A 70,024-nucleotide genomic window follows, 5' to 3' on the forward strand; every position below is an offset into this window, starting at 1 on the left:
TTAAGTAAAAATATAGGGGGACCATTTGTGACATTTTCCCATTAATTAATGCAATATCCTATGTGGTGTTTTTTTTTTTTTTGGTAATCGAGATCCACCAAAGTCTACCCTTGTCAACTTACGCCGATTTGGGGTCTCACGAGCCTCCGTGGTGGAGGCCTAATAACAACTATACCTCGAGGGAAACTGGCTAGCAACCCACCCTGGGGCCCCCCACTTTACTCGCTAACAACGCAGGATTTCAAACCTTGACATCCTTTGCTGAAGGAAAGATCTCAATTAACTACGCTGCTCACGGGTGGGTCTATGTGGTGCTTAATGATGTGATAAATCCGAATATGTTTGGATAAAATGCCTGATAAGAAATTTGCGACTATGGGATGGGATGACACCGTGTTAACATTGTGGCTTTTCCTTAGAGCCATCATCGATGCCCACGACAATGCATTGCGTGACGATGGTTGCTTGAGGTTCCCTACTCCTCTCTTTCTCACGTCGTGTCATCTTACATCTGTGTGGGACCACCGTGGTTGCCACCATCCTAAGGTGGCCAGCTTGTGGCAGTCACACTCATTAGGTGACACCGCCATGTGGCGCCTCAATCACCGTTGGCCGGCTGCCGCCATCTCATTTTTCTGTTGCCCTCCATCCCCTCCTTTCTAATGTCATTTTCCCAAAAAAAGTAGACATAAAGAACAAACTTCATAGAGGGTGAACAATGGCTCTATGGTTGGCATGGCCATCGACAATTTTCATCTTAAAAAAATTTTATTGTAACGCAATTTCATATTTAATCCAATCTAGGAAAACCATATCCAAACTGAGGTAAGGGTATAGTAAACGAGGGCAAAATTGAGTTAGTGCGATAGAGAGTGAAGGTAGAGCTACAGAGGAGGGTTGAGTCCAAATAAGTCATGAATCCATTTAATATTCAAATTATTTGGAGTTTTACTATTCTAAACTCATTTACTAAATATACTAACTCATATAACAGTTTAGTTAATAAAATATGGGTTCAAAAATGAATCCATAGCCCCGTTTTGAAAGGTTTAGATTGATGAAATATGTTGTGAAGTCTCTTAGTTCTTTTATCTATTAATTCGTAAATTTTCTAAAAAGAATTTACTTCTCCAAAAAAGAATTCGAGAAAGGAAAATACTCACGTCAATTCAGGTAGGCAATAATTGGGAAAAGGGAGAACACGATCCGGGATGCGAGGCTGAATATCCGGAGCCGATACCCCTCTCTCTGCCGGAGATGTCCGGCCATTCTCTCTGCACTTGAACGTAGACATACCGCTTTTTAACTTTTTCCTTTTTCAAATCTCATGTTCTTGAAAAATTTAGTTTTCCAACAACCATCGACTTTTTCATTGGTTAGGAACAGTTTACTCGTGTCGGCTTGAGTCCACGCGGATCGGATTCATCATGAACGTCGATCATGTGGCGTTCACTGATTACGTGGGCTTTGCACGTGCATCCTGGCGGTGGCCCCTTCCGACATCGGTCCCCGATTTCGCTTTATTACGAAGAGCCGAAGAGGTACAAACGGAGGCTTGAGGCTCGCATGTGAGGCGTTGCCGCCAAAATAATTTCAACTACTGTGAGATGCGACTGCGACCGGTTCCTCGAGCGATCATTAAAAAAAAAAGGTTTTCACTGTTTAGTCAGTTGATTCTCTTAAAATGAATCCACCTGGTCCATCTTAAAGTACGAAACCAAGCCCATGAACATTGATTTTGGTCTATGATTGGACCGTACCTTAGGAACATGGTTTGGGCCTCAACTGAACTTTAAATTCGACTTCAGGTTGTGGCTTCATGAGTGCATTCCCAATCCTGCATTATACCTTTCACGGAGTCGTCATGAGTACCATTACATTATTAATTGCCCCTTTAACCGCAAATTGAAAAGGGCTTTATATCTTTTCTTTTTTACAACGAAATTACATGTTATATAAATGAGAAAATATTGAATTCTACCTCACTTTTCGTTATCTTATTACTGACGTATCTCTATTTTTTGAAAATGCCATTTTGCTATCTAAATCAAACAGCCAAATCGCCCTCCTTCCACTCCGAATCATCAAATCACAAATCTTATGCCCAAATTTCCAAACCCAAACCTCCTCCGTGCATCATTGCCCGTCGCCATAGGCTATCGTCTTGTCACTTCCGATTAGCGATGAGAAACTAGGCTAGGGCCAGCTAATATAAAATCTTACTCGACGGGTTCTGGAAAGAACCGATCTAGTTCTCCGTTTTAAAAGCTAGAACTGGCCCTTCAACCCGTGTTCTTAATTCATATATCAAAGCTATCGGTTTGACTCGATTTAGAACGAATGTCTAATACACCATACTTGAAAAAAAAACAAATAGTGAGATTTAACACTAGGGAGAACATAATCACGACTTACGGCTTGAAGTAGACACACAAGATCACTTAACTAACGAGACTTTGCTTGGGTTAAAAAATAATGCATAATATCAATTATGAGATTTTCACAAAATAAACATGGTTCTTAAGTACAACCAAGAACAGGCCAGTTCCAAGTATTATCAGATCGGTCCCTCCTTCCAATTTTTGGAATTGAAATCTATAAGGTAAGTTTCAAATCATGTTCTTCAAATCGATCCACCTTGAAACCGAAAACAATTTTTTTAGAATTTAAACAAATTGGTTTGCTTGAGTTTTTCAATTTCAGTAAAGAGAGTTTAATTTTTTTTTTTGCATAAACTAAGTTTCGAGAATTATTCACAAATAAATAGAAACCGTGCAAACAAATATTGAATGAATTCTTTACATAAGATAAGGACAATTTAGTGTACTAGAAAAATAACCGTATTAATGTATTTAAAGATTTGAAAGAATTAAAATATACAAGGAAGCCGCATCTTTTCCATGGAAATTTCATCTCTTTGTTCATGAAAGACGAGTCAAAAACAATAATCTCTCCATTTATTTGCGATCCGTATCATGTTAATATTATACCGTGATCGTCCTAGCCGCAGTGTAATGTTCCAAAGTGAAACCGATCAAAACCAAAGAGACAAGACAGGAAGTAATTAGAGAGCTAAAGAATTGTAATATACAAATTCGCGAGGTAGATTCGGTGCCAATACGTAATCGCCTATGAAATCAATTTTGGGTGGATCACCAAGAAAATGTCGTTTGGACTCGTTCTCCAGCGCTCGGGCGCACCGGCTGCGCGTTCGTATAATTCCAAGCTCGTTCCCTCTCCCCTTCTCGGTTCTCGCCCCAGCCTGTTTGGATCTTTCCGAACCAAAACGCCATTTGGTTCTCTCCGTCTTCTTCTCCCTCTCGCCACCTCGTCCTTGTCGTTCCTCATATACTCTTCCTCCTCCGCGTAACCTCGGCCAGCAGAGTCCCCCTCTCTCTCCATCTTCGTCCATGGCGTCTCAAGAAGACGAAGCCGCCATAGCGAAGCTCGAGTCGGCATGCAAGGACCTGAAGGCCCTCCTCCAGAGATCGGCGGACCTGGACCGGAACATGGAGAAGATGGACAGGCGGTTCGACCTCATCGACCAGTCCCTGTCCCTGGCGTCCCGCCGCGTCGCCCCCTTGCAGTCCATGGCTATGGCCAACAAGGCCCTCGACACCCGGATCAACCGCGCCGTCACCCCGGCCCTCTCCCTCCTCCACAGCTTCCGCCTCTTCGAGTCCCTCCAAGCTGACATCTTTGATCTCTCCGCCAGGCTCTCGGGCGAGGTGGGGCCGTCCCCGAACCGGCTCAGGAGGCTCCTTGAGTACGTCGACTGCGTTGACCGGCTCAAAGCCGCTGTGAGCTCCATCAGCGAGGAGGGCGAGCCGGCCATCCAGAAGCTCCAGGAGGTGGTGGAGTTCCTGAGCCGGACCAAGGCGACCGACAACTTCAGGACACACCGGCTGAGGGAGACGCTCGTCACGCTCAAGGCGCTGTACGAGACGGAGGTCGACGCGATGCGGTTCGAAGGGTTGCTCGACGAGGCCTTGCTCCAGTTGCAGGACGAGTATGAAGGGTTGTTGCAGCAGCTGAAGCACGAGAACGTCGGGGAGGCGCAGGAGGGCGGCGACGGCGAGTTTGCGGTGTTGGAGCTGGGGTCGGAGCAGGAGGTGGAGGTCCTGAGGAGGATATCGGAGACGTTGGCGGCGAATGACTGCCTGGACATTTGCATCGATATCTTCGTCAAGGTAAGAAGTGATACACGAATACCTAGCGAATTCTTTGCGAACTTCGTATATGACGAAGCGATGAGCTGCATCGATATCTTCAGAGATTCATCTCGTTTTCGTTTCCTTCTTGTACTAATCTTACATTTTATGCTGATTCCACATTTATTCGATGACACAAAGCGTATCACATAGGTCATTGCGTAACAAATTAAAACGAAGTCTTACAATTTATGTTAGCCATCTCTTAATAGACATCACGATTGTGTCTTGATTGCACTAGTTGCTCTATTAAGCCTGGATAACATAATTGTATTGATCATCATAATCTATAATTCAACTTTGCTTCGCAATGTGATCTTTGGCAGGTGAGATACAGGAGAGCAGCGAAGGCACTGATGCGCCTCAACCCGGAGTACCTCAGGACGTACACGCCGGAAGAGATCGACGAGATGGAGTGGGAGAGCTTGGAGACGGCCATTACCCTGTGGATCCAGCACTTCGAGCTCGCGCTCAAGACCGTCCTCGTCTCCGAGAAGAGGCTGTGCAACCAGGTCCTGGGCAACCTCGTGGACGGCCTGGTCTGGCCCGAGTGCTTCGTCAAGATCGCCGACAAGATCATGGCCGTCTTCTTCCGCTTCGGTGAGGGCGCCGCCCGTAGCAAGAAGGAGCCCCAGAAGCTCTTCAAGCTCCTCGACATATTTGACTCCCTCGAGAAACTCAAGGCTGAGTTCATCCAAGTAAGTATTGCGTACACTCATTCTGTTTGGAACTTTGATATGAATATTAGGTTTTGTGATTGATTCTGTCAATTATTTTTTTGTCCAGATCTTTGAGGGCGACTCTGGATCCGACATCTGCACCCGCTTCAGAGAACTCGAGAAGCTGCTCGTCGCCGCCTCGAGCAAGGTGTTCTGGGAGTTCGGCCTCCAGATCGAGGGCAACTCCGACGGCCTCCCTCCGCCGCAGGACGGCTCGGTGCCGAAGCTCGTGAGGTACGCCATCAACTACCTCAAGTACCTCGTCGCCGAGACATACAGCGTTCCCATGTCGAAGGTGCTGCAGACGGAGCAGGTGTGGAAGGCGGGCATCCTGTCGAAGCCCGAGTCGGAGGAGGACCTGCTCCGGGACGCCGTCTCCAACGTCATGGAGGCGCTGCAGCGGAACGTGGAGTCCAAGCGGGGGCGGTACAAGGACAAGATACTCCCGCACGTGTTCGCCATGAACACCTACTGGTACATCTACATGAGGACGAGGAACACAGAGCTCGGGAGGCTCCTCGGCGAGCAGTACATGAGGAAGCAATACAAGGTGGTGGCCGAGGAGTCGGCCTATCTGTATCAGAAGCAGGCGTGGGGATCCCTGGTGCGCCTCCTGGAGGCCAAGGCCGACGACCCGAGCAGCAAGGCCAGGGCCAACGCGAGGATGGAGGCGTTCCTGAATGGCTTGGAGGAGGCGTCGCAGAAGCACCGGAGTTCGTACGCCATCCCGGACGCCGACCTGAGGGAGCAGATCAAGGAGGCCACGGTGAAGCTGGTGGTGCCTGCGTACGCCGAGTCCGTGAGCGCGTGCGGCTCCGCCTTGAAGGTGGGCTCGTGCCCGAGCGCCGAGTCGATCCAGGAGCTGCTGAGTCAGGTGTTTGACGGCGGCGACAGAGAAGGTGACGGGAAGAAGACAAGGCGTCGGGGGGGCTCGAGGGGTGGCGGGAGCGGCGGCGGCGCTGTTGATGGGGACGGGAGGGACTTTCGACGGTCCAGATCGGATGTTAGTGATCTGTTGATCTAGTCGGACTCAGCCGCTAAGCGAGGAAAGAGAGTGAAATGCAGGTATTACCCTTTTGTTGTGGCAGGTAAAAATGTGGTTTTATCTCATTAATTTGTTGATAAATTGGAGGCAAGATTCGCCTTTGTGCGTGTGTTAGAATTAGAACTTTAGAGGCAAAGAAAAGGTTCAAAGAGAGTTTGTATAAATACAACCGTATACGTATCTACTACGTATCATCACATGCTCACAAAAGCAATGAAAGCATCCAAATATACCCCTTTCACTTTTTAATGCGTACCTTTAATCCTAAAGTTGACACTTTCAACAGATTTTTTTTTTTTTTTTTACATCCAGCTGAATGTTATTTTAAAAACACGTTCTCAATTTAGATCAATCATAGCAAAAGATATTAAAAAATTACACACAATTGAAAGGAGAAGACAATATTGACAATCAATGGAGTAATCCATAATCATAAAGAATCAAAAAGCGTCAAATTGAATATTTCTTGCAAAAATTCGATACATATATATTATTTGAACTTAGCTTAGTCAAGATGACTTATATGCTAATTAATAATTCACAATTTTATGATATGTAAAATGAAGTGATTGGTAAAAGAAAAGTTAATAGTACTACTCATGTATTCTTATGACATAATGGAAGAAGGATTTATACAATTTGAGGATCAAATTGTCCAAAAAAGAAGAAGAAGAACGGGGAAAGATATCGCGCAATTCGAGTTTCCGTTGTCCCAAACAGAGTTGCGATGCGTGGACACGACAAGCTTGTGGGCATCGTTACGGTACGATGCTGCCGGCTGTTCCACACCGCTACGCGACGGCGTTAACCTTGACGTGTCGTCCGCGAAGTAAAAAGGAAAAAAAGAAAAAATCCCCCCCTATCCAATCCCGCACGCACGGTGAATCGTACCGAAAAAGGATCATCTGGGAATCTACCGAGCAGTCGCGATCAGCCCAACCAGCGCCACCGCGGTATTTCTCTCTCCCGATTTTCCCGAGAAAGTTCGCAGCTTTTCCCCAGAAAATCCTCGGCAGCTCCGTCTAATCGCGCGAAATCTCCACCGCCCACGACACGACCGACACCCCACCAGAGCTTTTCGCAAGATGGAACCCGACTTCGTCCCGACGACGTCGTTCGTGGACTTCCCGGAGGACGTCCAGCTCTGCATCCTGTCGTTCCTGACGCCGCCCGAGATCGCCAACTTCTCCTGCACCTCGAAGCGCTTCGTCGCGCTCTGCAGGAGCGACGCCAAGCTCTGGCACGCCCTGTGCGACCGGCGGTGGGGATCGAAGACCCAAATCCGGAAATGGGGCGACGGCAAGATATGCTACCGGCTCCTCTACAAGACCCTCAGCGAGTGGGAGAGCCTCATCGGCTTCTGGCGGCGCAGCGGCCAGAGATCCACCTCCGCCGCGGCCGCCGCCTCCGCCGCGCCGCCGCCGCCGCCGCTTGTCGTCTTCGATTGGGGCCCCTCGTTCGTCGCCGGTTCCAGGGTCTCCCCCTCCCAGGACGGCACCTACGGCGTGGTGAAGTCGCCGTTTTTGTGGATGTCGCTTTCCCCCGGCGGGGAACCCGTGAATTTCGTCGACCCGGATGGTAAAGGTGGCGAATTCGGCGCTAATTATTCCGTCGATTCGATCGGGAAGACCGATTTGATCCCGGTGGATGTGAATTTCATGGGGTGTACGCATTTGGTGGTGGAGGAGAACATGGGGCTCGGGGGCAATTCGCACAGGAATGGGTTTCGGAGGAGCTCGAGCTCGGCGAACTTGTGTAGCGATGAGGAGGAGGCCAGTGGCGGCGAGAATGGGACTTTCGGGAGCTTACCGGATCGGTATATGTCGGAGATGTATCAGCACTTTGCGAACCGGACGAGCCCCGGCGGGAGCAGCGCATCGAGAAGGCAGAAGAAGAGGGAGAAGGAGAGGCAGGGGAAGAGAAGATGGGAGCCCGAGCATTTCGTGAAAATAGTAGATTGCTCTCCCACTCCTTCTCGGCCTTTGCAGGGGCTATGGAAGGTGATTCGATCTATTCTTTCTGATCTTAACCTTCTTATCTGGATCGGTGCATCTGCATTTATCAGTTAAATTAGTTGTCTTACATGGAGAGGTTGGAGCTGCTTTCTTTGTTCTGATCATAGCATTGAAATTGTGAGTTCATTTACTAGTTTAGAATGGGCAATTTGGTGATAGGCTCAAGATGATTCGAATTTCAGTTTGAAGAAAGGTTGGATCTTTTGTGCTAAATGCTGAGTTTATATGCTTTTTGGCTGTTTGGGATTTTCAGTACACTTGATTAGTCTTCCCTTGGTATATCCAAGCAATTCATGCTTTGGGCTGAGCGCACTGCATTATTTGTTGAAGAGGTCAAAATGGATTAAAAAAGTTTGACTCCTAACCAGCCCGTTGCGATCAAACAATTTATGTCGATGATGCAAATACTACATATTTGCTCTTATGCCAATCGACAACTGTAGTTATATGTTGATGCTGCCTGATTATAGTAGTTCTCAAAATGGCTGTTGTTGTTCAGTCAGTGTAATGCTTCTGAGAAGTTTAACTTGAACTGGGTATTAAGACATTACGATTTAAAGACAGTTTATGCCAATGATTTTTCAAGAGATGCCTTGTGGTGACACTTCACTACTTATGCCAAGAAAGATGGGTAGGGATTGGTTGATGAGTATTTGGATTATGAAATCAAATCATGAGGGAGGGTCCATTGCCAATGCATTGTGATTGTAAATTCTGTTACATGAATCCTTCCTCTGTTCACTCCTCTGGTGAATTAGTTTACATATAAACAATGGTGTCAACTTGGTGCCTCATTCTGGCTATTAACTTATGCTCAGTTGAAATTATTTGAGGCTTTCATTTGATAAATGTGGATTGACAGTGCTTTTCAGAAAGTCAGGACATTGTGTGTTTGCGAATTTAGTGTACTCCTTTCAGTTCCAACATACTCAAAAGAACAAGAACGAACTATGACATCGTATGCTGTAAATTTATTATTTATGTGGGGGTTGGCTTAAATATGTTTGAGCTCTCCTTGATATCTGAAGCTCTTTCTTGCCCGTCATCACAGGGAATCGGTGACTGCACGAAACTGGAATTCTATCTTGTCACTTACGATGAAATTGGGGGAATTGCCTGCCGAAGGGTTGGGGAACCAGCAGACCGTTTTTCTGGTTGTGCCCCAGTTTTTTGGACATCGAAAGCAACGTTTATTGAGCCACCTTTTTCTCAAGAGGAGATGATCATGTACGACAGTCGCATGCTCCTTCACCCCATTGATGAAGAAAATTCTATGTTCGGGGAGCTTCCAATGGAAAATGAGCCGGTCACTCGCATCCTGTACATAAATTCAAGTTATGACTTGCTAATTCCTGATTTAGCTGGGACTACAGCAACTGACAGGCGTAACGAGGGAAGGATCTGGCAGTATAGAGACGGTACATTTGGGTTCGGGTTTCTTCGGGACAATTTTATTATAGACCTGAAGCACATAGCCCCAAATGGTTGTCTTCTTCACTAGGTTAAGCTTTGTGATAATTGATTTGGTCTTCTGGATTCATTCTGTACATATTAGAATCTTAGGAAAGAAGAGCCATATATCCAGTATGGCACTGGTGTCATGTTCTTTCACTTTAGACCTGCGGCTCCACCTTGTAGGCCGCTTTGTAACATAGTTTATCGTTGAAATGATGGCATCCGTTCCAAAGTTTTATTGAATTCTGGCGATTCTTCTTTTGACCCATTTCTCTTACCTCGATTTCCTCTTCCCAACCCCCCTCGTATGCCTGCCCAACTGCTTTACTATTCAGGATCTGTCAGGGGAGTTTACAATAAGCTGATAAAGTTTATCTCGCTAAAACACTGTTACCATGGATGATGTAAGGTGATATACCCTTATTCCTGGAAGCTAATCCAACTTCCCCAAATAATAGTGGGGACTCTGGCTTTCTCGACCATAGGGAAGGTAGGCCTTTGCTGTTCCGCTCTTTCGATTTGATGTGTTAAAATTAGATTGAAGTAGCTTGTTTATCATGGCGCTCGTGTAGAATGGATGGTTGCAGTTGCAGATTCTTTGCTAGAGATCATTGCAGAAATTTCTCATAGAATTCAATATATTTTCAGCAGTAGGGGCATACATATGCAAGTCATCTGAGATCTGATTATGCAACTATAAGTGTAAGCGGGCATGTTCTAACGAGTGTCCAGTGGTAAAAAAGGAAGCCGAAATTACAAGAAACGGTGACCAACACCTTTCGAGTTGAACAAAATGGATACATGAAGCCTTTCAGACCACAAAAACTACAGTCTTGACCGGTAAGGAAGGAGAGTGCAAGAGGGAGAAAATAACATAGTATAGCAGATGCTGCTTATTATGTCTCACACAGCAATTTCTCTAGTTGCAACTTTCTCGTTTCCTGCATGGTCTCCCTCAAGCTGGCTGAGGTTGCCCTTCTCTCTGATGAGTTGTGCATGGTGGTGTTTGCAGAAGAGTTTGCCTTCATGCGCAATGTAGTTCGACGGACTTATTGTGCAACCACCGTGGGTGCATTTGAAGCAGCTTTTGTGGTACGGAGTTCCATTCACACTCACCTGTATCAAGAATTTGTTGTGGCAATTTTAGAAGATTTCCAAATATTGAAATCATTCAAAGTCCTTAATCTGTTTATGCTTGTTCTGTGTTGGCTATATAATTCTGAGAATCAGAATGGTTGAGTAGGTACCTTCTCAGTTGGGTATACGGTATTCTTGCAACCGAAGCATTTCTCTCTCGTTCCGGCAAACATGCCCGAGACTTTAGCCGCAGCAGGTTTCTGTTTGAGCAGCTTTAGATTAAGACTCATGATGCTCGTTAGGAATTATCGGACAAGAAAGGAGAGGAACACTTGGTCATGGAAAATTACCTCGCTGCCCAAAGGTCTTTCTGGTTTGACAATTTTCGGGATACCTGAGAGAACAATAATTCAGTTGAGAGAGATCCAAATTAATGTTGGATGGGAGAGGAACTCAGATAAATTCTGACCTTCAAAGCTTTTCTCAAGGCTGCCAGTTCTCTTGAAAATTTGATCGAAGTGTGGCCTGCAGTAGAGAACTCCTTCAAAGGAATTGTAGTTCGAAAGCTGCAAGGTCGAATCTAGTTATCAGAATGATACGAAGTACATCAAGCTACTTGTGAAAATGCAAGCTATTCATGTTGGAAGTTGTAGTAGATAGCCACAGTGCCAGTTTGGAGAAACCAAGATTCAGATTTGTTGCGTTTTCGGCAGTGGGATATGTGTGATTTGAAGCTCGACGGTAATTGTTTAGGTTAGCACGGATCGAGTCGGTTCAAAATACATTCCGTGTTGACTAAAATGTTCTGCTTGGCAAAGGCAAACGACTTTCAAATACCAGATCTTTCAATCATTAACTAACAAGATCAGATCAATGCTTGACCGTCTCAGCATTGGAGGAGAAACTAAGCATCTCTGTTCATTGTAATGCAGATTCAGTGAATGTCTCGTTTCTGCGCCGACATGATCCCAATGACATCGAGAGCAACATCAGAACAGACCATGCATCGAAAAGAATGAACGTGACCCGATGGATCGGATCTCGTATCAACACACGACTCTCGAAACAGAGTGGCAACAAGATCTTACCTTGAGGGTGCCCTTGCAGTGGTGACACCGGAAGCAGGCCTTGTGGTAAATGCGGTTGTCGGCGGTCAACTTGTCGACCAGGTACACCGTCTTGTCGCACGCCATGCACTTCTGGGTCGTCCCCGCGAAAGCCATGACCCCCTCTATTGCTCTCGCCCCAACACTGCAGGAGTGAGCCTCTCTTGTGTCTGTGTGTGCCTCAAAATCAGTTGTGCGAAGCAGAAAGCAAATGAGGGTGCGGACGATAAGGCAAGAGAGAGGCAAAAAGAAAAGGGAAAGAAAGATGAGAGCCGGTTTGCAGGTTAATGGGGGGACCAGGAATTTTGATTTTTTGAAGCGACCAGCGGAAAGCAATCATTTATTTTTGAATTTCGAAGCACCCGCCTGCCATCTGGGCCCTTCCAAGTCATAATAAAAAGTGGCTTGCTTAGGCTTTAATCGGTGGGAACTCAATCTCAAGTATATAATCTGCAACGTCATGTGCACCACCATCATCATGGGCCCGTTTCTGACAATATTCCAACGAGCTCTTTAGCTAATGAACGGCTGTCCTGGCCAGTGAAGATGTTTATTAACGCGGGATCACTTAATATAAGCACGATGCGAGCCGCTTGGCACCTCACGGAGCGCATCGCGCGAACGTGTACAGTGGTTTTTGTGGCAGGATCTTATTCCACGTCTCTGGCCTGCGCACCTGTTCTGGCATATATGGATCGCGCGTACCACGATATGGAATCTTTAGTGCTTTGCATGTCGTCCGAAAAATCGCACATCGAACAGCGTCACGGACAAGATGATGATGCGCTTGGACTAGTCAACAGTTCGGTCATGGGTCTGTCTTGACAGTTGGTGATGGCTTTTTGACCATGCAAAGGGGGAAGAAACATGAGGTGCTGAGTGGGGCATGAGTGAGAGGAGATGCATTTTGGTTTCCCTCTTGTTGCCGGATCTGCAACCTTGCTTAAAATTTGAACGAGATGAGGACAAAAAGAATCCGTGGCATTTTCATTGGAGCGGTTGAGGGATTTGACGTTGGGCGGCCATTGTCATGGTCCCATGACAAGCTGTAGTTGTACATCAGATTTTTATCAAATTAAATGAATTGTCGGTTGATCATTTGGCTGATAAATTGCACTATATAAAGTTCACCAAACAACCTCTAAAAAACAGATTTTTTTAAATGAAAAAGGGTTAAAACTGAAGACAAAAGTTTAACGTCCTAAATCTATTATCCCTCTTTTATCACCTAATAGGACTTTAGATAAACTCTTTAAAAGTTAATGGAAAAAAACTGGTATCCCAGGTCCTCCTCAATCGATTTATGCCTCAGCCGTACTGACAATATGATGATCATTTGTTATATACCGAGCCCGCCCAGGCCCGTTCTGTCCCAAAGGGCGAATTGGTGGGCTTGGGTGACAGCCTTACATTGAAAGGCCCGGCCCACCGAGGTTTGGTCTAGTCCCAGTCCCGCTCCCACCTATGTATTTCAACCTACATGTCAAGTCAATCTCTCTCTCTCTCTCTCTCTCTCTCTCTCTCTCTCTCATTATCCACAGCTGTCTCCACTGACTTCTTGTGTGGAAATTCTAAATAAGAAATCCATCGAATGAAGGCCTGATTGAGGGACTGAAGCAAGGACTTTCAGTTCATCGATTTACCTTTTTAGATGTACTTTTTCTATAGATTAGTAACTTATTTAATCCACTTTCTTTTAGTACCTTTTTTGGCATGCCGATTAAGGATCGACTACCTTTGTATCTTCCAATTTCTTGTTTTTCAGCAAAATTGGAGAGACCGAAAGAGAGGCAAAAATATATAATGAGCGAGTGGATTGTGGACTTTTGTTTCTTTGAGTTTTTAATTGTTAATAAAGGAAAACAATTTTGACTGATTCGAAGTCAATTCTGCCTTTGAACCAACATGTTCAATTCGATTCCTATGTAGAATTGGCGGTGTTGGAAATTAGACCGAATTTGGTCTATTTCTATTCTTCTTTTTTAACTCATGAACCCATCTAGTTCTCCTTAAAATTTGCTTGGAATCAAATTCATTAAGCTGATTTCAACTTATTTCCCAATTCGAACCGGGACCGTTGCTCAATCCTATAAAGCCGGTGCATGCATGGCATATAATTTGACTCATATTAGGTCTAAAAAGCCGCACTCAAGCCTTCCATGACTTTAACAACACAAGGAGTCCTTAACATCTCCTAAATAAAATGTTAGGCCTTTAAGGTGGAGAACATATCTTTATGTGACGCTTACATGATCAATACGGTGTGATCGATCAATAACATTTCCTATCGATACGCATCTCTTTCCAGTTTATATTTTGATGAACTTGTTCCATCTCGTGTTTTTGGGGAGTATTACAAAAAAAGTCTCAAATATATTGCAATTGTACCAATTCAATTCTAAACTTTTTTTTTTTGCCAATTTAGTCCTAAACCTTTTACAATTATATCAGTTTAGTTCATCCAGCCAAAATTGATCTGTTGGTGCTGATGTGGACGTTGGCCGTCCGGTTAAAGCTGACATGGCAAGTTTAATTTTTTTTTTCAATTTTTTTTGAATTTTTGAATTATTTTTTCTTTTTTCTTTTTTTTCCTCCTTCTCTTTCCTCTAGCCCACTAGCGCCGGCCAAAGGCGAGGGCTAGCGAGGCTTGTCCTCACCGGCCACTAGTGAGGTCGACCCTCGCCTTGGATTTGGTGAGGGTCGACCTTGCTAGTGTCAACGAGCTTGGCTCTCGCCAGATCTAGCAGGGCCTCGCCTAGCGACGGTGAGATTGGTCTTACCAGCCCTTGCCTTTGGCCGAAAGGAGAAGGTGAAAAAAAAAAAAGAATTGAAAAATTCAAAAATATTAAAATTTTGAATATATATATATATATATATATATATATATATATATAAAAATCGCCACATCGACTTTCATTGGACGACCGGTGTCACAAAAGTCGTACCGACCAGGCTAATTTTGACTGGATGAACTAAATTGATATAATTATAAAAAGGTTTATAAATAAATTGATCAAGAAAATAAGTTTATGACTGAATTGACATAATTATAATAAGTTTATGATTTTTTTTTTGTAATTCACCCCATGTTTTTGACATGTGATGTTACCGCTCCATGAAGTAATTGTTTCAGCCACCTGAAAAGATTTGGCGATCGGATCGCACGTCACAAATTGAGCCAGTTCCCTTAAACAGGCCAAGCGGGCCCCATTGACCCAGCAAACTCATGACTACGATTGAGCCATATATGGGTTACGTTCGATCCTATTTTAGGGATAACCAGAAACCAAACCCGATACTGGACCACGAGCTTGAACTAGGAACTCAGTCACGTACTCTACGTATCTAATAAAAGATGATCCGTATCTAGATTCCAGTAGCTTAACGACTCATACCTAATCCAAATAAAATGGTTGGATTTTATGTTTGATTGCTGAAGGTGATCCTAATTGTGATATAGGACTGCACAAGCTACATAGCTTACATAGCCTCATATAATTAAAGAAAAAGACGTAACAAGAGATGTGTGCTAAGACCCAACAATCCAAATATGTGACGGATTTATACTCGGTACATATGTTGTGTTAAATAAATATGACATACCATCTACAATCTTGGGTTTGAAAAGTTGTTTAAAATGACTTGCTTCACGAACATCTAATATTGCATGCGCAATTTCGTTATTTTCTAAACAGATTTCCTTACCTATGATTACCCCATTCGATGGATTTGCTATAATGATGTGGAATTCAAAAGAATTTAACAGAAATTATATCCATCTGGGTGAATATAGTATGATATAACCTCATTTTTATATAAAAAGGATGGATGACATGTTGTTAGGGATATGCAAAACAGATTGCTCGAACTAGGAAACATTTAGATCGGAACAAACTAGCTGGTTTGATCTGACTCCCGAGAGCATCAATCTGGTCCCAGATTCCTAAAAGTAAAAGTGGTATTCGGGCGGTCTGATTCTCTGTTCTATTCCAAAGGGGACCTTGACCAATTGATTAAAATAATTAGCTTATCATTAAATAGTGAAAAAAAAAGTGACTAGTTTCATTGAACTAAATTGGAACCGATCACCCTTACACGTGGCAACTTTTTTCACAATTTGGTTGTATCGTGACTTCGGCGAGCCATGAGTCAATCGTTCGCGCAGGCGTGGCAATCTTACATTCATTCTTCCGAGCGTGACGAAGACACGCCAATCGCCAGTAAAATCCGTCGGCTTTTCTGGAAAAAAAAAATAGAACACAAAACAGAAGAAAACAAACGAAAGAGTAATGCCAAAGCCAGAAAGAATTAGACAGAAACCGGGGCTTATCATCTGGGAGGGCATTTCAGACCAGTTTACACACGTGTACGTACGTATATACGTGTTTCGTCGAAGCTTTGCTGAGTTCGGCCTGATGTCATTCCGGCCGGAGACGTTGACTTGTTCTAGAGAACGAGAGAGGGATGGTCGAAAAAGTCGAACGCGGTGATTCCTTGCGGGTCTCATGGCGATTCCTGTCCTCGGGCGGGGCTTGGTGGTCACACGATTCATCGTGTGTCTTCGGGCGGAAAGCACGTTTTCGATGAGAAAAACTAGGGCTTACTGTTCGACTCGCCCGTGACCAATCAAAGTCAAAACACGATTCGTCGTGTCCGCTGTTGTTCTTCACATTTTGAGGGTAGTTTCGTGTGGAAAACGAAAGCACGCGGAACCAGTCGTTTCAATTAATATCAGAGTGGGTAAGCATTAATTATGGAGGATGAACTCGCAAAGGAGGAGGAGGAGGAGGAGGAGGAGGAAAAAAAGGAGGAAGGTCCAATTTTGTGAATGTTGGGGTAGGAGGGCCGTCGTTCCTCTCTAATACGGCAGCTACCCTACCAAGCTTAAGTCCGACTCGACTCGTGTATTTAGTGCGCGAAGCTCAACTTCAGCTTGAACGAGTATTAATTCTCCTACCTGGGCTTAACTCGATTGGAGAATCGAGACACCAGAGGTCAACTTGAGCACGATCAACTTATAAATGAAACTCGAGCTCAGGCTTAATAAGCTTGGACATTATGTGCTTTTAAGTATTTCGTGTCAATTTCGGATCAATATTGGATGTTTTTGGGAAGATATTAGAAGTCTAGACATGCTTGTTAGGCTCGTGGCCGTAAGGAGCTAAGTATTAATAAGCTTGAGCTTGACTTGACAAGATAACTGAGTAGCTTGAACTCGAGCTCAACTGAAAATATGCTGGTTGATCTAGAGTAGAGGAAAATTGTCCCAAATGTCATGGACATATTATATGGCAGCTAATTTAACCTTAAACTTTGTAATTTGACCAATATAATCTTAAATCTTTTGATAGTTTTTTAATATAATACATTCAGCCAATTTATGTCGAAAATTACTGCATGACGGTCTTAACTAGCACTAACCATCCAACATGTGGCATGACTAGTAACTAACATGAATATATTTTTTTCTTCTTCTTTTTTTTTTCCTATTCAATTGTCCATATTTTTCTTCGTTGGCCACAAGTGAGTAAGTCGTGCCCTTGCCGGTTACAAGCAACCTCGACTTGGTGAGGGGCGTAATGTTTAGATCTAGGCAAGGGTGTCACTCAGCAAATTTGAGTGAGGGTCGTGATGCCTCACTTGGATTTGGGCAAGGGTCATTGTCCATTGCTAAGGCCTCGATGACCTTGCCAACCAAAACTTAAGAAGATGAAGGAAGAACATATTGAAAAATTGAAAAAATTCCTCAAAACAATGTTATTTTAAGCCTCATCGAACACGTCAAGGATTTCCGGCTTAAATTGGGTATAAGAGCTATATTGAAAAGTTATTGAAATTTTTAGGATTATATTAACCAAATTAAAAAGTTTACGACTGAATGATTACCATACAATAAGTTTGTAACTTTTTAGACAATTCTCCATCTCGAATAGTCATATGGACAAGCCCGAGTTATTATGAGTAGCTTGATTTAGTTTCACCCCTACATGCATATAATCTCACTAGAACTATATATCGTTAAAATATTCAGGACTATTTGGCCAAATTAGATTGGAAAGTGTAGAACTAAATGAAACGTTGTCCAATAGATTTATGATTTTTTAGACCATTCTTCCTCTCGAGTAGCCATCCAAATAACTCCGAGTTATTTGTAAGTAGCATGGCTTGATTTCGCCCCATGTATATATAATCTTACTACAGATGTGCACAAGAACCTATAGATCTTATAGACCCTAAGGAAACCGACACGGTCTAGTAGGTTTCAAGGTGGTTGCAAGAGCTCGTATCTCAGGTTTAATGTTCCAAAATTTTGAAACTAGTGAATAAAGGGTACGCTCTAAAGTTTGATGTCATACCACCCTATAATATATGTAGCTGTAGAATGGTATATAATGCCATGTATACTATTTCTTAAGTATATATACTTATTTAATTGCGACACTCTCTTTTTCCTTTATGAACGTTTTGCTTAATTGATCAGTAATCTGCAACTCCATGGAAAAAAACAAATCACCCGGTTCTACCCTCTCTCCCTTTCTCTGACGGGTTTGTCTCTCTTCAGTGAGCGAACGGTATGTTTTAGTTCATGCTCTCAGTAAAATGTGATGGACTTTTATGTGAACTCATATATTCAAATAATTAATTGGTAGAAGTTGATGTATATCAATTTTTTTTCCACTTTCTAACGTTAGTATCATTTTCCAACCAAAAAAAAAAAAAAAAAAAACGTTAGCATCGTTTCATGATTATATTACTATTACATAATTTTTTTTGTAATCTATGTTTTGGTTAAATGTTCAACGTGTTAATTACCTTACAAAATTTTTGTCAAAATGAATTATTTTTGAAAAAGTACAAAATATTATAGGATACCTCGAAACCTATAGATATAATTCAAGCACAAAATTTTTGGTTAGAGTGAATTGTTGTCTAGTCGAGCTTGGTGATTTGGTGCTGTAATTAGAGATCCTCTCCCGGCTACCTCGTCCAACAGTCCCTTTGTTCAATTCTGACTATACCATGTTGATCATAATTAGCATGCCATAAAATTCTATTCATCAAAGATCCCTTTGACATCTGAATTTCCGTGATTCCCAAGCAATCGGTCCTCTTTTCGCAATTTGTGGCACATTAGAGACAAGACCTGGCCTTCGCGGATCCGATGCTGGTCGTTTACATATAATGGGCATAAAAATTCAAGGCATGCGTGTTCAGATGGTCTAATCTTCGACAACCATTGAATTTTTAATCGGTCTCGAAGCTTTCGATCATCGAGTACGTCATTGCTGTGCAGGAAAAAAAAACATTAGAATTAACCAGCCGCGAAATTATCGCGGTGGCTAAGTCAACTACCCCGAGAGATTAAGGGCGCCAATGAATTGCGTCGACCAAGATACCCTTCCTTCCGTTGGCATTCGGCTTCGAGAAGATGATATGAGCTTCATGTGAGGTAAAGTCAAAGGAGCACAAGATTCTATATCGCCTGCTGAACTTGGCTACCGTGATGTACTGTGAAATTTGAGACTTATCAAAATGAGCACGATTTTTCTCCGCAACTTGGATTACATATGATGTGTGGACAAGAAAATGAAACTTTTTTTTCTCGATTTTCCACCTAGGTTTCATTCCTGAAAATAGTTTCCAACATGGACTTCATAAAAAAACTAAAAATTCCGACATTTTGAAGTCTCAAGAAAAAAAGCAAAACTCTCTAAGATAATTAAAAGTATAATTGTTAACATATTTATTAACAGAAACAAAGAAGTGTATTTTTTTTTTTTTGAAGATATTGTTTCTGTATTAAATCTATTTTTCGATTACTATTCTATATCGAAATTTTTTAAAATTAATCAATATTAAGAAACGAGTTTTTATTTATTTTTAAATAAAATTATTCATCCTAAAGCGGCGGCAGATGCAATTTGATGGACATGGGTTCAGATAGTGATGTGATGTATGGTGAAATGACAGTGATGTGATGTGTGTAGAAATGATATAGATCTAGTTTTTTTTTTTTTTTTTTTGAGTTCTTTAAGTGCCCCCACCCCATTCCCCACGAGATACATGTTATTGAATCGACTGCCTTTTTCCAGGCCGCATTTCCACGAATAATTCCAGGGCTTTTCTCTTTCTAGAGATCCCATTTCATTACGCTTTTAATATCGTCGTTTTCCAATTTTTTTTTTTCAAAGGTCATGATGAACAAGCAACTTCCGAAAACTCAGTGAATTCAACCTCGAAATCATTCGTGTGGCTCGGTTTTTCCCCCCTCGACGGGGGCTCTAAATAAATGTACCAAGTCTCGGTTACCTTCTCTCCAAGAAAGTCAAACAAGACATGGTCATCGTTAAGAAGATTCTACCCGCAATTTTTTTTTATTCGTGAATTCGTCAAACCTTGTAGCTTGACCGCGTTGGTTGATCTTGTCCTCCAAGCCGCTCTCTCTCTACTTATACGGCTCTTCTTTGAAGAGATCAAGCCAAAACACCAAAATCCTCAGAAAACATAGCTAAGCAGACCTCCCTAGTTTCTCAGATGTTGACCCCTTTCATCTGCGGCACTTCCGCTTTCCATCCGGAGGAAGACGACCAGCTGGACGGCACGAGCCCTTGCTCGTCGCCGAGGCGATCGTCGAGGAGGAGCGGCCACCACAACAACAAGGAGAACAAGAACCCGTACTCGACTCGCGGGCTCGACACGTTCGAGGCCCTCCTGTCCGACCTCCAGGAGAAGCGGCAGAAGATTTACACCCAGAAGGGCTCCGGCAACATCTCCCTCGTCCGGTTCGCCTTCACGAGCTCCAACGACTGCGTGCCTATTGTGGTCAAGAAGGATAAGGCTAACAAGCCTCGAGATCACAGGAGCAAGACCAATGGTCCTCGCGCTACCGGGGACCAGGCGGCAAGAAATTCGGACGCCCATCAGGATAAAAACTTACCCGACGAAACTTCGAGCGAGGTTAAGAAAGCGAGTGAGACGAAGGCGGATCATTCGGATAAGAAAGCGAAGAACAAGAGCCTTGAGTGGGGATTCATGAGAATGAAGAATTGGAGGCGGCCTTCGTATTACATGCCCGTGGCTATCGTATTGATTCTGCTGTTCTTGGCCGTTTTCGGGCGGTCGGTCGCGATCCTGTGCACCTCGATCGGCTGGTACGTAGTGCCCACGCTCCACGCCAGGAGCTCGAGCAGTTCGCAGAAGCCGGCGACGACCAAGAAAAAGGAACTCGGCCGAAGATTGAGCGAAAACAAGATGGTGATCAACAATAACAGAAGGTCTTCCTCTCCTCCTAATAACAGGAGCGGCAACAATTCCGGCCCGGACAAGTCGGCCGACCGCCACGGCCACCGGAAAAGCTGGTGAAAGCCTGGTCCGAATTCGCTAAATTCCCAGTCCCCCCCCTGCACACTCTTTCTGTTCTTCTTCAGGTGTACAAAGACCATTTTGACTTCGCTGATGCATAAACCTTTTTTCTTTACGCTCTCAGCTTCATCTTAACATGTAGGTCGGTTTTTGATCCGCGATCTCGAACAGTTCGTTCTCCGTTGTAATCTTGATAATCAAGTGTAAATTACGAGTATGTAGGCGATGTATTAGGTCAGGGGACGCACCCCATGTCATGTAAGAACTGTAATGGCATGGTGGTTTTGGTTAAGAGTCCAGCGAGAAGCTTGCTGATCATCAATGAATAATGGGATTTGCTACCTTCTTCATTTCGTGCTTCGTACGTTCTTGTCCGAAACAGAAACCGATCAGAATACGTATGCTGATTGAGAATCAAGATTTGGTATTGGCTGACTGACGGGAAGAGGAGGTGATGAGGAAAGGTAATGTCCGTTGAACTAACTGACCAGACAACTGCATACCAGATTCTCGAACTGCAAGAGCTGGTGTTCTTGCCGTACCTGGGGACTTAACCGTTCTAACTACATGAGCAGAACTAGAAGTGTCCAGGTGCCTCCATCGGTAAGCGAGAGGTGTGTATTCCTCGCGCTACGTTTCAGTTCAGATCACCCCGTTTTGCGCATTCTCTCGAGGCGATTCTAGGAGGAGTATGGGCTTTTGTGATTCAGTAATTACCCGATCAAGATTTGCTTGGAGGCTCAAAAAGTCTCAAATGCTCCGAAAAACAAAAATGACAAGGAAAATTAGGTTAAGGCTACGGCATTTCTATTAATGAATTGGCACGGGAGATCAAGATTTTTGGAGACAGAAGAATCACGAGATGATTCTAATGCCTAGTTAATTAACTTCTCTAATTGGACAATGTTTTATTTGGAACCTCGCATTATCTCTCTTTGAAAAGCTGGAAAGAGACGATAAGTGTTGACGACTCTTTCTGGATGTTATCATAAGGACCCCATATCCGTTAAGATAGAGTCGTAACTATTTTGTGTTTTCCCAACTCAATAGTCCGACACTTATGAAACCGTCGCCATCAATGTGATTAATCGAGTTCTGAAATGTGATACAAATAATTTGGCATATCTATCCATCTTAGCTCCTCGGCAGGAGGAAAACGAGTTCATGGGGCCAGGGTTCAAGAGAGGGTGGGACGTTTTGTCAAATCCCAAATGGGACCGTTGCTTCGGTAGTCTATTTAATAAAGGAAAACTAGAGCACACCATTTGTAATTTTGTCAAGAAAAAGACAAAAGTACGGCCGCATAGAATTTAGGCAATTTACCTAATTCGTTATTATTAATTAGGGGCTTCTAGATGTGTATATATATAAACAGATGAATTTAGGAAGATGTGCATGTTTATTCCTTGATTCCCTTTTCTAGAAGTCCGATGACTTCCGGACCAATCGTCATTAAGATTTGCCGATAGAAAATGTAAAGTTATGGCAATGATTCTGGATGGGCATATTGTCTGTAGCTTATTTAATTAGCATATCAAAATGGAAAGCAACTTCTTTTATTTTTTAAATGTGAAAATACCAAATTAAAAATAACAATTCGACACGATTATACATGAATAATCATGCCAATAGTTTAATTTTGATGGGTATGTATTGTGGGCATTGTTTTCATATGCTATGTCTATATCTTATTATCATATTATCGATACTTCGAATGTGTGCCACTTATTTATTAATCATCATACTAAAAAAGCAAGACCAAATAGAGAATGGGGCGTGTCCCCACCACCACCTCCACCTTATGCCATCCGTCATTGGTGGCCTTTGCCCCTCGACGACTTCGCCGGCGTCGCTTCATCGCCCCTCTAGCAGAGACTAACCCCACCAACTCTATTCTCTCCTTAGCTCGTCTCTCCCTCTGTTAATGCCCATTCCGTCGTCCCTCAACACTCGTCACATGCCTTATTGGTAAGTGTCCCAAGATCTTGTACATTGCAATTGGTACTGTTGCTGCCTGCGAGGACGAGGCGCATGGCATAAAAGCTGAGAATTGAGATTTAGGCTTGGAAATTGCTCGAGCACGATTCAAGCCTTGCTGGGCTTTTCGAAGTCGACAACCGTTTTCCAACCCCGAGTCAAGCGATGAAAGTACCGAAGAGGGGAGGAGGGCGAAATAAGGAGGGAGAGAGGAGGGATAGCCATTTGACGGGGCACACTTGGAGGCCGAGGCGACGTCACGGGAGGAGGCAGGGGCGGCGGAGGAGGCGGCGGCGGCGGCGGCGGCGGCGGCGGCTCGTTAAGAGAAGAAGATTTGGGTTAGAGTCACTCAAGAGATCGAATCACATGCAGGCCCAATAAAAGTACAGGAGCCCAGTTCAAATCTCCCAACACTCCCCTGCATTGGGCCGGTAAATGTCGGCCCATAAAAAGGGAAAAAAATAAAAAACTTGGAATTCTCGAATCATCTTCCTCCTTCACCGCCGCCGTCCTCGTCGTCGTCGTCGTCGTCTTCTTCTTCTTCTTCTTCCTGGGCTCGAACCAGAACATTTCGCAGACGCCCTGAATCTCCTTCTTCCTTCTCAAGTTCTGAACTCGTTCGGAGCTTTGGAGAAGAGAGAGAGAGAGAGAGAGACGAAGAAGATGCTCGAAGAATGTGGAGGGACATCGAGAAGAGAGAATCGGGCGGACTCCGCCCACGTTCCTTCGCCAGCCGGGTCAAATCCAGCCGCGTCGCTTCCCTCCACCTCTCCAACCACAAGGACATCGTCTCCCCCCACAAAGGCTCCGTCAACTCTCTCCAGGTCGGTGCTCCTCCCCCTCCTCCTCGCCGATTGCGGATTTTGCCTTTTCGCCGCGCGTTCTTGTGGTCGATGCCGGTTCGATTCCGGCGGCCGCTGATGCTTCGAGCTAGGTCGTGATCGAAAGAGTTCGTCGCGGAGCAGTTTTTTCTGTATTTCGTAGCTTTTTTTCTTGTTGAACTGGAGAACTGATAAGGAAGGGGAAATGTGAAGTTGGAATGTGATGTGATGCTGATCACTATGGAGCAGCTGCTCCACGCCTCTCTCGCGTTCGAAACCGAAGGGCGTAACTCTTCGCTGCGTTTCTCGTCTCCGACATTGCGTGTGCCCGGCTGATGATGTTGCGATGTTACGTTGGTCTTGGCAAGATGTTAGCTTGTTAGTAATTATGAGGAGCTTCGATTGTGGAATGCAGGTTGATTTGACGGAGGGCCGCTACCTGTTGTCCGGCGCGTCGGATGCGTCGGCTGCGGTTTATGACGTCCAACAACCGCAGAAGCTCGAGGGAGGTGGGCTGATCGCGAAGCACAGACCCCTCTTTGTCATTGATAAGCAGCACGAGCACCGGCATAAGTATGCAATTTCCTCGGCCATATGGTATCCCATCGACACAGGGCTTTTTGTCACCGGCTCGTATGATCACTATATAAAAGTCTGGGATACAAATTCAACGCAGGCAAAGGCTCTTTCTGTTCTTCTTCCAGATGCTTCTTGGGATTTTTCATTTTGCTTCTGTCGTTCCTATTATGTTTCCTGAAAATCTTTGTATCTTACACAGGTGGTGATGAATTTCAAAATGCCTGGGAAGGTTTATAGTACTTCCATGTCCTCATTGGCAACGTCTCACATGCTAATTGCTGCTGGAACTGAAGATGTTCAAGTCCGACTGTGTGATATTGCCTCAGGTGCATTTGCTCACACGTTGTCTGGTCATCGAGGTACACCAGTTGTTTTAGTCATTTTCTTCAACCAGTTTCACTTTATGACAGTTGAACTAGATCTTGTTCTGTTCAGGACCCCTTCCATTTGATAATCTTCACGTGTTAGAGTCAGTTTCTTCTTGTCTTTTGTCTTGTTGCCAATGATCAGTTTACCTGCCCTGAGTATGTGGGGTTAAAGAGATACAGCATACAGAAGCTACCCTCCATTAGTTACTACTCTTAGTTTACCCTCTTGAAGATATGTTATGGTAGACATGAATCTATTGCTGTTTCAAAAGAACCCTCACCCTTTTCTATAAAGAGCTAGGGTAATTGTCTCTCACTGAAACTTGGTTGGTCTAGGATCATCTAAGGAGCACACCATTCAGAACCTTCTATAAGCAAGATTTTCATCAAGATAAGACAAGGTGATGGCTCCACAGCAAATCTTGCATCACAGTTTCTGAGTGGTTGCTCAAGCTTAAATAAAGGTTTTGCTATGTTTTTACCATTTCACAGTCTCTCTTTTGCTGTTTCTGTTAAATATATTACATATTCCATTTATGCTTCCTTTTGATAGGTTAAATAGCAGCCAATTGCTTGCATGGACTATCTTCTGGATGTCCATCCTCCATGCTTTGGTGAACCATCTTAGTAAAAAAATCTTATATCCCTCCAATCTTTTTGGCTAATGAAACAAGCACTTGTATATAACAGGTGAATGAATGTTTTGGCTGAAAGGGGAAATAAAGTAGTATGCGAAAGAATTTGATGCTGCACTATAGCTAGGGTACCTAGTGCATATAACTCATCCTTTTCATGGTAGCAGATGGAGTAATGACAGTCCAGTGGTCTAATTCTAGCGAGTATGTCCTGGTAACTGGAGGGTGCGATGGTGCAATACGCTTTTGGGATATCAGACGTGCAGGATGCTTTCGTGTCTTAGATCAATCTCACTCTCAACTTGGAAGGCGGCCACCTCTTTTGGAGCGCTCTGCAATGACAAAGGTGTTTGTGTCTTGCGTGGTGACTTGCATCTGCATTTTGGTGTGCCTTCCAATAAAGCGTGAAGATCACCTTTATCTTGTTTTGGTTAATTGACTTTGTGTTAGCATCTAATTTCAGATTTTTATGACTATTCTTCAAATAGAATTGCCTGGAGTGGAGTCCATGCCCAATACTTGTCCTCCTAACTATCTAATATGAATTGTTACTAATTTAGTACATCAAATAGTGGTGGTTTCAAATGAAAATGTTAATGAACATCTAACTTGTGGGGGGCCTGAAGAAATGTCCTCAGTGAGAGATCCTTTTTTTTTCCCCCAACGTGGGGAAAAAGATTTTTTTATTTGTGCAAACTACTTTTCAGTTTATTGTCTAAATCTTCTTTGGAAGAACTGCTTTTGAAGTTAGTTGTTTTTAAGTTAGTTGGCATGAAGGCTGCCCTCTGGATAATTTTTTTTTCCTTATTCAGGAAACAGAGAAGGTTTAGCATAGTGAATAGGTTGTTAATTCACAACAATCATTGAGCATCCAATTAGTTGGACTGAAAATTGTGTTTCTGAATATTATTTGAGTATTAATCTCAAGCTAGCAGGTTTTTGATGATTCTTATATCTGGTTTTCTTCTTTTGATATTTTCTTTTGTTGACTACCTTGCTGGGACATTTGGACAATGACATTCTTGCACAGGGTTCAACTTCTAGATCATTGTCAGGAGGCCAAAATATGTCAAAAGCGGCAGTGCTGTCAAGGAAATCTTCCCATGGAAATGGTAACAAGCATCCAGGTTCAAATAGAATTTCTGTGAAGGGACCTATTAAACACAGGTTACATCCAGGGATGTTGTCTGGTCAGGATCGTGCTACTGCTCATTATGGTGCTGTCACTGGGTTAAAAGTATCAGAAGACGGCATGTACCTCTTTAGTGCAGGTTCAGCTCTGTCCCATCCCAAATTGAACCTCATCTAGCAACTAGCATTAACTTACAAGGATTTTATAGCACAGGATAACAAGTTGTTTGGTTGGCTAATAATTTCACAATGTTATGGTTTTTAGAAAAATATGCCTTTATTCTATGGTTGGTCAAACATTTTGCCATAATTATGTTTTTCATTGGCGCAAACTGGCCTCAAACATGTTCCACTTTTAAAAACTTTGTCAGAATCAGTTGGTGATCTCTTTTGTATTCGTTGGTCTCAAGTTTCATGAGTTCTCAGAACTAGCATTATAATTAGTCATAGAACTTTCTCCTTCATGAATCTGTTTGATAACCACATTTAGTGCTGAAGTTCAAACTTTTCAGCACTTCATGTTATTAATTTCAATCGAGAACCAGTAGCTACACATATCTTAATTGATTGGTTGAAGTCAAAAATCACTTTATGTGATAAGTGAAAATGACTTACTTAATTGGTTAAGTGATATGATGGAAAGTAAAATCTTATTGATTATATCGTCAAAACACGCCAATAATGTTCACCATTCCATGTTTAATAAGAAAACAGTAATATTTTGTTAGTTAACTTTCAAATGGTATTGGATAACTTATCTTTGTTTTCGATACTTAAAGACTTCAGTGCTTAATCTGTACTCAGATTTTGCATCACTTATTTTTCAGTTTATCAAAAGAGCCAGCTAGACATTTGTGATTGCACCTTACCTATCGATATTTATCTCCCTCTCTCTGTCAGGTTCTGATTCGAGATTACGACTATGGGACATTGAATCAGGGTGCAACACGCTTGTAAACTTTGAAACAGTGCGCCTGCAGACAAACAAGCCCATAAGGCTGTCGATATGCGAGGATTCCGCACTTGTTTTTGTCCCGTGCATGACAGGTGGTGAAAGTATATGATACCTTCCTTCTTTTTCCCTACGATTTACTTGGAGAATTAATGGGACAATTAAATTAAGCTTCCAATTGCATTCGATAGGCATTTAATTTCTGGTCAGGGAAGACAGTCTTCACGTTTCGGGGCCACTATGAGTATGTGAACTGCTGCTGTTATAATGCACAGGATCAGGTAAAAATGGTCAATCTCTGCATTGTTTGTCAGTTGTACCATATTGGACTTGTTACTCCATTTTATGTATGATAATGTTATCTAGAAGCTGGAATATCGCATAAACGTGTCTTCTTTTTCCCCCATGAAATAGGCATCTCATCTGCCTCTGTGAATTATGTGTTGGTGCGGATTTCCTACCATTTTATTCCCGTATCACGAAGTTCTACGGATATTTTTATAGAATCTTCATTTTTTTTCTTCCCTCAAGGGGTGTTTCATAAAGTATATTACGCATTCTGGTTGTTGACATAGACAATAATGCCCACAGGAATTATACACCGGCGGCAACGATAGACAGATACTTGTATGGTCACCATTCATCTCTTATGAAGCGGTACGACCTTGTTACTGAAGTGTTGAGTTCATAAGTTTGATGGAGCTGTCGATCTGTTATTCACTTGAATCATACGTGCAGGACGAAGGAGCTACAGGGAATGAGGACTCATGGAGCGATTGACGTGCATGGCTCCTCTACCTACATTTGTATAGACCAGTTCTATGCAATAAAAGTATTGAGTCATGACTGTAATTATTGTAATCTGTGTACAGCCAGGTTTAATCTGGCTTTCATTCATTGCAGCCCATTCTCTCTATTCCGAGGAAGGACAATAAACTTGTCGAAACTGGAAATATTTGTTAGTCTCTCGAATATCTCGTTTCATTAGACGAATACAGGCCGACATCATCCGAGGGACTTCCTCGAGTAAATGGTGCATGATGCCGCTCTGTTTCTGTAACTCACTTTTCTCCACTGACTTGCCCTTTTCAGTCCTGGTCGAGAAAATCAACTCGAGGTCTGTTAAATCGACAATACATTAACAAGTGAACCGTCCAGGAAATGAATTCCTATTCCTTTTCGGCTTAGGGTTTTGAAGCCGGCCTAGAAAGTGCCCCAAATGGCAAGTTATGCGTGTATGAACCGTTGCCTCTTGTAGTTGTGGTGGTTGTGAGTCTTGTGACTAGATACCATGGTGTGGCAAGAAAAGCGATTTGGCAGATGCGTTTGGACTATTCTGGCGATTGACGACTCATCGAAATCTCTCAGTTGAAACGGTATTGCTCTATCCGAAGGAAAGATGTGGCCGGCCTGCTCTTTCGAATCTCCATGCCGTCCGGCCTGCTCTTTCGAATACGCCACAGTCCAGAACCATGCTGTGAGGAAAACGCCCATCGTTTTCCCAAAGTCAAAAAGGTCAAAAGGTCAAAAAGTCAATGACCCCACCTCCCCCGAGAGAGGGTTATTAGAACTGAAAACGCTTCATCGTTCCCTGTTCTGGCAGCGATATCTGATCGAGGAAAGGGCCACCACCATGCACGGGAGGCGAGCAGCACCGCCGCCGTCGCCGACCCGGATCGTCGAAATGGATCCCAGGATCTGGAGCCTGCTGCCCCGGGAGCTGCTCGAGCACCTCCTCTCCTTCCTTCCCCTCAGGGCCTTCCTCCCGCTCCGCTCCACCTGCAAGCACTTCAACTCCCTACTCTTCGCTCCTTCCTTCGTCTCCAGACACTCCTCCTCCTCCACGTCTCTCTCCTCCTTCCTCCTCCTCTCCCACCCCAACTGCCCCCAGCACTACCCGCTCTACGACTCCACCGCCGGCGCGTGGCACTCCTCCGCCCTCTCCCCCTCCCTCCTCCTCCCCACCTCCAAGAACTCCTCCCTCATCTCCGCCTCCAACGGCCTCCTCTGCTTCTCCCTCCCCAACTCCTCCTCCTTCCTCATATGCAACCTCCTGACCCGGTCCCGGCGGGAGATCAAGTTCCCGTCCTTCCCCTTCGTCTTCGAGCTCCTCACCTTCGTCTCCACCCCGAAGCTCGGCTACCGGATCCTCATCCTCGCCTCCGGCTCCTCCCGGTTCGAAGCGTTCCTGTACGACTCCAGATTCCACTCCTGGCGGAAAGTCAACGGGTTTGACCGGATCCTGGGCGAAACCTACCACCAGGAGGGCGCGTACTTCGACGGGCGCCTCTACTTCGCGACGGCGGAGCCATTCTCGATCGTGCGCTTCGACCCGGAGGCCGGGACGACGGAGCGCTGCGGGCCCGAGCTGCTGCCGCCGCCGCCCCACCAGCTCACCTTCGCGAGGCTGGTGAGCGACGGCGGCGAGAGGCTGTACCTGGTGGGGGGGATCGGGGAGAACGGGATAGCGAGGGGCATGAAGCTGTGGGCGCTGCGCGGCGGCGGAGGAGGAGGAGGATTATCGGGGAGGTGGGAGGAGGTGGAGAGCTTGCCGGAGCCGATGTGCCGGAAATTCATGTCGGTGTGCTACCACAACTACGAGCACGTGTACTGCTTCTGGCACCAGGGGATGGTGTGCATCTGCTGCTACACCTGGCCGGAGATTCTGTACTACAGGGCTTCGAGGCGGACGTGGCACTGGTTGCCCAAGTGCCCGTCGCTCCCGGAGAAGTGGAGCTGCGGCTTTAAGTGGTACTCCTTTCTTCCAGAGATATCCGCCATGGCTTGAGGCTTCTAGGCTCGAGCTTTGTTCTATAAAACCTCGAATCGCATTACAATTAGCCTGCCGTCCCGTCTGTTGAAATAAATTAAAGTCGCAGTTTTTGCGCTAGTATTGCACAGATCAGAATCACGACGCTCTGTTCTATAAAATCTCGATTCATTTCGTGTTGCAGATCATTCACTGATGGTAGAATTGGGTTAGTCTTAGTAGGGAGAATTGCCGTGCTATTCTCAGTCCGGCGGTTCGCCTTGCACGCCGCCGTCTCGACTCGAGGGAGCTCGGGGTCAATGCTAATCAGTTCAGTCACGTTATTGCCTGTTTGGTTATCATTTTGGGGCGAATTCATGAGAGAGGATTGGAGTAGGACGTGGTTTGATGTAGAGCACACACCCAACCTCGATTTGGCCAACCGAACTGTCCCAACTGTTTCGGAGCGGCGGCCTTGAGTGTCCTACTGGACGAATGACTAGCCACGCCTCTTGTGTCCTTTCCTGTCCGCTGCGGGCAAAGTCCCAAGTCCGCCAACCCTCTAGAATCTCGACTCGTTCAAAGCTTGCAACTCGTCCATTCAATCGACCCTCCGTCTAAATTTGGTCATTTTGGTCGCCGTTTTACACCTCTGTCTCTTGACAAAAGATGATTGCTATATATCAAACTTTTCAAACAACTGAAATTATAGTAGGACAAAGCTTGCAGAGGATTGTTAGGTTATTGGGCTCATTTTGATGTATAATTGATGTACTTACTCTAATCATCCATAGTTTTGATTTGTTGATTGATTCGCGTTATCATTTCATGACAATATAATCAAACCTCTCTCTCTCTCTCTTTTTTTTTCCTGCTAAGCGTGGTTAATAAGCCCGTCTAGAATACTTCATAGCACGGCATCATTGTTTATTGTTACTAACAACATTATGTCCCTAGTGATCCTTGAAAGTGGAGCAGAAAGTTGTGAATTCCTTATCTTTTACTTTGGAGGTATGATGGATATAATTTATTTAAATAATAATTTCAGAATATTTGTCGAACAATCCAATTACGAACGTTTACAATTTCTTATATACGATTTTCTTCTCATGTAAAAAAGAGAAAATTGTTGTCGTGCAATTCACAGGAGAATAGAAATGCTTGATGAACTTGAAAAAATGGAAGCAAGTAATTTCCTTGAGAGAAACTTTCCTTGTTTGGATGTTCAAAGTGAGAGAGAAATGACAGGAAACAAGGCAGGCCCGCTTTTGAATCTCTCATCAGCAATGGAAGGACATAGAGGGAAATTTTACCTTGTCAAAGCTTTTTTACCCCAAAATTTAGGGAAATAAAGTGGTGTCATTTTCTAAAAAAAACAGCATTTTGTCTCAAATAAAGGTTTGAAATGGCTAAGTAATCTCAAATAAGGGCTTGAACTCATTGGCCGGTCAAATCTTTGTCGGTGGAATTTATCTGGCAACTAAGACAGGAACAATGCAACTACGTAAAAGATGGATAAATTCCCCAAATTAAATCGAGATTTAGTTCTCTCTTTCATTTTTCTTCTTCTTCTTCCGTTGCTCGAGTAAAATTCTATTGCTCATTCCTTGCGAACAATCTCTTGAGAACATATTGCTCACTCTCGACTGCCTCTCTCTCTCTCTCTCTCTCATCAACTATAATTTGGTTTTAGTTTAAATAAAACCTGCCGAACGAGTGTTACGCGATTTTTTAAGGCCAATTTGCCTCAGTCTTAAAGGCATTGACCTGAAAACTTTGGGGTAAAAATTTGAAATCATTTGACATAGGTCTACTCGGTCTGCCTCTACTTTTGAATTTGTCCGTCAGAGAGAGGAGTCACCCATGCATCCAAATATTGTAATTTCTGCTTATAGGAAAAGCGAAATGATCAGAATTTTTTTAGCCGAAATCAAGAGTCGATTGCGTGCTAGTGTTGTGCATGAGCTTGTCGTGTGGAATCTAGCGAACCGAACGACCTCATTGTAAGCTGTAATTTCTCCTATTATTAGGGATGCTTTGGTATAAGAGAAGAAGAAATGACAGTGTAAAATGGTTTTTTTTTCTCCCTCTGGGTGGTTCGAGAAATTCTGCTGCAAACTACTAGGACAGAGCTGCTCTGTCTTGACACTGTCCAACGATCCGGGCCCTGGATACGACATTGTGCATCCCGTGTGAAGTTGGACTCGTGGCCTTTTGCTGTACTTCCGTTGTTTCGCTGATTTTAGGATTCACTCGCAGATTGTATCATACATTCAATGCGTTGGGGCTCGCTATGCAGATGATGATCCGCTGGAGATGCTATTATCATATAGCTATAGAATTTATGGCCCAGAATGCTGTGTCCTATACCAATCGCTAGAATGGGGGCTTTAGAAGAGACATGACTATAAATGAGCGTGTTTGAGAAATAGGTAGTGCTACCCTAATTGAGGATAAGACGAAAGAAGTACGTTCTGGTCATCTGAACATGTGAAAAAGACGACATCGTAGAAGCTCTGGCGAAAAGTGTTGGTGTCGTGATGGGAGATGTAGGTGAAAAATTTGGTGGGAAATATCTAACAGAATGTGGATGGGAGCTTTTGACAAAGACGTCATTGAAGATTTGATGTTGAATGGAATGTAATGTCATGTATTGAACCTTCTAGGGGCCTGCAACTGGTAGGAGAAAGGAGAAGATTTCATTTTCCCCAACCAAAGTATCTTTTGGCTAATCACTAACTTCATTTTCTTTCGCATCATTCCTCTTTAAGAATGAGGAAATTAAAATTTATTTTTCTTTCCTCCAGTTTCCTCACAATTTCTATTAACAAATAAAGCGCAAAAATCTTTAACATACCTACTGAGGGAGTGAAAAAAGAACCACCCGAATTGAAACTTGAACCTAACCAAAGCAACTAAAACAAAATTGAATCTTTCTAGTTCGGATTTTCTTTTTTTGTTTAGATAGGAAGTAAAACAAATGGATGTATCGCGATTCGGTTTGATTTCGAATTATAAAACAAAACTAATTAGAAACACGTTATCTAACCCATTTCAAAACCCAAAACAATCGTAGTAAATAGTGTTTATTAAACAATTTCGCAAACAAAGAAAACGAAACCCTAGCGAAACTCAAATCGTTTTATATTCAGGTTTTGTGGATCGATTTACCACAACAATATGTATACCTCTTTCATGTTCGGGTTAGAGCGGGGGACGTAACACCGACGGTGGTTGGCGCTGATGTTTGCTTAGGCTATTTTCTCGTTGAGATGACTTGTGATTGGCTCACGAACCTCGATGTTTGATATTGACAGCATCTTCCTTTTGATGCTAGGCAAGAAAATCTCTATGCTCCCATGATAGAAAACGAAGGTGACTGGCTGATGAATTACGTCGTAAATCGAATGATGACAAACGGTTTAACCCGTCTGTTTCTCCCCTATAATAAGTCCAATTGTACGGCTCACAATTAGTTATCTTGACTGATCTTAGTGACATTTCTTTCCACTCTCCTCTCCCTTCCTTTCGTATTTACCTGAATGACCCGTCAATCATGAAATTAGAAATCGGGGACTTCGGGCGTGGGTTGAAAAATTCATGGAAAAACCCTCCCTCCCTCTCTTTTTTTTTCAAAAATATTTTTTTTGGGTGACTATTTAAACGGTTTATTGTATGAAAAGATATATTTTTTTATGAATTATGGGCTAAGTCAATGATGGGAATCAAAACGATAATATCTTTTAGCGTATCGGAAGTCACTTGACCCCACACCCTCCTTAGTCTGGCTTTTTTCTAGCCACTACCTTAACGACACTAATTAAAATATATTGCGAAAATTAGTGTGAACGGGAAATTGGTGAATATCTCAAAAGGCTGCTTGATTCGACTTTAATGTCAAATGAGAGCCCCCACCCCTCTCAACTTTCTCTGCCTTTTTTCAAGAGATTAGATTTTAATTTTTGTGAAACATGATGAGGACGTTTAACAGATTTCCATGTGTTGAACTTTGGCAATCCGATAGACATTAGCGAAAGGTTCCGGTGCCATGAATTACGTGATTTAATCACGAATTACGGAAAAAGCCGGGTAGTATATCCAACATCCGATGCCTTTGTCCATGTAACTTGACTAGTATAATGATTGGATCCTTTGTAGAAGGTAACTCAGTTATGGAGGCGAAATTCTGATAGGATCAAACATCTCTTGCGCTCCTCGGTGTTGCCGCATCGCAAGCTTGAGCTGGCCGGTGTACTACTTCCCTCGAGCGAGCACTAGGCCATCAGCTAGCACCGTGACATCAAAGCAAGTGGACGAGGCGATTAGCATGCCCCTGTCAGAAACACTAGAAGCGAAAGTTCGAATGTCTCGAACCATTGAACAAGCATCATTGTGATTTGGTACAGATTGCAACCGGTGGGGCAATTGCGATGGCAATTGCCTGGGGAGTCCACCACACCACACATGTTTTTGGATCTGCTGGAGATATCTCGAACATTTGATGTTTAAAGACTTCCGTATGCTTCACCTGTTTGTTTGGGTTTTCCTACTTCAGTTCGGATGCTTCGCTGTAGATTTACAATGTCTGGCTGCCAATATAACTTTGATGTATAGAAATTTTTTGTGTGATGACCATTTTGCATTTGCTTAATTTGTAAATTAATTTCCATTTGAGTGAAAGCACGAAGAACCTTTGCATTTGCTTTATTTTAAGGTGTTTATTTAACATTTCATGGTTATAGGTATCTCTACAGCTACGAACACTTCACAGCCACTTTTAATATGGTATTCTACCCAGTTCTAAGGTGCTGCATTTTTTAATCCATCTTCGAAATGCATAAACCACAATGCCACACGGCATCACAATCATAACGGACGCCGCACAATTATGATCGAAACTGCAATCATACCAAATGAATCCGTGATTTGGACCTGCCATAGGTTTTTAAGGCAAAAATAACTTTCTCCAAGCACTGCCAAAAGAATGAGCTCTTTGTGGAATAGAAACTCACGGGATCAACATTTTTATCTCTTCAATTTTGACTGCCTTTGCTGCCCCAAAATACATGTTCTGGGTTTCTTCCTTTTCAATTGAAACAGACGATGAGATTCTCTACACTACAAAGTATATCTTTTCGATCTCTCGGTGAATCTCAATCTTTAATGCTATTTCACATGGATTGATACTTCGAATAATTGAGATTCTGAATAGGGAGTACAAGTGGAGTTGATGATATTCATTTACATAAAGAAGTACATGTTTTCGAAGAGTCCGTCAGGGAGAAGAGTCCGATAGTGTAGAGTTGCTTGGATTTGCTGCATCATGTTGCTTTGTCTAATACCACGCGTGTGAAATCTTCGGTCGCCATTAATTTATTTGTAGGTTTCAAATGTTATTCCAGGCTTAATGTCATGATCTCCAAAGTTAAGTGGGGGCTAATGATATATAGCCTCTCAATTTAGGAAAAAGTTATGGGCATAAGATTCACACGATCTCGCGATACACGTAGAGTTGGACACACACGATTGAGATTATCCGATTCGTTTCGATTTAGGATGTGGTAGATCAATTGAGATTAAATTTTGATGCGAGAATGTGATGATCTTATTCACTCAAGGAGCTCTTGAACTCAATTTGCAATCGATCTTCCTTCAATCAGATTGGAAGAGAAACCTACCGCAGTCTAGATGGAAGGGTTGAGGGTGTTCTCGATCAAAGACATACATTCCTACCTAGAAATAGAACTTCAATTATGGGGAAACAAGCATAAGCATCAATGTTCCCTACAAAAGCAAAGGTTTTTCTGGGGATGGGAGACAAGGGACTTTGGTAACCCAAAAGATCCGTGAGTGTCTTACTCAAATTTCAGTCGTCGATTTAACGATTGAGATAAGTTGAGACATTGAATGGAGCACATCCACTAACTAGACCCAACAGTAGTAGTCCGCCCCATCACGCATGAATATCGTTATTGTACTATCCTTATCTAACAAGCCAAGCGCTCGAATTAAGAGAGGAAAACATGCGAAATACATGCCGATGCACGAAATTAAACATATCGAGAGCCATGTCCTCTTCGATTTCTCTCTCTCTACATTTCTGTGTACCGCCTCGTGCCGCGTCAGCGGGACGATAAAGGGGGCGGCAGGCAAATGGCATCGAGGACATGGATGGGGATGGATCGACGAGGGGCGAAGCGAGGGTACGCAAGAGAAGAGAAGGGACTGGAGAAAAGGCGCTCGTGGGCATGCTCGGACCCGATGGACTCTCTCCCGTCAATCAAGAACAACCCACCCATGCGCATGTGCAAGCGCAGCCCCGCCTCCACGTGGCGCGACAACTAATCCCACGCTGTACTGCCTCGCACGCCTTTTGTTGTTGGTTACGACTTTACCGATCTGGTGGCGGAATTTAGTTAGATCAGACCGGGGTCTGCCTAATTGATTAGCATTAATAGATCTCGTTAATCTTTGCCCCTGACCGTCGGGCATCATGCATTCCGCCATCAAATCGAGATGTCACCCCTCATTTAAACATGTTTAGTGAAAAACTATTTGGATTCTAAGATATTAATGAAACACGAGATGAAGACAGATGGACATTGGATCAGATAATACTCGAAAAAAAAAAATTAATTGACAAAATCTGTTAAATAAGAAGAGTATGTGACATTTTATATGTGCTAGATGTGATTTGACATTTGTAAGGTCTAAACGCTTCTCTATGCACTCACGATGCCAAGTAACCCCATAAACACATGTTGATAGAAGGCCGAACCCACAAAGAGAGGCATGGATTAAGGCTAGTGGGGACAAAGATATCCCCACCTTTCAAACAATCCAAAAGAAGTTGCAAATGCTTTTTTGTCATTGGCAATATTACTCATCATTAGACTTTTAGCTCCCATGGCACTTTGACATCGCTAATTGCATAGATGTGTACAACGGAAATGTTGGCTAAGTGAAATGGGATTATATTTTACAATTCAGTAAATAGTTTCGTTGTTCAATCTTTCGAATCAATAATTCGTCTATTTCAATGAGAAAAAATCAGAGAAGAAATGAATGTTCCAAATTGAGAAAGAGTGATATGATTCTCGAATTGACTTTGTTTTTGCCAAATTCAAAATTAGATCCCCATATCGACAATTTCGAGCACATTTACTGGTTTGTATAGATAAACTCAACGGTTTGTGTTGAAATTCGTGCATCTATTCATTATTTATTTTTACCGTTGGAACCGTGATGATGCTTTTGCTATGCGGATATGATGAATTGATGTAATTAATATTTCGAATTAGGGGAGTCGATAAATCTAATTAAAGAAAGATATTAAAGTTAACGAGGGGGGTTTCTCAACTCCCAAAGGAGAAGCCCCATCGAACAGAGAGAACCTTCTCCGCACGCGTTTAAAGGAAGCTTTCGCACGTGCGGACTCGTCTTTGGAATTGGTATGGTCCATCTCCGACCAGCACGTGTCGGCTCATCTTCCCATGTCCTCTTCCAGGTGTTAACTACCCCTCTCCTCCTCTCCATCCATCCCTCTCTCTATTTCTCTCTCTCTCTCTCTCTCTCTCTCTCTCTAAAACCCCTCCGAAGCTTAGGCTCCGAATCCATCGCGCTCCGAAACGGCCCGAACAGCCTCCTCGACCCGGGTCGACCCGCCCGACTCCTCGATTGATGCGCCTGGCTCACCGGAGCCCGCCGCCATGGAGACCGAGAATCCGGTGACCTTTGCCTACGTCGGGAGGAGCTTCGCCGCCCACGGCGCCGGCGCCGCCGACCTCGAGTCCTCCTCCTCCTCCGCCTTCAGCGACTGCAACAGCGACAGATCCGGCGAGTTCACCTCCGCCTCCTCCCAGAGCCGCCGCCTCCTCGTCGCCTGCGCCTCCGACGACTCCGAGGACTTCATCCGCCAGCTCGTCCGCGACCTCGACTCCTGCTGCCTCGACGAGCAGAAGCAGGCCGCCCTCGAGATCAGGCTCCTCGCCAAGAACAAGCCCGAGAACCGCGTCCGCATCGCCCGGGCCGGCGCGATCAAGCCCCTCATCGCTCTCATCTCGTCCTCCGATCCTCAGGTGACTACGAGAGATCATTTTGTGGATCGGTCGTTCGTCGTCCCCGACCGCGGCGGAGCAAATTTTTTGAAATTTCGTCCAATTGGTATACAGTTGGATGTGACCGTAATTAACTGTTGCATAAAAACGCTTTCTTGTCTGCTCAGTTGCAAGAGTACGGCGTCACGTCGATTCTCAACCTCTCGCTCTGCGACGAGAACAAGGAGGTGATAGCGGGGTCCGGTGCGATAAAGCCGTTGGTGAGGGCCCTGAGGACGGGGACGGCGACGGCGAAGGAGAACGCCGCGTGCGCGCTGCTTCGCCTCTCGCAGATCGAGGAGAACAAGGTGGCCATCGGGCGGTCGGGGGCGATCCCGCTGCTGGTGAACCTCCTGGAGAGCGGAGGGTCGCGGGGGAGGAAGGACGCCTCGACGGCGCTCTACTCGCTCTGCTCCGCCAAGGAGAACAAGGTGAGGGCGGTGCAGGCCGGGGCGATGCGGCCGCTGGTGGAGCTGATGGCGGACCTCGGGTCGAGCATGGTGGACAAGGCGGCGTTCGTGGTGAGCACGCTGGTGGCGGCGGCGGAGGCGAGGGCGGCGCTGGTGGCGGAGGGGGGAATACCGGTGCTGGTGGAGCTGGTGGAGGTGGGGACGCAGAGGCAGAAGGAGATCGCCGTGGTGGTTCTGCTGCAGCTCTGCGAGGATAGCGTCGCCTACCGGACGATGGTTGCTCGGGAAGGGGCGATCCCTCCGCTCGTGGCCCTGTCGCAGTCCGGCACCAATCGCGGAAAGCAAAAGGTAAGACGCCCCAGTTGACTCTTCTGCGCGTGTCGGGTGCAGGCGCCGAGCTCCGCCGCCGCGGGTCGGCGAGCCCGCGGCGGCTCCCGCGGCGGCTGACTGACGTGGCGGTCATGTTTCGAGGAAAACACAATTTGTTTTCTCTTTTTTCTCTTTTGAGTGTTTTGCCACGTCAGTCGTCGCCGGGAGTCTGCCCTTTTCTTTTGCCTTTTTTAGTAATTTCTGTTTATTTCCCCACTTTCCTCGATAATTTTCTTTTCCGAAAATTCACTTCTCGACGCTGTCCGGTCACGAATATTCGTTGCTTACCGGAGAGGGAGGAGCAGGGAGCACCACCGACCGCCGTCGGCGGCGTAGGTTTCGGTCCCATCATTTTCTTTCGGGGAAATTAATAAATAAAAAAAAAATCCTAGTTTTTGTCGTCCGTCTCTGTTGTCCTTGGCTTAGACATGATGGGCTCCCCGATAATGCAAGGCACTAAAAAGATTCGAACGACGAAATCGTGTCGCTCTGATCAAAGATATTATTGGCCGCACGACAGAGGATGTCAGGGCCAAAATAGTCTTCTCAGTTCGGGCCGGAGGGTGGCAAAGTATATTCGTTTTCCATCCCACCCCACCCCACGACCTGTGCTCGGACCGATAGACCGTCTGTTGCTTTCTTTATAAAAACGATTTCGTCGATTATATTCCGTGGATTTTAAATTTTTTGGGGTTAAATTAAGGGCGTGATTGGATGCTGATGGTTGCGGAAATGTGGACAGGCGGAGACACTGATCGAGCTTCTACGGCAACCGAGATCCGGCGACGCCGCTGCCAGGACATCATAGGTGTCAGCTTGAGAAGGTGGTGGTGTCCCCCTCCGGCCCACCCGACCACCAACCGCCACATGCTTCCCCTCTGTTTTCCCCTGTATCTAATCCCCTTCCCCAGCGGAGAAAAAAGAAAAATCGTATGTAAAAATCCTTCCCCCCTCCCACAGAAAAAGAAAAGAAAAAGAACTGTAAATACGAGTGAATTTTCTCCTCTTTTTGTTTTTATTTGATTTGGGGAATCAAAACGACACTGTTTTGTTGTTTCTCTTATCCTTTTTTTTTTTTTTTTTGGACGGAATGAGTGAGTGGATTTCTGATGTGTGACCGGATTTGAATTGTTCTCTGGGGCTTTGTGCTCGACGATGTCACTGTTTTGGATTTTGAAAAAAAGAGAGATGGTGGTGCCTTGCCCTTCTAAGTTCTAACGTGTGCGTGGAATTTGGGGGCCTTGTATAAAAGGACAAGAAAGGGTTTGCGAAAAGGAAATGCCACGAGCCACACCTTTCTTTTTAAAGAGAAAGCAAAAAAAAAAAAAGAGATGAGATATTTAATATTTATAAAAGAAATAAAAAAAGAAGAAGCAAAAGATTAAATAGAGTGGAGAAAAATAAAATAAAAAATTAGGCGGTGGTGTTGGGCTCTTCTATAATTCGCCCGTTGCTGTCTCCCCATCTCTCTTCCATCGCTCTCAATCCCACCGCGAGCAAAGGCGTGCGGGGATGACTGGAGGCTGAAGCGGTAGGCGACTTTTCTAAGGCCTCGCGTCCCACCATGTTGGACCACGTGACCTGTTCCTATTGGTCGTATGCCTCTTTCGTTCGTACGGCCTTTGCCATCCATGTGTCGCCATCGCGGGGATGGCCATTGGATGATGGCCGCTTTATGTGCAATCGATTGCTTCGGCTTTTTCCATTGCTTTTTTTTTTTTTCTCGTCCCATAACAAAGAAGGAACTTTATTGACATAATGCGATTATCGACTCCTAAAATCGCTGCCACTGAATTAGGTTTAGTCAGTAAGATTCACCGCAATTTCTTCACTATTCCTTTTTCGGCCGTACAAAATCTTCAACTTACCTTCCCTAATCTTTTACTTTTCCTCCTTCGAAATATCATAACTACTAACGAGCCAACTATTATTTATTTATACGTGTAATCTTTCTTCATATATAAATTAAAACTTTTATGTTTGACTTTTTAATATATAGTCTTCCTCCATCGATGGTTAGGAAATTCTTTAGCATGATCGTTTGGATTTCCGACTCTCATGTCGAATCTAAGAATATCTCAAGAGACGATGTCCTAAATATGACTTGGAACTCAAGAAACCGCTTAGTGGGCAATCTTTGTAAAGCATAAAATATGCATGCTTCATTTTACCTTATGTGACCTTTAAGATCTTTATGGGGACTTGCAGTTCACATAATTCAACTCCACCATATTACTTTGTTTGGTTGCCTTTAAGTATATGCCGATTGGTAGCAAAAGCATATTCACGATTTGGTTAAATTCAATTCCACTTTAAAGATGACCAAATCTGAGGTGAATTGTCGCCAGATTCAGTAACATTAGAGCATTGTAGTCTCCAAGAAACATTATTTCGTTGTGAATGATAGATATTTTTAAGTGACCTAATTGGTATTTCAAAGCTTGAAATATCTTTAAAGGCCGATAGCACTCAAAATCTTCTCCGATTTCCAAACGTGTCTCAACATCCACTAATATACACTACAATCGTCTATGCTCATTAACACTAAAACGTACTACTATTCCAAGACTTAATTATATATTCATCATCTTATAAACTCGACGACATCTATAGGGTCTTTAATTATTATTATTTTTTTCACTCGGAAATAAAGAACGCTCCGATTCCTTCGAACAATCTACGCTGCCTTCTAGACTCCCAACCGTAAGAAGCGGAAAACCTTGACCCAGTCGACGTGGAGTCACCAGTGGGGGCCGCACGACCCAAACTGACCCAAACTCCACCCAACCCCTCGAAATTTAAAATAAAAAGAATATAAAACTAAATTAGACAAAAGAAAAAGTCCGAGCCTCCTCCATACGTAGCGAGAGCATCCCCGAAAGGGAGGCAGGTCAACGCGCAAAACCACTGTCTTGAACCATGGTGGTTGTAGTTGTAGTCGTAATTGACAAAGCTACAAAGAGGCTGACTTAGCCTTTTGCTTCATCGTTTCGTCCCTTGCCCCCTTTCGACGACACCCCCGAGTTGTCCCTCTCTCCGTCTCTTCTGACCTCGCTCGATCCATCCATTCCTGTAAAGTCAAAAACCGATGCCGCGTCGGGATTCGAGATTGCCCTCTTTGGCCGCGTGAAAGAAAATGAAGCGATTCCGTGAGTCCCTTTATCGATGGAGACAGAGCATTGTGATTTTAACACATCGAACTGGTCGTGCGCCGCCGAGGGATTGCTGAGTTTCGGATACCCATGCTGGATATGGATGGATCGTTCAAACCGGCAGTCGAGTCTCAGCATATCCTTAACATAGAATGGAGCGTCATAGAGTTGCGCACGCGGTTTGCTCGGGTGGGGCTATACGAATATGTCCCTAATCCAACGTCACCTAGATATGAATTGCTGCACTCCCGCATAGGCATGGCGCTGCCTAAAACAGTACATTTTAGAGCCGTGCGGGCAAGGGCAAACGATCATTAGAGTGGACAATGTTTGACCTTTCTAGAGGAGGAAAAAGTTTTATGAATTCTCTATGTTAAGGTACATGTATAAAGGCGCTGGGCAAGAAAGAGTCTTATGACGGATGATTACTATGTTATGAAGCAATCGGCTTGTCCTTTTTATTGATTAAGTCAATCACTTTAGTTTTGAAGCACAAGAAATTCCAACTAGATTTGGTGATAGTGTCAGAAACTTAAAAAACTTGTCCAAGGTAAAGTTTTGATCTCACCCCACAACTAGATTTCGTAAATTACTCAAAGTAAAGGTGGATTGGATAGGCTGGAGTTGTTAGGATTAGCACTCAAATACAATGAAAGAGAGAGTAAAAACGTAAAAGAGGAATTGAGATATAAATTTTATCCCGATTCATCCTTAAACTAAGACTAGGTCCATTAGAGGATCATATTGTAATTAACATCCCACACCTCTCAATTACAACCCTCAATTTTATACTTAGTAGTTATTACCGTACCATCCCGTTAATGAGAAGTATAAATTACCTCCAACAGAAGTCTTATAGTTTCGAGCGACTTTCATACTATTAATTTTCTCTGGTGTGGTGCTTTCCCTAGCAAAGATCTTCCCCTTGATTGAGCTAGACTTGTATCGTTATATTCGAAGGGATGCTCGTGCCGGTCGCCTCTTGCTTGTTTAACCTACCAATCTAAGGTAAAGTCGTACGTCTCATTCGATCCTCTCGCCTATTCCCCAATACTCATGTTCATACCAAATGTAAACGTAGATACTCGATCATTGAGGTCGGCATACTCAAGTGAAAGTAATGTAGACAGAGCACGACGCAGCCTCCTCAAACCTCGTTACAAAGCGGCTACGACGGAATAGGAACCACGTGTTAATTAAAAGCTAAGCAACCGACCAGACACGTTTCCTTGGAGTAATCATTTCACTTTTCCTAAGTTTCTACCTGCTAGTTTTAGAGAAAATATGATAATGAAATGAGGGTTTGGCGAGAGATCGAGTGCGTCCACAATGCCGTCGCTCGTTTATCACGAGGCGATCGGGAAGGCGCCGACGGGGATACTTTTGATCGGTAGGTCCGATCAATTATTTATTCATATGTCACCATGTTACACTAACATATAGTTCTTAAATTTATATATATGTCTACATCGATTTTTGTTTTTTCATGATTGAATTTGAAGAGAAACTATTGCGAGTTGCTTTTTAAAAGTCTCGATTTTATTTTAGAAATTATGATGAAATTAAAGTGTGTGGCATGACCCATTGGTGGGCAGCCAAGTTATTTTGACTTTGGATACTTCATCGCAGAAGTCATAGGGTCGAAACTCCGCAACTATTAACACGTCTTAAGTGAATGTCATGGTGGTGGAGTCCTGTGTTAACTTCCCCTAGGTATTGATGCTTGGCTCAAGATGCACTACGCATTGTATGGGCTATGGGTTGGCGATTAATGTAAGCAAAAGTCGGGCCCGACGGATCTTGGGTCACCAAAAAAAAAAAAAAGAGTGTGTGGCATGATATTTGTCTTGAAATTGTGAAGTTACTTCTTGATATAATGGAGAATATTTCGCTTGAGGAAAACAAAAGAAAATGATAATGATAAAGAGCATAATTAAATATCATATTGAATGTTCTTTCATCGAATAAAAGCTCAAATCGTTTATGGTACTTTCTTGAAATATAAAGATGCTCCATCGTCTTCTCATACTCCCACATCTTAGGATGGATCTGCGCGATACCCAGTTGAAGGTATTCACCTTTTCATTTCTATGTAAAGTACGACACTCGCAGAAATAAAATAAATAAATGTCAGAGAATAAAAATTTATGTAAAGTCTTTATGAATTGGAAATATTAGTAATTAGAGAAAAGTGTTTTCAAATAGCAACAAAAAAATTCAATTTATGAAAGGGTTTTTACTCGCTCTCCAAGAATTGTATAACAATTTAGAGAAATGAAAAATTATTTCTGTATATTATTATAGATAACATTTAAAGTCTACATTGTACATTTTGTTGCGTTACAGCGACAAGTATGTATACTTCAAGGATATTTCATTAGCATCAATTATTCCTATGGACAAAAAGTCTACATGGTACATTTCATTGTGTTATAGCGACAAGTATGCATACTTCATGATGTTTCATTACCAACTATTTTTCCCATAAATATTGACAATCAGCTAAGCTTTAAAGGTAAGCACTTAAAATAAGAAAAGCAAAATTGTGGAAGTATATATCGATCTCATGTACCTCTCCTAATATTTGTCCCATATATAAAGATTTATTGAAACTATTGGCAAAATAAGGTAGATAGATATGGAGCCACTAACTCTGTTTATTTTATGCACATATTGAAGTAGTAATTTAAAAAAAGAAAAGGTTTATGACTAATGGAACAGTTATCAACTTAGTATAATGAAAAATAAATAAAATTGGGTACAGAGAAAAGAAAAATCGTGTGATAATGTTATAAGAAAGTAGTTGGTAGAATATCATTCAAATCGGAGAAGAGAGATAAAAAATAATGAGTAGTTGAAGTTATGAAGTGAAACCCCCATGCATACTTTTGGCGGGGCTAAAAGATAAGGACCAAAGGGCGTTTTTTTTTTTGGTCGAAACCAAAGGGCGTTTGAACGGTTCTCTTTTCCATGACATGTCACTTCATCGTGATAAAAAGAAAAGAAAAAGAGAAAGAGAAAGAGAGAAACAAAAGTCTTCGTTTAAAGCTTCGTTATTTTGCATACGTCATGTGATAGTAGGTGGGAACAAAATTGCAATTACCGGTGGTTTCTCTTTTAAATAGATAATTAAAAAAACATCATGAGATTTCCATCCTATATATTATAGGCATCTCTGCTTTTGGAACTTACAATCTAGACCTTGAGTTGTCACTTTTTTTTCTTAAGTTGGTGAGGTGTACTTTTTTTTTTTTTAAACTTTTTTCTGTTTTTGTTCGCTTTTAAATTCTTTTCTTTCTTTTTTTCTTTCGCCGGGTCGCCGGCCTCGGCCATGGCCGGCAGACGGCCGACAAGGGCGGCCTCGCCGAGCACGGCGAGGCTCGCCGTAGGCTGAGGCGAGGTCGGCCTCGCCTTGGCCGGGAGGAACAGTTCCTCTAGGAGCTCCGCGGGCTTCTAACGGACTCCTTTTTTTGAGAAGCTCCTAGTTTTCCTCTATGTCAACTTTGAGAAGCTCCTATTTTATGTCACATCGCACTTATTTATAGAAATTGTTATTTTCCTTTACAAATTGCCCTTCTTAAAAAAAAAAAAAAAAAAACCTTAACATGTGCTTTTTTCTCGTCCACCCATTGACACCACCTCCTGACCCGACCCTCCTTCCCCCTTTGGCGTCCCTGATCGTCGCCGACCTTGGACTTGAGGCCGATGACGACCGCTGCCTTAGACATAATCTAGAGCATATCGAGGCCTGGTCTCCAATGGCCACCGCCATGGGAGACCCGAGAGCTCTCGCATTGCCCTTTGAGCCCATCATGGTTGAGTTTATGGCTTGCACAAGCTTGATTTCCATGGTCCCTAGCCGCGAGCTCCTTTAGAGAGAGGGGAGAGACGGTGGGTCATCTGGGCAAGGGGCTCGATGGCGAGAGGCACTCGAGGCTTGACGATAGGGTTTAGGCGTTTACGTGTCTTTTCATTTTTAATGAGATGCAAATTGTAGAGTCTTTAAAACAATGATAATATTTGAGATGTAAGCATAAATTTGAAAATATTTTTTCAATTATCCCTATTGTTATTTAATGCTAACAAACGATTAAATTTACAAAGTTATCATTTCTCATAGGACTAGACCACAGTCCGAGTCCGACTGAACCATAATAATATGAAAAACTATACCAAAAGCACAATTGAAAAACAGTATATAGATTTTTTTTCCATTAATTAAAATGGTGTTGAAGTTCATGCTCGGCTGCATACTTAATAAAGTAGGGCTTTTATTAGTAAGTGTCCCCGATATACTAGATAAGAATCTAAAGATAAAAGAGCAAAACTTTCAACGCACCTTAGAGATTATCAACTGCTAAAGATATATTCTCTTTTTTTAGCATTATCAAATGAATACCAAATTTTCAAAACATGATTAATATCTCTTATCAAGTGCACCATGACTTCTTTTTAATATGGTCCAATAAAGGAAAAAAGCAAAGGGAGATCTTCTCATTGACGTCACGGGCGACGTGATACTACTATGAGTACAAATAATGAGTCCACCACTAAGAATCCAAATCAATATACCATGGAAAAGTGGGAGGGCCTGTTTGTTTGCAGTTAAATAGAAGCAACTCTTTTTCATTTGTTCATTAAAGTTTAAAATATTATTTAAATTTAGAAAATAATTATTCTTTTTTTTTATCAGCAAACAACATCACTTGATTTACTATTTCATATGAGGGAAAATAACACTCAGAACATTAGTGCATAAAAGATCAAATAAAGTAGGGGGGGTTAGAAATCCAGTTCGGGGGTAAGGAGTTGTTTCAGCATGCCTTCACTATCCAATCCGTAGGGTGATTTGTGCTGCGGTTGCAGTGGGCCAGGGTGAGGCCCGGGAGATGGCCGAGTTTAGCTTGGGCTCGACTCACAATCGATTGCAGTTCCCAACTCAGTTCAGTCGAAGTCTTTAACGCGTGCACTAGAGATAAACAGTCAGAGTGTACTTGAGGAGAGAGAAAGTTACGGCTGTCGATGAAATTTAGGGTTTCTTCCATTGCAATCGCCTCTGCCTGAGAAGTCGAAGCAGCAGCGACTGGCTTCGCAAAACCGTCCACCAGGAAGCCTTTGTGATCGCGACAGACACAAGCGATGGCAGCTCTGTGTCGGGGAGGTTCGCTCATATCGGTGGGTGTTGCGTTATTTTCCAGATCAGGAGCAAACGATGTGTCTATATTGATTCGAATCGTACCTGGAGGAGGTGGAAGCCAGGATTCAGATAAGTGTTTGGTGTCCTTCTTGCTGTTCAGTTTGCCGTTTAGAACTCTGTAACTTTCTGTGAACGCCTCTGCTCTAGCTATTGTTGATTGCGGCCTGGGGTTTTGATGGCTAAAAATAAACCGATTTCATTCCTTCCAAATGCTCCATAATACCACCGCTATGTGATTAAATTTGCCCGAGATAACAGGATTCTGTTGTATGCTGCAGATCCAGTCTTCGAACCGGGTAAGGCTGAATCTGGAGATTTGTAGATGCAGGGGGGCTGAGTTCCAGACCTTGGCAGTCCATGGGCAGAGAAGAAATGTGTGCTCGAGCGTTTCTGCTTCCCGTTTGCAGAGGGGGCATAAAGGAGAAGGTACGATTTTGCGGTGGTGCAAATTTTCCATTGTAGCTAGGGCATTATTGCATGCGTTCCAAAGGAAAATTTTAATTTTGGGTGGGGTTGTGGACTGCCAAATATAGTTCCAGAGGTTAGGGATTGGCTTGATGAGACGAGGTTGCTTGTGTATCCTATGGTATGACAGAGGCATTCCTGAATATAAAATAGCCGCTCTTTACTGAGTATTCTCCTGTTTTTGTGTGCATCCATACTAGTTTGTCTGCTTCATTAGGTAAGCCAATGAGTGTGGCTAAAATTTCCTGAACCCTTCTTTCATCGAACATAGAGTGTAGTAGAAGTTCATTCCATGTGCCTGTACCTGGATTTATGAGATTTGAGACTTTTTCTGGTTCTTGGTTTGTTGCTGGGCCTCCTATGGGTCCACTTTTAAGCCATCTATCTGTTCTGATTGATGTGTTCTTTCCATTTCCTATCCTGTGCATGACCTGAGGAGCAACCGAATCCCTTGCCTTGATGATACTCTGCCAACCCCACGAGGGTCGTGAACCTCTACCAGCATTCCAGAAGTCACCATGTGAGTAATACAGCCCTTTCAATAATTTGGTTAACACAGAGTCTGGATTTTTAATTATGCGCCACATCTGCTTTGCTAGCATTGCTGTGTTGAAAGTCTGTAAATCTTTAAAACCCAAACCCCCTTCACTCTTCCTGGTTTTCAATAGATCCCACCTTTTCCAATGAATTCCAGCCTTTTTCTCATTGCTTTTCCACCAAAAAGACGCAACCTTTCTCTCAATTGCTTTGCAGATCGATATAGGTATTTTGAATATTGACATAGCATATTGAGGGATAGCTTGTATTACTGCTTTCAGGAGTATTTCCTTTCCTGCTTTTGATAACAATTTTTCCTTCCAGTTGTTTAGTTTAGAGTTGACCCGAGCTAAGATCCATGCGAGCATGTCCTTCTTGGATTGCCCCCAGTCTGAAGGTATGCCCAATGTCGCGACCAAATTTTTTTTCGGGGTGTGAACCACCTAGGGTTTGGCTAATGGATTGTTAAGCCTAAACTTAACTCGGGCTCTCCCAAGCCCATACCACCCGCGACTTAGATTCGAGTTCTTAACATGCAATTGATTTTTAATTAGGAGTCGCCACTAATCTATTTTTGGTGGGTCGATTAGAAACCCAAGTAAAGTAATAGGAGATTTACTTTACTTCTACGAACCAGAGATTATGGGTACGGGGACTTGGTTACACTAGATTTTTCTAATGCCCTTTCGGTACCTTTATCTTTTATTTTGAAAAAATTGTTTGGCAAACAACTTGAATTGATTTTAATTCCTTAACATGTGAGGTGACCATGCGGGTGCGCAAACCACCAATTTAACACTCAGAAAGCAAATCAATAAATTACAGGATTTACCTCATAGCAACGAGCATCTGCGTTGTTAGTTTAAATTCACATCAGCAGTCCTAAATATGATTTCTAATTAACACGCAATTTTTGTTTTGTTTTCACTTAATTAATGAAAATCATGCAATATGCAATGCATGCCACTAATTTAACATGAAATAATATGACATGGCAACATGACTTAGCTATACATAACTAAGCATGTAGTCTATCCTAAGCATGAGATGATTTATTCTAAATAATTTTTTATTTTCCATGAGATTCGAAATTAAAGAAATGCAACACTTAAATATGCAATCTAAATTAATCTAATGACCTAATTCTAATGACGGGCAATTTCTAATTAAATGCATCTAACAAAAATCACTAAATGACGTGCATTGTATGAAACTAATTCTATATGACGTGCACATGATTTTTATTTTCCTAATAAGCATGCAATCTATTTAGGAGAAATTATCTAAACCTATAACATGCAATCTTAACATGCAATGACGTGCAAAGAATGCCCTAATTTTACATGACATATGCATAATGACTTTTTTTGTGTTTTTCATTTTTCCCCTTTTTTAAAATTTCGAAATTAATAATTGCCAAATAGTTAAACATGCAATTAACATCCTAAACGAATGCATTTTTTTTGGATTTTTCCTTCTTTTTACGGGAGCGATCAAAATAAGACATCAAGAACATCACGGCAACAAATCGGGCAATATATCATCCATGTCCATTTTGGAAATAAATTGACGAATCGTATCTCGCGCATGAGATCGGATTGGCCAATTTCAAATAAAATCGCGAATCATATCTCGGCGTGAGATTGGATTGGCGATTTTTCCGTGCGATTGCGAGTCGTATTTCGAGCGTGAAATCGGACCGTCAATCATATGCACGTTGCGAAATTAGGAAAATTTCCTAATTCAAGAGGCTACTCGAGTTGCGAATTTCATGGCATATCGGGAATTTCCATCATGTGCACCAATGAATATATCAAATAGGGAAACAAAATTTTCGAAAATTAGAATAGACAATTTTTACCTATCCCAAATATTGCTTCCAAATTTGGTCTTCAAACGGCGGCCGGTTCGTGATGACCAACGTGCTTCGAGCAAGCCGGCAAGGCATCTCGCTTGGGATGCTCGAGCTGGTCATTCACGGTGTGGTGCTCGGAGATTGGCTGAGAACTTTGCCGGTTGTCTCGTGCACGCTGGATTCGGATGAAATTCGGTGGAAATCCGGGTCTGCGAGCGTGCTTGACCCTTGGAAATTGCTCACCGGCCGGAGTTGCTAGAGATTCTGGTTTCGCTGCAAGGACTGACAAACCAAGCCAAAAATCACCGCTCTGCTTCATCTCTCGGGGTATCGAGTTTCCTTGTATTGATCTTCCGTTGACCTACAAAGAGAAAAAGAAGCAAGAAACTTTTTCCTTTTTAACGTCTCCTCCCAATTGCGGCTGTCATTTTCTATATCGGGATTCAACCAACATTAGAATATTTCAAGGAATGGCAACAGAATATATGGGAACCAAATTGACCAAAATTCTTAGCTAGCTCTTGATGTCACTCGGATGTGTTTCCAAATTTGGACTTGTCGGACGTCGGGAGTGGGGATGGTCACCGTGGCTTGCAAATCACACTCGGGATCATCGAGAGCGGAGTCAATTCATGTGCGGTGGAATCCTTTCTTCAGACGTGTGGATGTGTTCTCTGCTTCTTTGATCAGCACACATCTTTATAAAAATTTTAATGTACCCACCGCCACATGTTGCTTGGATGAACGTCAAGGTGGAGCAAATTGTAGGATTGAACTGCGGGGACTCGTGGCTCGCGGATGCTTCATCGAGGGGGATCACGACGCAGCTGAGGATGCTAGTGCAGCAGCTCGTCCCGGCGGTGGTCTCGCAATGTGGGGCAGCGTTACGAGCATGAGAGCGCGGCGATGTGGCTGGCGGGACTCACATGGCACGGGGATCTCGACCAAGCTCGGTAGAGCATTCTATCTCCCTCTTATCTCACGTGTGTGTCTCGTGTATTCAGAATTGCTCCCCCTCACTCGTGGCCGTATGTATCAATATGTGCGGCCCTCTCTTTTGTCTATTGTGAGCTTGCTTTTATAGCGTCCGACTCTGCACTTCAAAACAGGAAATATGAATATACTAAAGAAAACCACCTACCGACTTCCTTCTTTTGTGAGGTTTTATTCTTTTTCTTTCCCTTGTATGCATTGCGGATCCATGTGTCCTCATTGAAGAATATTTTTTAAACATTTCTTCCCATCAGCTAATCCCTTCTTGCCTTTTTCTAATGTCTTTGTCCATAAGTTTACATTCACGCGATCAGCAAGAAATCCTTTTTCCCATTAGATCGTCCATTTTATTATTTTTAATAACTCACCAAAGATTGATCGAACATCGCCAAACTTCCTTGATTGTAATCGAATTTTTCCAGATTCCGAATCTCACAAAAATGAGCTCGCATTATCTCCTCGAAAATACTGAAAAATCCACCGTAATATTATTTCAAATCTCCATTTAGGTAATTTTTGTCATTAAAAGAAAACGGGCTTGGGCCAATTTACTTACTCCGTGGGCTTAGTCCAACTAATTTGAACCCGTTCGCACTGATCCAATAAATAAAATGCCAATAACAAAATAAATGCAAATATAAATCTATATGCTATGCAATTAATAAAATTAACCCCTAATTTTCTATGTTATAAATGAATAACTAAATCGTCAAAATTTAGGTGTCAACGCTGCCCCTCTTTGAAGGTGAGCTCGAAGAGGTTGCCTTCAAAGATAATTTGAGACCTAAATTTTGGTTATGTGTATGCAATGGATGATTTTTGTTGGAACATGAATTCCATTTTTTTAATGCAATTTATATGATGCATGAAAGTACTAATGCAAATGATAGATGAACTTACTTGAAATAACTTACCTTCGAGGAGGATAGAGTAATTCGAGGTAGTGAGTGTTACCTGTCCAGGACCCGTACGATTCTACGGTCGCCTAGAATAGTAACATAACTTTGTGAAGAAACCGCTTTTCCAGGACCCGTACCATTCTACGGTCGCCTAGTATGGCAGAAAAGAGCTGCTTTCTCAGGACCCGTACCATTCTACGGTCGCCCAATACGGCGAAAATGTTTTGTAAGGAACTGCTTTCCCGGACCGTACCATTCTACGGTCCGCCTAGTATGGCAGAAATGTTTTGTAAGGAACTGCTTTCCCAGGACCCGTACCATTCTACGGTCCGCCCGATGCGGCAGAAATGTTTTGTTTAGGACCCGTACCATTCTATGGTCGCCTAAACGGATTCATTTTCAGGACCCGTACCATTCTACGGTCGCCTGAATAAGGAATAGGTGTTGTCAAGGACCCGTACCATTCTACGGTCGCCTCAACGAAGAAAATTATTTTTCAGGACCCGTACCATTCTACGGTCGCCCGAATGAAGAAATTGCTTTTCCGGGACCCGTACCATTCTACGGTCGCCTAGATTGAGGTTTTGCTTGGCTAGGACCCGAACCATTCTTCGGTCGCCCAACCTTGCGGCGGAAATCATCCGACCAGGGACCCGAACCATTCTTCGGTCGCCTTAACTGAGATTGAATCGGAGGAAAAATCTTTGGAGACAACTCATTGAGTGTCGGTGTAAAGGGACTCTGGGCTACGAAAGCACGCCGTGTCGATAAAAGAAATCCTGGCTACGGAAGCATGCCGGTTCGATAAATGGACTCTAGGCTACGAAAGCACGCTGGTCAAGAACTCCGGGCTACGAAAGCACGCCGCCGATAAAATGGACTCGGGCTACGAAAGCACACTAGGTCGATATAATTGGACAACTTGACCAAGTCAAGTGTCGATGTACTTGAGAGAGAATACTGCACAATGACAAGTATTTTAGAGTATGGTAGAGATATACTTACTCGATGATATCTCGATTCTTGGGGATATGTCTTTTGAATTTGGATATCCCATGGAGGTCTTTCACCTCATGGTGGAGGCTTCTCATCTCCTAATATCATGAAACATTCTGAAAGGAACTTGAATTACCATCGACATGGTTTAGAGCAAAAAGCCGATATGCATTCATCAAAGAGATAGAGAATCTAAGCTACTCTAGAATGCACATTTCAAAATTTTTTAGTGAGGTTTTCATCAACTCAATCGGGGTTCATGTATAATGACCTTTGCATCACCCAAATTTCCATTGGAGAGAATTATCATTCAAGACAATCGTCACTCATGACATGGATTTCTTAAGAATACCAAATGAGGGACCTTCGATTAGAAAGGACTTTCACTCACTCTCATTTAGAGGCTATTTTATGAGAATCACTCCATCTCATTGTCATCATACCAATAAGGGTCCAAGTATTCTCGCAAGCGGTACGACCTCCTGTCGAGAGGTCTTTAACAAGGACCGTAATGTGGGCTTGGTCAACGGTTTAACAAAGGGACTCTTTGAGTCAAGGCAATTGAAAGAACAATTTTGTAATCATCTCCGGGTTTACAAGTCAAGAACCCCGCAAAATGAGAAAGATATAATCTTGCTCGCACTTCTTCGAGCGATGCTTAAAACATGTGAATCCTATGTTAATTCAAGTGCCCTAATCTGAAGAGACTTTGTAAGGGACGTAACATAGGTTAGGTTCATGGGTTGAGAAATGAAAGGATCATCAGGCTCAAAATGTGTGTAAAGGGTGAAAGTTGGTGATCATCTTGGCATTGCCACCAGTTTTCTTTTTCATCATCGGGGATTGTCTTCATGAAATGCCCCATTGATTGTAAAAACTCAACTTTTGAGTTCTTTGAGTATTGCTCCATTGGAGACACAATCTTTTTTTTACAACAGATAGTCTTTATCTTGACTCTCTTTTCATCTATGGGCATCATCGACCTTGCTTTTATCAAGCACACTTTGTTTTTCATGCCCCTAGTTCTTGTTCATTTTTTCTTCACTTTTTTTCATGGGCATTGGCCTTGCTTTTACCAGGCACACTGCTTTTCATACCCCTTAGTTCTATTTTGATTTCTATGCATGCGTAAAATAATGACACTCGAACTTTCAAGGGTCTTCATCTGCCTTTTGCCTTGCCCCAGTGTGGGGGATGATCACCAACTAGGTTTAATGTGAAATGAATTCATAGGCTCAAATAGGCTATGCAATGGATAAAAGTGTGTACGATAGAGAAAGAACTGCTCTTCATCATTCTAAGGCACTTAAATTACCACATGAATTCAATGTAATAGCATGACTAGAAGATTGATGCAAGTGAGAGCAAGAAAATTTCAATCCATTTCCTTCACCTTATGGTGCCATCTTACCTCCAATTTGCCCCCGATGTGGGGTGGTTCTTGACAGGGATAACTTTAAAAATCTTCACAAGTGTATAAGGCTCAAAGTAGTTAAGCAATGTATCACATGTAGTGTTTGGGATAGAGAAATGAACTGCCCCTCATCATTTCGGTCATCGTACCTTTTGCGAGAGAACTCTTTACCTTGTAGATATGGAACTTCCTACACTCATCTCACAAGTGTATAAGTAGGGGACTGTGTATAGGATAAGGCTTGCCTTTCATCATCCTGACACATCTCATTCAGCATTCTTAAGCATTGATGTCACTCCATTAAATTGTCTATCTTGACAAATCTCCACATGAAATTGGTGAGCTAAATCAATGTGAAAATTCTCTTTTCAAAAGTGTCTAGCAACTTTAAGCATGAAAAGTATTTGTGACTTCAAACAAACAATTTATTACACTAAAAAATGCTCTCATAAGTATGAAAAACATGATTTCAAGCATTCATTCAAGGAATTGTCTCACGAAGGGACTGTCTTAGCAATGGGTGTCCTTAGATTGCCCCTATTGAAAGGGAACAAACACACAAATTGATCAATCGAGGATGAAAATTCGATCTTTGATTTGATGAAATCTTGCTTTTGCCCCTGCACAAAAACAACGTGCATGAATAGGATATTATGCATCATCAAAGTAAATTCAAATTGCATAACCATTTTGGCTCGGATCGAGATTTTGTCTCGAGTCATGTTACTACTAGAATCTATAGTGTCCCATTCGCCATCTGCAAGGAAAAAAATAAAAGTGTCAATTCCAAAATTGATTATGTTCATGAACACAATGTGTCCATTTCATCCAAGACGGATGATTCTCTTTTGACTTGTTCCAACATTTTCTCATGGAAATGGCATCACACACAAATTGTAAAGAGATGTGCCACACATCACACTTTGGAATCTAGATGATCTTCTTCGACTTGTCCTCAATTTCCTATTGATGTGCAAGGAAATCGCTCAGACAAGTAAAATGATAAGTAGTGTTTAAAGTCCTCTTCACTCTTGGGAGATGTCATCACAATCAGATAGGAAATGATCCTTTGCCCCCCACATCTACTTTTCCTTTGGAGGTATGTTCCCAAATCAATGGGCCCACTATCATTGGAAATTGACGCGTTATTTTCAAACGCCTCTCTATTATGCTCTGAGACATGAAGTAAATAAGTTAGAAAAACAAACAAGGGTAACCTAATGCATGCTTTTGAAATGGTTTCAAAAATAAATTTTTTCTTATGAGGAAGCATGAAGAAGCCCAATCCTCAGAATTTCTCCATGGATGATATCTTTTTTTCATTGTTGGATATCGTCACCGGGCTAGTTTGGTGTACCCGATCATGTCTTCAAAACTTGTAATTCTATTGATATTCATCAATCAAATTACATTTATTAGAATGTAATGCTCAAGCACGAAGAAATTGAAATCAATCCCTAAAAAGCGATAAGAATTCCCACGCAAGGGAAGGTGCCTGCCCTAATTAAATGAGGAAATGGAACAACTTAGGACCATGAATCATGTGTACTTGAATTCTTCACCCTCCTTGATCTTGTGATACGAACCCTCAGATCAGATATTCTTCCATCTAGATGTGTCGCTACCCTCTTCATGATGGCATCAAATTCGACTACCTCAGGAAAATGAGAAGATTCAAAAGGTCTTCTTGGCTCTCTTCTTGGAGTCGCAATTTCTCACTAAAGATAGATTGCAGCATTTTTGCTTGAAGAGATAAGCTCTTTTTGATCCGTCATTTTAACTCTCGATCGTGAACGGATGGATGAGCGGGATCGTTCCATAATCACCTAATTCAAATGAACGGGAACATGTAAGCATGAGGATAAATAGAAAGTCGATCCATGACAATGATCTAATCGATTTTTCCATTTTTTTCATTTATTCATGAAAAGTTCTTACAAGAAGGGCATTTCCTAAAAATGGACTAGGAAAATAAAGATAGACACCCTAACAAGACCAAATTTCCCAAACGTGAATTGAAAACAAATTCTCCAAAGTTTTTTTTTTTTTGGCAAATAATCCATTGCATGGCAATTTCCTCATTTCATTTCTAATTGACAAATGAATTAGATCAAATGACTAACCTAGATTGTCATGGATGGACCAAAAGTAAATTGCATAGTATAGAGATAGAATACTTACTTCACCAAGGAAAATCAATGGCAATCACATAGACATGCGCATGATAAGTGGCTCGATTTCTACTCTATAAGGCTTATCAAAGTGGAGCCACAAGGATGATCGAGACTAGCCACGGGCTTGTGGACTATGTCGAGTCCTCATGACTCCGGCTTGGTCAAAGAGCCGACCGGGTCGCGAGCATGCGGACCGAGGTGGGTACTCTTGACACCATGAAAGAAACTTCGGGATTGAGATGGGCGACTCGTACCGCGAGCATGCGGTCGGAGTGGTATCCATTTCAATACCATCCTAAATGATCCTATGCGGCCCAAAGTCCGGCGGCGGGTTGTGTGTGCAATAGTGTAGTGCTAGATGGAAGGCATGCACGACAGGTTTATATCAAGCAACACTTCGTTCATGAAAATAAACCATACATTCCTACACCTCTCTACAAAATAAATGTTAGCAAACACTTCCCCTTATACCTCCCATCCTGCAAAAAAAAAATTTAACACCTTAAATGTTAAAGACGTACTGAATCCTTGCTGCCAAACAAAAACATTTTTCAAAAGAAAAGAAAAATTGGCCTAAGTCCACTAAGAGTTTTAACTCAAGTCCCCAGCGGAGTCGCCAAGCTGTCGCGACCAAATTTTTTTTCGGGGTGTGAACCACCTAGGGTTTGGCTAATGGATTGTTAAGCCTAAACTTAACTCGGGCTCTCCCAAGCCCATACCAATTCGCGACTTAGATTCGAGTTCTTAACATGCAATTGATTTTTAATTAGGAGTCGCCACTAATCTATTTTTGGTGGGTCGATTAGAAACCCAAGTAAAGTAATAGGAGATTTACTTTACTTCTACGAACTCAGAGATTATGGGTACGGGGACTTGGTTACACTAGATTTTCTAATGCCCTTTCGGTACCTTTATCTTTTATTTTGAAAAAATTGTTTGGCAAACAACTTGAATTGATTTTAATTCCTTAACATGTGAGGTGACCATGCAGGTGCGCAAACCACCAATTTAACACTCAAGAAAGCAAATGAATAAATTGCAGGATTTACCTCATAGCAACGAAAGCATCTGCGTTGTTAGTTTAGAATTCACATCAGCAGTCCTAAATATGATTTCTAATTAACACGCAATTTTTGTTTTGTTTTCACTTAATTAATGAAAATCATGCAATATGCAATGCATGCCACTAATTTAACATGAAATAATATGACATGGCAACATGACTTAGCTATACATAACTAAGCATGTAGTCTATCCTAAGCATGAGATGATTTATTCTAAATAATTTTTTATTTTCCATGAGATTCGAAATTAAAGAAATGCAACACTTAAATATGCAATCTAAATTAATCTAATGACCTAATTCTAATGACGGGCAATTTCTAATTAAATGCATCTAACAAAAATCACTAAATGACGTGCATTGTATGAAACTAATTCTATATGACGTGCACATGATTTTATTTTCCTAATAAGCATGCAATCTATTTAGGAGAAATTATCTAAACCTATAACATGCAATCTTAACATGCAATGACGTGCAAAGAATGCCTAATTTTACATGACATATGCATAATGACTTTTTTGTGTTTTTCATTTTTCCCCTTTTTTAAAATTTCGAAATTAATAATTGCCAAATAGTTAAACATGCAATTAACATCCTAAACGAATGCATTTTTTTTGGATTTTCCTTCTTTTACGGAGCGATCAAAATAAGACATCAAGAACATCACGGCAACAAATCGGGCAATATATCATCCATGTCCATTTTGGAAATAAATTGACGAATCGTATCTCGCGCATGAGATCGGATTGGCCAATTTCAAATAAAATCGCGAATCATATCTCGAGCGTGAGATTGGATTGGCGATTTTTCCGTGCGATTGCGAGTCGTATTTCGAGCGTGAAATCGGACTGTCAATCATATGCACGTTGCGAAATTAGGAAAATTTCCTAATTCAAGAGGCTACTCGAGTTGCGAATTTCATGGCATATCGGGAATTTCCATCATGTGCACCAATGAATATATCAAATAGGAAACAAAATTTTCGAAAATTAGAATAGACAATTTTTACCTATCCCAAATATTGCTTCCAAATTTGGTCTTCAAACGGCGGCCGGTTCGTGATGACCAGCGTAACTTGAGCAAGCAAGCCGGCAAGGCATCTCGGCTTGGGATGCTCGAGCTGGTCATTCACGGTGTGGTGCTCGGAGATTGGCTGAGAACTTTGCCGGTTGTCTCGTGCACGCTGGATTCGGATGAAATTCAGTGGGAAATCCGGGTCTGCCGAGCAAAGTGCTTGACCCTTGGAAATTGCTCACCGGCACAGGTTGCTAGAGATTCTGGTTTCGCTGCAAGGACCGACAAACCAAGCCAAAAATCACCGCTCTGCTTCATCTCTCGGGGTATCGAGTTTCCTTGTATTGATCTTCCGTTGACCTACAAAGAGAAAAAGAAGCAAGAAACTTTTTCCTTTTTAACGTCTCCTCCCAATTGCGGCTGTCATTTTCTATATCGGGGATTCAACCAACATTAGAATATTTCAAGGAATGGCAACAGAATATATGGGAACCAAATTGACCAAAATTCTTAGCTAGCTCTTGATGTCACTCGGATGTGTTTCCAAATTTGGACTTGTCGGACGTCGGGAGTGGGGATGGTCACCGTGGCTTGCAAATCACACTCGGGATCATCGAGAGCGGAGTCAATTCATGTGCGGTGGAATCCTTTCTTCAGACGTGTGGATGTGTTCTCTGCTTCTTTGATCAGCACACATCTTTATAAAAAATTTTAATGTACCCACCGCCACATGTTGCTTGGATGAACGTCAAGGTGGAGCAAATTGTAGGATTGAACTGCGGGGACTCGTGGCTCGCGGATGCTTCATCGAGAGGGATCACGACGCAGCCGAGGATGCTAGTGCAGCAGCTCGTCCCGGCGGTGGTCTCGCAATGTGGGGCAGCGTTACGAGCATGAGAGCGCGGCGATGTGGCTGGCGGGACTCACATGGCACGGGGATCTCGACCAAGCTCGGTAGAGCATTCTATCTCCCTCTTATCTCACGTGTGTGTCTCTGTGTATTCAGAATTGCTCCCCCTCACTGTGGCCGTATGTATCAATATGTGCGGCCCTCTCTTTTTGTCTATTGTGAGCTTGCTTTTATAGCGTCCGACTCTGCACTTCAAAACAGGAAATATGAATATACTAAAGAAAACCACCTACCGACTTCCTTCTTTTGTGAGGTTTTATTCTTTTTCTTTCCCTTGTATGCATTGCGGATCCATGTGTCCTCATTGAAGAATATTTTTAAACATTTCTTCCCATCAGCTAATCCCTTCTTGCCTTTTTCTAATGTCTTTGTCCATAAGTTTACATTCACGCGATCAGCAAGAAATCCTTTTCCCATTAGATCGTCCATTTTATTATTTTTAATAACTCACCAAAGATTGATCGAACATCGCCAAACTTCCTTGATTGTAATCGAATTTTCCAGATTCGAATCTCACAAAAATGAGCTCGCATTATCTCCTCGAAAATACTGAAAATCCACCGTAATATTATTTCAAATCTCCATTTAGGTAATTTTTGTCATTAAAAGAAACGGGCTTGGGCCAATTTACTTACTCCGTGGGCTTAGTCCAACTAATTTGAACCCGTTCGCACCGATCCAATAAATAAAATGCCAATAACAAAATAAATGCAAATATAAATCTATATGCTATGCAATTAATAAAATTAACCCTAATTTTCTATGTAATAAATAAATAAACTAAATCGTCAAAATTTAGGTGTCAACAGCTGCCCCTCTTTGAAGGTGAGCTCAAGAGGTTGCCTTCAAAGATAATTTGAGACCTAAATTTTGGTTATGTGTATGCAATGGATGATTTTTGTTGGAACATGAATTCCATTTTTTTAATGCAATTTATATGATGCATGAAAGTACTAATGCAAATGATAGATGAACTTACTTGAAATAACTTACCTTCGAGGAGGATAGAGTAATTCGAGGTAGTGAGTGTTACCTGTCCAGGACCCGTACGATTCTACGGTCGCCTAGAATAGTAACATAACTTTGTGAAGAAACCGCTTTTCAGGACCCGTACCATTCTACGGTCGCCTAGTATGGCAGAAAAGAGCTGCTTTCTCAGGACCCGTACCATTCTACGGTCGCCCAATACGGCAGAAATGTTTTGTAAGGAACTGCTTTCCCAGGACCCGTACCATTCTACGGTCGCCTAGTATGGCAGAAATGTTTTGTAAGGAACTGCTTTCCCGGACCCGTACCATTCTACGGTCGCCCAAGACGGGCAGAAATGTTTTGTTTAGGACCCGTACCATTCTATGGTCGCCTAGCGGGGATTCATTTTCAGGACCCGTACCATTCTACGGTCGCTGAATAAGGAATAGGTGTTGTCAAGGACCCGTACCATTCTACGGTCGCCAACGAAGAAAATTATTTTTCAGGACCCGTACCATTCTACGGTCGCCTGAATGAAGAAATTGCTTTTCCAGGACCCGTACCATTCTACGGTCGCCTAGATTGAGGTTTTGCTTGGCTAGGACCCGAACCATTCTTCGGTCGCCCAACCTTGCGGCAGAAATCATCCGACCAGGACCCGAACCATTCTTCGGTCGCCTTAACCAGATTGAATCTGGAGGAAAAATCTTTGGGGGACAACTCCATTGAGTGTCGGTGTAAAGGACTCTGGGCTATGAAAGCACGCCAGGTCGATAAAAGAAATCCTGGCTACGGAAGCATGCCGGTTCGATAAATGGACTCTAGGCTACGAAAGCACGCCAGGTCAAGAACTCCGGGCTACGAAAGCACGCCAGTTCGATAAAATGGACTCTGGGCTACGAAAGCACACTAGGTCGATATAATTGGACAACTTGACCAAGTCAAGTGTCGATGTACTTGAGAGAGAATACCTGCACAATGACAAGTATTTTAGAGTATGGTAGAGATATACTTACTCGATGATATCTCGATTCTTGGGGATATGTCTTTTGGAATTTGGATATCCCATGGAGGTCTTTCACCTCATGGTGGAGGCTTCTCATCTCCTAATATCATGAAACATTCTGAAAGGAACTTGAATTACCCGTCGACATGGTTTAGAGCAAAAAGCGATATGCATTCATCAAAGAGATAGAGAATCTAAGCTACTCTAGAATGCACATTTCAAAATTTAGTGAGGTTTTCATCAACTCAATCGGGGTTCATGTATAATGACCTTTGCATCACCCAAATTTCCATTGGAGAGAATTATCATTCAAGACAATCTTCACTCATGACATGGATTTCTTAAGAATACCAAATGAGGGACCTTCGATTAGAAAGGACTTTCACTCACTCTCATTTAGAGGCTATTTTATGAGAATCACTCCATCTCATTGTCATCATACCAATAAGGGTCCAAGTATTCTCGCAAGCGGTACGACCTCACCAATCTGAGAGGTCTTTAACAAGGACCGTAATGTGGGCTTGGTCAACGGTTTAACAAAGGGACTCTTTGAGTCAAGGCAATTGAAAGAACAATTTTGTAATCATCTCCGGGTTTACAAGTCAAGAACCCTGCAAAATGAGAAAGATATAATCTTGCTCGCACTTCTTCGAGCGATGCTTAAAACATGTGAATCCCTATGTTAATTCAAGTGCCCTAATCTGAAGAGACTTTGTAAGGGACGTAACATAGGTTAGGTTCATGGGTTGAGAAATGAAAGGATCATCAGGCTCAAAATGTGTGTAAAGGGTGAAAGTTGGTGATCATCTTGGCATTGCCACCAGTTTTCTTTTTTCATCATCGGGGATTGTCTTCATGAAATGCCCCATTGATTGTAAAACTCAACTTTTGAGTTCTTTGAGTATTGCTCCATTGGAGACACAATCTTTTTACAACAGATAGTCTTTATCTTGACTCTCTTTTTCATCTATGGGCATCATCGACCTTGCTTTTATCAAGCACACTGTTTTTCATGCCCTAGTTCTTGTTCATTTTCTTCACTTTTTTCATGGGCATTGGCCTTGCTTTTACCAGGCACACTGCTTTTTCATGCCCCTTAGTTCTATTTTGAATTCTATGCATGCGTAAAATAATGACACTCGAACTTTCAAGGGTCTTCATCTGCCTTTTGCCTTGCCCCAATGTGAGGGATGATCACCAACTAGGTTTAATGTGAAATGAATTCATAGGCTCAAATAGGCTATGCAATGGATAAAAGTGTGTACGATAGAGAAAGAACTGCTCTTCATCATTCTAAGGCACTTAAATTACCACATGAATTCAATGTAATAGCATGACTAGAAGATTGATGCAAGTGAGAGCAAGAAAATTTCAATCCATTTCCTTCACCTTATGGTGCCATCTTACCTCCAATTTGCCCCGATGTGGGGTGGTTCTTGACAGGGATAACTTTAAAAAATCTTCACAAGTGTATAAGGCTCAAAGTAGTTAAGCAATGTATCACATGTAGTGTTTGGGATAGAGAAATGAACTGCCCCTCATCATTTCGGTCATCGTACCTTTGCGAGAGAACTCTTTACCTTGTAGATATGGAACTTCCTACACTCATCTCACAAGTGTATAAGTAGGGACTGTGTATAGGATAAGGCTTGCCTTTCATCATCCTGACACATCTCATTCAGCATTCTTAAGCATTGATGTCACTCCATTAAATTGTCTATCTTGACAAATCTCCACATGAAATTGGTGAGCTAAATCAATGTGAAAATTCTCTTTTCAAAAGTGTCTAGCAACTTTAAGCATGAAAAGTATTTGTGACTTCAAACAAACAATTTATTACACTAAAAAATGCTCTCATAAGTATGAAAAACATGATTTCAAGCATTCATTCAAGGAATTGTCTCACGAAGGGACTGTCTTAGCAATGGGTGTCCTTAGATTGCCCCTATTGAAAGGGAACAAACACACAAATTGATCAATCGAGGATGAAAATTCGATCTTTGATTTGATGAAATCTTGCTTTTGCCCCTGCACAAAACAACGTGCATGAATAGGATATTATGCATCATCAAAGTAAATTCAAATTGCATAACCATTTTGGCTCGGATCGAGATTTTGTCTCAGTCATGTTACTACTAGAATCTATAGTGTCCCAATTCGCCATCTGCAAGGAAAAAAAAATAAAAGTGTCAATTCCAAAATTGATTATGTTCATGAACACAATGTGTCCATTTCATCCAAGACGGATGATTCTCTTTTGACTTGTTCCAACATTTTCTCATGGAAATGGCATCACACACAAATTGTAAAGAGATGTGCCACACATCACACTTTGGAATCTAGATGATCTTCTTGACTTGTCCTCAATTTCCTATTGATGTGCAAGGAAATCGCTCGACAAGTAAAATGATAAGTAGTGTTTAAAGTCCTCTTCACTCTTGGGAGATGTCATCACAATCAGATAGGAAATGATCCTTTGCCCCCCATCTACTTTTCCTTTGGAGGTATGTTCCCAAATCAATGGGCCCACTATCATTGGAAATTGACGCGTTATTTTCAAACGCCTCTCTATTATGCTCTGAGACATGAAGTAAATAAGTTAGAAAAACAAACAAGGGTAACCTAATGCATGCTTTTTGAAATGGTTTCAAAAATAAATTTTTTCTTATGAGGAAGCATGAAGAAGCCCAATCCTCAGAATTTCTCCATGGATGATATCTTTTTTCATTGTTGGATATCGTCACGGGCTAGTTTGGTGTACCCGATCATGTCTTCAAAACTTGTAATTCTATTGATATTCATCAATCAAATTACATTTATTAGAATGTAATGCTCAAGCACAGAAGAAATTGAAATCAATCCCTAAAAAGCGATAAGAATTCCCACATGGAAGGTGCACTGCCCTAATTAAATGAGGAAATGGAACAACTTAGGACCATGAATCATGTGTACTTGAATTCTTCACCCTCCTTGATCTTGTGATACGAACCCCTCAGATCAGATATTCTTCCATCTAGATGTGTCGCTACCCTCTTCATGATGGCATCAAATTCGACTACCTCAGGAAAATGAGAAGATTCAAAAGGTCTTCTTGGCTCTCTTCTTGGAGTCGCAATTTCTCACTAAAGATAGATTGCAGCATTTTTGCTTGAAGAGATAAGCTCTTTTTGATCCGTCATTTTAACTCTCGATCGTGAACGGATGGATGAGCGGGATCGTTCCATAATCACCTAATTCAAATGAACGGGAACATGTAAGCATGAGGATAAATAGAAAGTCGATCCATGACAATGATCTAATCGATTTTTCCATTTTTTTCATTTATTCATGAAAAGTTCTTACAAGAAGGGCATTTCCTAAAAATGGACTAGGAAAATAAAGATAGACACCCTAACAAGACCAAATTTCCCAAACGTGAATTGAAAACAAATTCTCCAAAGTTTTTTTTTTTTTTTGGCAAATAATCCATTGCATGGCAATTTCCTCATTTCATTTCTAATTGACAAATGAATTAGATCAAATGACTAACCTAGATTGTCATGGATGGACCAAAAGTAAATTGCATAGTATAGAGATAGAATACTTACTTCACCAAGGAAAATCAATGGCAATCACATAGACATGCGCATGATAAGTGGCTCGATTTCTACTCTATAAGGCTTATCAAAGTGGAGCCACAAGGATGATCAGACTAGCCACGGGCTTGTGGACTATGTCGGGTCCTCATGACTCCGGCTTGGTCAAAGAGCCGACCGGGTCGCGAGCATGCGGACCGAGGTGGGTACTCTTGACACCATGAAAGAAACTTCGGGATTGAGATGGGCGACTCGTACCGCGAGCATGCGGTCGGAGTGGTATCCATTTCAATACCATCCTAAATGATCCTATGCGGCCAGTCCGGCGGGTTGTGTGTGCAATAGTGTAGTGCTAGATGGAAGGCATGCACGACAGTTTATATCAAGCAACACTTCGTTCATGAAAATAAACCATACATTCCTACACCTCTCTACAAAATAAATGTTAGCAAACACTTCCCCTTATACCTCCCATCCTGCAAAAAAATTTAACACCTTAAATGTTAAAGACGTACCCGAATCCTTGCTGCCAAACAAAAACATTTTTCAAAGAAAAGAAAAATTGGCCTAAGTCCACTAAGAGTTTTAACTCAAGTCCCAGTGGAGTCGCCAAGCTGTCGCGACCAAATTTTTTTTTCGGTGTGAACCACCTAGGGTTTGGCTAATGGATTGTTAAGCCTAAACTTAACTCGGGCTCTCCCAAGCCCATACCAATTCGCGACTTAGATTCGAGTTCTTAACATGCAATTGATTTTTAATTAGGAGTCGCCACTAATCTATTTTTGGTGGGTCGATTAGAAACCCAAGTAAAGTAATAGGAGATTTACTTTACTTCTACGAACCAGAGATTATGGGTACGGGGACTTGGTTACACTAGATTTTCTAATGCCCTTTCGGTACCTTTATCTTTTATTTTGAAAAAATTGTTTGGCAAACAACTTGAATTGATTTTAATTCCTTAACATGTGAGTGACCATGCAGGTGCGCAAACCACCAATTTAACACTCAAGAAAGCAAATGAATAAATTGCAGGATTTACCTCATAGCAACGAAAGCATCTGCGTTGTTAGTTTAGAATTCACATCAGCAGTCCTAAATATGATTTCTAATTAACACGCAATTTTTGTTTTGTTTTCACTTAATTAATGAAAATCATGCAATATGCAATGCATGCCACTAATTTAACATGAAATAATATGACATGGCAACATGACTTAGCTATACATAACTAAGCATGTAGTCTATCCTAAGCATGAGATGATTTATTCTAAATAATTTTTATTTTCCATGAGATTCGAAATTAAAGAAATGCAACACTTAAATATGCAATCTAAATTAATCTAATGACCTAATTCTAATGACGGGCAATTTCTAATTAAATGCATCTAACAAAAATCACTAAATGACGTGCATTGTATGAAACTAATTCTATATGACGTGCACATGATTTTTATTTTCCTAATAAGCATGCAATCTATTTAGGAGAAATTATCTAAACCTATAACATGCAATCTTAACATGCAATGACGTGCAAAGAATGCCCTAATTTTACATGACATATGCATAATGACTTTTTTTTGTGTTTTTTCATTTTTCCCCTTTTTTAAAATTTCGAAATTAATAATTGCCAAATAGTTAAACATGCAATTAACATCCTAAACGAATGCATTTTTTTTGGATTTTTCCTTCTTTTACGGGAGCGATCAAAATAAGACATCAAGAACATCACGGCAACAAATCAGGCAATATATCATCCATGTCCATTTTGGAAATAAATTGACGAATCGTATCTCGCGCATGAGATCGGATTGGCCAATTTCAAATAAAATCGCGAATCATATCTCGAGCGTGAGATTGGATTGGCGATTTTTCCGTGCGATGCGAGTCGTATTTCGAGCGTGAAATCGGATGTCAATCATATGCACGTTGCGAAATTAGGAAAATTTCCTAATTCAAGAGGCTACTCGAGTTGCGAATTTCATGGCATATCGGGAATTTCCATCATGTGCACCAATGAATATATCAAATAGGGAAACAAAATTTTCGAAAATTAGAATAGACAATTTTTACCTATCCCAAATATTGCTTCCAAATTTGGTCTTCAAACGGCGGCCGGTTCGTGATGACCAGCGTGCTTGAGCAAGCCGGCAAGGCATCTCGGCTTGGGATGCTCGAGCTGGTCATTCACGGTGTGGTGCTCGGAGATTGGCTGAGAACTTTGCCGGTTGTCTCGTGCACGCTGGATTCGGATGAAATTCAGTGGGAAATCCGGGTCTGCTGAGCAGTGCTTGACCCTTGAAATTGCTCACCGGCACGGTTGCTAGAGATTCTGGTTTCGCTGCAAGGACTGACAAACCAAGCCAAAAATCACCGCTCTGCTTCATCTCTCAGGGTATCGAGTTTCCTTGTATTGATCTTCCGTTGACCTACAAAGAGAAAAAGAAGCAAGAAACTTTTTCCTTTTTAACGTCTCCTCCCAATTGCGGCTGTCATTTTCTATATCAGGGGATTCAACCAACATTAGAATATTTCAAGGAATGGCAACAGAATATATGGGAACCAAATTGACCAAAATTCTTAGCTAGCTCTTGATGTCACTCGGATGTGTTTCCAAATTTGGACTTGTCGGACGTCGGGAGTGGGGATGGTCACCGTGGCTTGCAAATCACACTCGGGATCATCGAGGCGGAGTCAATTCATGTGCGGTGGAATCCTTTCTTCGGACGTGTGGATGTGTTCTCTGCTTCTTTGATCAGCACACATCTTTATAAAAATTTTAATGTACCCACCGCCACATGTTGCTTGGATGAACGTCAAGGTGGAGCAAATTGTAGGATTGAACTGCGGGGACTCGTGGCTCGCGGATGCTTCATCGAGGGATCACGACGCAGCCGAGGATGCTAGTGCAGCAGCTCGTCCGGCGGTGGTCTCGCAATGTGGGGCAGCGTTACGAGCATGAGAGCGCGGCGATGTGGCTGGCGGGACTCACATGGCACGGGGATCTCGACCAAGCTCGGTAGAGCATTCTATCTCCCTCTTATCTCACGTGTGTGTCTCTGTGTATTCAGAATTGCTCCCCCTCACTTTGTGGCCGTATGTATCAATATGTGCGGCCCTCTCTTTTGTCTATTGTGAGCTTGCTTTTATAGCGTCCGACTCTGCACTTCAAAACAGGAAATATGAATATACTAAAGAAAACCACCTACCGACTTCCTTCTTTTGTGAGGTTTTATTCTTTTTCTTTCCCTTGTATGCATTGCGGATCCATGTGTCCTCATTGAAGAATATTTTTTAAACATTTCTTCCCATCAGCTAATCCTTTCTTGCCTTTTTCTAATGTCTTTGTCCATAAGTTTACATTCACGCGATCAGCAAGAAATCCTTTTTCCCATTAGATCGTCCATTTTATTATTTTTAATAACTCACCAAAGATTGATCGAACATCGCCAAACTTCCTTGATTGTAATCGAATTTTTCCAGATTCGAATCTCACAAAAATGAGCTCGCATTATCTCCTCGAAAATACTGAAAAATCCACCGTAATATTATTTCAAATCTCCATTTAGGTAATTTTTGTCATTAAAAGAAAACGGGCTTGGGCCAACTTATTACTCCGTGGGCTTAAAACTACTAATTTGAAACATATTTGTCACCAGATCCAATAAATAAAATGCCAAAACAAAATAAATGCAAATATAAATCTATATGCTATGCAATTAATAAAATTAACCCTAATTTTCTATGTAATAAATAAATAAACTAAATCGTCAAAATTTAGGTGTCAACAGCTGCCCCTCTTTAATGGTGAGCTCGAAGAGGTTGCCTTCAAAGATAATTGAGACCTAAATTTTGGTTATGTGTATGCAATGGATGATTTTTGTTGGAACATGAATTCCATTTTTTAATGCAGTTCATATGATGCATAGGAATGCTAATGCAAATGATAAATGAACTTACATGAAATAACTTACCTTCTAGGAGGATAGAGTAATTCGAGGTAGTGAGTGTTACTCTGTCCCGGGACCCGTACGATTCTACGGTCGCCTAGAATAGTAACATAACTTTGTGAAGAAACCGCTTTTCCTAGGACCCGTACCATTCTACGGTCGCCTAGTATGGCAGAAAAGAGCTGCTTTCTCCCGGGACCCGTACCATTCTACGGTCGCCCAATACGGCAGAAATGTTTTGTAAGGAACTGCTTTCCCAGGACCCGTACCATTCTACGGTCGCCTAGTATGGCAGAAATGTTTTGTAAGGAACTGCTTTCCCAGGACCCGTACCATTCTACGGTCGCCCAGTACGGCAGAAATGTTTTGTTTAGGACCCGTACCATTCTATGGTCGCCTAAACGGGGATTCATTTTCAGGACCCGTACCATTCTACGGTCGCCTGAATAAGGAATAGGTGTTGTCAAGGACCCGTACCATTCTACGGTCGCCTCAACGAAGAAAATTATTTTTTCAGGACCCGTACCATTCTACGGTCGCCTGAATGAAGAAATTGCTTTTCCAGGACCCGTACCATTCTACGGTCGCCTAGATTGAGGTTTTGCTTGGCTAGGACCCGAACCATTCTTCGGTCGCCCAACCTTGCGGCGTCATCCGACCCGGACCCGAACCATTCTTCGGTCGCCTTAACCAGCCTGAATGCGAGGAGGAAAAATCTTTGGGGGACAACTCCATTGAGTGTCGGTGAAAGGACTCCTATGAAAGCACCATAAAGAA

General features: G+C 42.5%; 7 protein-coding genes across 8 annotated transcripts; 6 read left to right on the top strand and 1 right to left on the bottom strand.

The window, feature by feature from the left end:
• The first annotated feature begins 3,410 nt into the window (after positions 1–3,410).
• LOC104451118 (exocyst complex component EXO70I) lies at positions 3,411–5,954 on the top strand. The gene is made up of 3 exons (XM_010065856.2): positions 3,411–4,190; positions 4,538–4,909; positions 4,998–5,954. The coding sequence occupies exons 1-3, from the start codon at positions 3,411–3,413 to the stop codon at positions 5,952–5,954; spliced, it is 2,109 nt and encodes a 702-aa protein (XP_010064158.2).
• A 917-nt stretch (positions 5,955–6,871) lies between these two features.
• LOC104447791 (F-box protein At3g12350) lies at positions 6,872–9,713 on the top strand. The gene is made up of 2 exons (XM_010061506.3): positions 6,872–7,975; positions 9,042–9,713. Exons 1-2 carry the CDS (start codon positions 7,061–7,063, stop codon positions 9,489–9,491), a joined length of 1,365 nt encoding a protein of 454 aa, XP_010059808.2. The 5' UTR covers positions 6,872–7,060; the 3' UTR covers positions 9,492–9,713.
• Positions 9,714–10,114: 401 nt separating this feature from the next.
• Positions 10,115–11,935, bottom strand: LOC104447790 (LIM domain-containing protein WLIM1). The gene is made up of 5 exons (XM_010061505.3): positions 11,611–11,935; positions 10,992–11,088; positions 10,873–10,916; positions 10,693–10,782; positions 10,115–10,561 (listed from the first exon to the last, which is right to left on the bottom strand). Exons 1-5 carry the CDS (start codon positions 11,743–11,745, stop codon positions 10,349–10,351), a joined length of 579 nt encoding a protein of 192 aa, XP_010059807.1. The 5' UTR covers positions 11,746–11,935; the 3' UTR covers positions 10,115–10,348.
• A 7,955-nt stretch (positions 11,936–19,890) lies between these two features.
• LOC104447789 lies at positions 19,891–21,332 on the top strand. The gene has a single exon (XM_010061504.3). It carries the CDS (start codon positions 20,164–20,166, stop codon positions 20,989–20,991), a length of 828 nt encoding a protein of 275 aa, XP_010059806.3. The 5' UTR covers positions 19,891–20,163; the 3' UTR covers positions 20,992–21,332.
• A 2,119-nt stretch (positions 21,333–23,451) lies between these two features.
• On the top strand, positions 23,452–28,514 carry LOC104447788 (WD repeat-containing protein ATCSA-1). Of its 2 annotated transcripts, none has more exons than XM_039315731.1 (8): positions 23,452–23,792; positions 24,205–24,465; positions 24,568–24,727; positions 25,539–25,717; positions 26,402–26,642; positions 27,403–27,735; positions 28,046–28,111; positions 28,193–28,514. In XM_039315731.1, exons 1-6 carry the CDS (start codon positions 23,643–23,645, stop codon positions 27,564–27,566), a joined length of 1,155 nt encoding a protein of 384 aa, XP_039171665.1. In that variant the 5' UTR covers positions 23,452–23,642; the 3' UTR covers positions 27,567–27,735; positions 28,046–28,111; positions 28,193–28,514. The 2 variants fall into 2 exon arrangements, with proteins under 2 accessions (XP_039171665.1, XP_039171666.1); XM_039315732.1 differs by lacking the exon at positions 28,193–28,514 and having other exon boundaries at positions 27,403–27,558; positions 27,646–27,735; positions 28,046–28,097.
• A 515-nt stretch (positions 28,515–29,029) lies between these two features.
• On the top strand, positions 29,030–30,407 carry LOC104447787 (F-box/kelch-repeat protein At5g43190). The gene has a single exon (XM_018876496.2). It carries the CDS (start codon positions 29,088–29,090, stop codon positions 30,240–30,242), a length of 1,155 nt encoding a protein of 384 aa, XP_018732041.2. The 5' UTR covers positions 29,030–29,087; the 3' UTR covers positions 30,243–30,407.
• Positions 30,408–37,725: 7,318 nt separating this feature from the next.
• On the top strand, positions 37,726–40,190 carry LOC104447786 (U-box domain-containing protein 4). Its single transcript, XM_010061494.3, has 3 exons — positions 37,726–38,281; positions 38,428–39,057; positions 39,821–40,190. The coding sequence occupies exons 1-3, from the start codon at positions 37,913–37,915 to the stop codon at positions 39,884–39,886; spliced, it is 1,065 nt and encodes a 354-aa protein (XP_010059796.1). The 5' UTR covers positions 37,726–37,912; the 3' UTR covers positions 39,887–40,190.
• Positions 40,191–70,024: the final 29,834 nt, after the last annotated feature.

Source organism: Eucalyptus grandis, chromosome 6 (genome assembly GCF_016545825.1).
Source record: "Eucalyptus grandis isolate ANBG69807.140 chromosome 6, ASM1654582v1, whole genome shotgun sequence".
Taxonomy (NCBI): Eukaryota; Viridiplantae; Streptophyta; class Magnoliopsida; order Myrtales; family Myrtaceae; genus Eucalyptus; species Eucalyptus grandis.

Excerpts from the sequence above, each read along its gene's own strand:
- LOC104447788 (XM_039315731.1), top strand. The coding sequence starts at position 23,643 with ATGTGGAGGGACATCGAGAAGAGAGAATCGGGCGGACTCCGCCCACGT. Across the intron at positions 23,793-24,204 it reads GCTCCGTCAACTCTCTCCAG|GTTGATTTGACGGAGGGCCG; the intron begins GTCGGTGCTCCT and ends TGTGGAATGCAG. Across the intron at positions 25,718-26,401 it reads AGCGCTCTGCAATGACAAAG|GGTTCAACTTCTAGATCATT; the intron begins GTGTTTGTGTCT and ends ATTCTTGCACAG.
- LOC104447791 (XM_010061506.3), top strand. The coding sequence starts at position 7,061 with ATGGAACCCGACTTCGTCCCGACGACGTCGTTCGTGGACTTCCCGGAG. Across the intron at positions 7,976-9,041 it reads CTTTGCAGGGGCTATGGAAG|GGAATCGGTGACTGCACGAA; the intron begins GTGATTCGATCT and ends CCGTCATCACAG.
- LOC104447789 (XM_010061504.3), top strand. The coding sequence starts at position 20,164 with ATGTTGACCCCTTTCATCTGCGGCACTTCCGCTTTCCATCCGGAGGAA.
- LOC104447786 (XM_010061494.3), top strand. The coding sequence starts at position 37,913 with ATGGAGACCGAGAATCCGGTGACCTTTGCCTACGTCGGGAGGAGCTTC. Across the intron at positions 38,282-38,427 it reads TCTCGTCCTCCGATCCTCAG|TTGCAAGAGTACGGCGTCAC; the intron begins GTGACTACGAGA and ends TTGTCTGCTCAG. Across the intron at positions 39,058-39,820 it reads CCAATCGCGGAAAGCAAAAG|GCGGAGACACTGATCGAGCT; the intron begins GTAAGACGCCCC and ends AAATGTGGACAG.
- LOC104451118 (XM_010065856.2), top strand. The coding sequence starts at position 3,411 with ATGGCGTCTCAAGAAGACGAAGCCGCCATAGCGAAGCTCGAGTCGGCA. Across the intron at positions 4,191-4,537 it reads GCATCGATATCTTCGTCAAG|GTGAGATACAGGAGAGCAGC; the intron begins GTAAGAAGTGAT and ends GATCTTTGGCAG. Across the intron at positions 4,910-4,997 it reads TCAAGGCTGAGTTCATCCAA|ATCTTTGAGGGCGACTCTGG; the intron begins GTAAGTATTGCG and ends TTTTTTGTCCAG.
- LOC104447787 (XM_018876496.2), top strand. The coding sequence starts at position 29,088 with ATGCACGGGAGGCGAGCAGCACCGCCGCCGTCGCCGACCCGGATCGTC.
- LOC104447790 (XM_010061505.3), bottom strand. The coding sequence starts at position 11,745 with ATGGCTTTCGCGGGGACGACCCAGAAGTGCATGGCGTGCGACAAGACG. Across the intron at positions 11,089-11,610 it reads ACTGCAAGGGCACCCTCAAG|CTTTCGAACTACAATTCCTT; the intron begins GTAAGATCTTGT and ends TCGACCTTGCAG. Across the intron at positions 10,783-10,872 it reads AAAGACCTTTGGGCAGCGAG|AAACCTGCTGCGGCTAAAGT; the intron begins GTAATTTTCCAT and ends CTGCTCAAACAG.